The 51,273-nt window shown below is 34.7% G+C and overlaps 3 protein-coding genes across 4 annotated transcripts; 1 reads left to right on the top strand and 2 right to left on the bottom strand.

Annotated features, from left to right (window-relative positions):
- Positions 1–4,210: 4,210 nt before the first annotated feature.
- LOC144442891 (HAUS augmin-like complex subunit 7) lies at positions 4,211–12,456 on the bottom strand. The gene is made up of 10 exons (XM_078132269.1): positions 12,391–12,456; positions 10,978–11,084; positions 9,736–9,812; positions 9,141–9,202; positions 8,336–8,454; positions 7,698–7,871; positions 7,038–7,137; positions 5,867–6,076; positions 4,776–4,890; positions 4,211–4,336 (listed from the first exon to the last, which is right to left on the bottom strand). Exons 1-10 carry the CDS (start codon positions 12,454–12,456, stop codon positions 4,242–4,244), a joined length of 1,125 nt encoding a protein of 374 aa, XP_077988395.1. The 3' UTR covers positions 4,211–4,241.
- A 54-nt stretch (positions 12,457–12,510) lies between these two features.
- Positions 12,511–15,569, top strand: LOC144440352 (NADH dehydrogenase [ubiquinone] 1 alpha subcomplex subunit 12-like). Its single transcript, XM_078129716.1, has 4 exons — positions 12,511–12,636; positions 13,463–13,545; positions 14,455–14,527; positions 15,117–15,569. Exons 1-4 carry the CDS (start codon positions 12,542–12,544, stop codon positions 15,295–15,297), a joined length of 432 nt encoding a protein of 143 aa, XP_077985842.1. The 5' UTR covers positions 12,511–12,541; the 3' UTR covers positions 15,298–15,569.
- A 2,022-nt stretch (positions 15,570–17,591) lies between these two features.
- LOC144438226 (dual serine/threonine and tyrosine protein kinase-like) lies at positions 17,592–45,833 on the bottom strand. 2 transcript variants are annotated; one of them, XR_013481035.1, is made up of 11 exons: positions 45,710–45,833; positions 38,297–39,475; positions 35,157–35,389; positions 30,775–30,858; positions 29,489–29,611; positions 28,678–28,861; positions 28,142–28,298; positions 26,613–26,853; positions 24,832–25,081; positions 18,601–23,114; positions 17,592–18,504 (listed from the first exon to the last, which is right to left on the bottom strand). XR_013481035.1 is itself a non-coding variant. In XM_078127272.1 (10 exons), the coding sequence occupies exons 1-10, from the start codon at positions 45,831–45,833 to the stop codon at positions 22,897–22,899; spliced, it is 2,793 nt and encodes a 930-aa protein (XP_077983398.1). In that variant the 3' UTR covers positions 18,552–22,896. The 2 variants fall into 2 exon arrangements, 1 of the variants encoding a protein (XP_077983398.1); XM_078127272.1 differs by lacking the exon at positions 17,592–18,504 and having other exon boundaries at positions 18,552–23,114.
- Positions 45,834–51,273: the final 5,440 nt, after the last annotated feature.

The raw sequence follows: 51,273 nt of genomic DNA, 5'->3' as shown, positions 1-51,273 counted from the left end.
ACACGTATTGTCAAGAAAATTCATGCATTTTATGTGACTACTTTCGACGACTGCACTTGAATGTACAAACGGTCAGTACAAAACGCAGTTCAGGTCAGGTACAGGTCAGGTTATGGTCAGGACATTCGATCTCATTTGCATACGGTCAGAGTTGAATCTCTTCAAATGGCGCGCCATTTCATGTGTTTCTTCGAGATGCTACAACTGCCGACATCAGAAGTGAGGGCAAATGGAACTTGTTACAAACAGGGAAAGTAAATAAGAGACTTGTATTACACACCATGGTTTGATAAGAACAGTTTTATGGCCTCTTATGTGTACATGAAGTGCCCAAGGAGCTGGAAATTAATTTGTTTGTGAAAGTGAACTATTATGTATTAAAAGAGGCCATACAACTGTTCTTATCAAATGATGGAATGTAATACAAATATCTGTACTTCAAACATGCTGAGCCACGTGTTATTAATCCAATGCATTTGTTTATTTTCCCTGTTTGTAAGTCTCCATTCACCCATGGTCTGATGTATCTACATAGCAATGCAGGGTTATATTTAGAACACTCCATGTACAATGTGACCCACTTGCATGTTTGTAGCTTCAAAAAACATAATTTTATGCAAGATTTTTGATAAATGCTGTTTTGCTTGATGCTTATATACTGTTCCCACGACCAACTACATGTATTCAACGATGTATTCCTGGTAAAATTCAGTTGAAATTTCTTTGGATATATACTAAAATTGACATTGTAGACGATGTTATGAGAGCCAGTAATTACTTCCACCATGTTTAAATTCGATTTTGTCAGCGAAGAATGCACATGAAATTTTATGATTGCTCGTAATTTGATCGTACTTAAAAACTTTTCACTTCCATCTGTTCAAAATGGAAGGCTAGATAAACATAGCTAATACGCATGTGTGGAACTAATTATGGCAGCAAGTTTGGCAGCAATAGCTGCCGTTTAATGGTATTAAGATGAAGTAGGTGAATGAACTTTGGCATTCCTGCAATGGTGGGAATTGGTTGTGAAAGGGTTATGGGGTTCAGAGTATTCATAGATGTTTTTAACACAATGAGAACATATTCAAGTACTTACCTTGTTGAATTAGCATTTATAAAAGAGATGGTGAAATTTGGAATGAAAACCAACAAAATATTGCAAATGAAAACAGATGACAGATCCAAAAATATAATTCAGTCAATACCTGACCTGGTCTGGCCTGCACCTGGCCTGTAACTGCGTTGTATACCGACCAAAAGTACAAAACCATAAAGGCACACTGGTGTGATTGATTATTTGGTAGTGTGATTCAAAACTTCAAGAGGTCACATCAGGTCAAAGCTATGCCCTTTGCTAACTACTTTTATCTTGAATGCTCCCTACCCGTTTTAATGCAAATATTTTTTATGATTAATGCAAACATTAACAATGGGGTCATGTCTTCAAATTTTCATTTTTATTATTACTTTTTTAAATTCATTTCTGGTCACTTAAAAGACATTCTTGTATTCATGCATGTATGATGTAGTAGAGTTGGAATCAATCTAATTAAAATCCGATGTAGTGTACACGTTGTGATTTCTTTTTGGCTGTTATGTTTACTGTCGTTTGTTCTTTTGTGAGTGCTCGTTACATACATCTAACACAATACAATGGTTTTCCTGAAGTTCGCAACCCAATCTCGTACTTACGAATCCATCTTATAATATAGCAATCAATGTTCGAAGTGAAATATACAGATCGACCAAACAATAATGATAACATCATTGTCTGCGCTCTGTGCTCTTTTCAAACAGAGCACTCTGAAGTACTGTACCCGTATGTTTCGGCGTATTACACGTTTTCATTGGTTGAGTGACTTCTCTCAGCGCTCTCATGTGGCTCGGGAAAACCTATGGTATGTATCAGATGTATGTAACGAGCGCTCACAAAAACCAAATGGCAGTAAACGGCCAAAAAGAAATCACGACATGTACACCTCATCCGATTTTAATCAGATTGAGTTGGAATGTGCCACCAACAGCCCCCAACCACAGGGAACTGGAGTCATATAAGTGAAGATATACATATATGCTTGTTTGACTACTTTTACCCATGTAATGACAATAGCAACCATTTCACATATAGGAAAACATTTTGTAATTCTTGTCGCATAGAAACATTCTTGATATTGATTTTCAATACATGTTTCATGTCGTTCATGTTTGTCAGTATTTATATGTTACTATTTTGCTTATTTTTGTTTGTTTTTGTAAAAATAATTATGCCTGAGCCCCCTTAGTCTTGCTGCTAGACGTTCGGGCTTTCTTTTAATACTATAAGCGAATGAAGTTCGCAGTGAGGGCTTGCCCGAACAGTCTAGCAAATGTCATTTTCAGACCGGACATTCCATTGAGATTACATTGAGCGGTGGGTTAGGCCATCCATGCATATATATACTTTAATATATTCAATCTCTGTATGCAGGTGTTGACAAACACATTTACGTCATTACTATGTCTTATTGGTTTATGGTAATTGTGTTTGATGAGTGTGTAGATGTTGTCATTCACACATTTTAGTTAATGCATTGGTGGTTATTTTTACAAGCCCCTCCTTAAGATGAATATGCATGAAAAATTAGCTATTGTCCTCTGTTTGTGCTTGTCGCTAATACGGTTCTCTGATTGGCAGTTATTTATATTCAGATGACATTTGCTAGACCTTGGATGTTCCACCCTCGATAGCGATGTTCGGTCGTGTGTCGTATTCGTATCGGAAGAACATCCGAGGTCTAGCAGATAGACTAGAGCCCCCTAGGCCTAAGCTAACACTTGATTTGTTGATATACTAGAATATTATGACCCTTATTTAGCCTAAATTATGACCATTCAAGTCTCCTTTCATTGTTATTCAGGCTCATTCATGGGGAACACTGTCATTGTGGCATCTGGGATCAAAATCAGCACTTGATTTGTGCCAGCTTGTTTCTAGACTGTGCCATTCTGAAGTGGAGGTGGTTAGCAATAATACAATGGCTCTTAATATGTACATAAGACAGTGTGACTGCCGTGTGAGATATATGGGCTGAAATTATTGTCATATTCAGTATTAAATTATCCATGAAATTAAAGTAAAAGGTCCTGGAGTTAAAATCATTATTTGTAATACCAAATATGGCTACCATTCAGTAAAAAAAAGTATGAACACTCAAATTTATATATGTGTGTCTTCTCATATTCCTATCTGCACCCCCCCCCCCCCCCCCCCCCCCGATTTTTATGAAGTGTCTGCAGTGTGCAATGAAGATGATTTTGAAAACTGACCCTGAAGGTTAAAGGTCTGATAAAATAAGGTAGGCACTTGAATGGACTATATCACTTCTTGAATGGTTTTTTGATTATATCATTATGATTATATCATCATGTTGCTAGTTAGAATGCTGACTGGTTGTTAGGGATGTTTTGTTGGCGACTGGCTAGTAGATTGTTTCATTTGCTAGTAGATTGTTCTGGTTGCTAGCCATGGATGTTTTGTTAGTGACTGGCCTTCATTTGCTAGTAGATTGTTCTGGTTGCTAGCCATGGATGTTTTGTTAGTGACTGGCCTTCATTTGCTAGTAGATTGTTCTGGTTGCTAGCTAGGGATGTTTTGTTGGTGACTGGCCATCATTTGCTAGTAGATTGTTCTGGTTGCTAGCTGGGGATGTTTTGTTGATGACTGGCCTTCATTTACTAGTAGATTGTTCTGGTTGCCTGCTAGGGATGTTTTGTTGGTGACTGGCCTTCATTTGCTAGTAGATTGTTCTGGTTGCCAGCTAGGGATGTTTTGTTGGTGACTGGTCTTCATTTGCTAGTAGATTGTTCTGGTTGCCAGCTAGGGATTTTTTGTTGGTGACTGGCCTTCATTTGCTAGTAGATTGTTCTGGTTGCCAGCTAGGGATGTTTTGTTGGTGACTGGCCATCATTTGCTAGTAGATTGTTCTGGTTGCCAGCTAGGGATGTTTTGTTAGTGACTGGCCATCATTTGCTAGTAGATTGTTCTGGTTGCCAGCTAGGGATGTTTTGTTGGTGATTGGCCTTCATTTGCTAGTAGATTGTTCTGGTTGCTAGCTAGGGATGTTTTGTTGGTGACTGGCCATCATTTGCTAGTAGATTGTTCTGGTTGCCAGCTAGGGATGTTTTGTTAGTGACTGGCCTTCATTTACTAGTAGATTGTTCTGGTTGCCAGCTAGGGATGTTTTGTTGGTGATTGGCCTTCATTTGCTGGTTGAATGTTGACTAGTTGCTAGGGATGTTTCTAAGATACCAATACAGTCTCTCAAACCACCCATGGCCTCAGTGCAGGATGACGCTGTAAACACCAAAACAAGGAAATCAATAGTTGTGCAACAGTTATTCAATATTTGGTCCAAAACCACAGATAGTAACATTTAGTTGACGATGTGGCTGACATGATTACCTAGTTTGGTGGATTGTGTGTGTGTGTGCTGCAGCAATACTGATCATACTATAAACAGCTAGTTTGGCAGATTGTTGGTGTCTTTGCTGCAGCAATACTGATCATACTATAAACAGCTAGTTTGGTGGATTGTTGGTGTCTGTGCTGCAGCAATACTGATCATACTATAAACAGCTAGTTTGGTGGATTGTTGGTGTCTGTGCTGCAGCAATACTGTGGTGGATTGTTGGTGACTTCGCTGCAGCAATAATTCTGATCATACTATAAACACTTAGTTTGGTGGATTGTTGGTGTCTGTGTACTGCAGCAATACTGATCATACTATAATTACCTAGTTTGGCAGATTGTTGGTGTCTGTGTGCTGCAGCTACGCTCTCCTTCTTATCTCCCGTCCTTTCTTTAATACTGTGGAATGATGTCTTGACAGATGACAAATTCTGTAACATCTATAAGACAGAGAGATTGGAATACGGAATACGGAAAATATGATAATTTGATTGATAAGTAGGATATGATTAGGAGTTAAAACATTATTTTAGATGTTCAAATTTTATGATAATATAGGGGCACAAGCTGGGTTCGTACACATATTCAGAGGCAACTTTCAAGCATATTCAGCTATCTTTCATTATTGGCAAAACTCAAACCTGGCATCCAAGTCATCATGCATAACATACAACTCACAAAATAACACCGGTATGTTGGCTTGCTGTGGCAATCACGAATGAGACAAGGTTTCTGAAAATACATACAACCTATACATACCATGGGATCCCAAAACTCTCTTTACAATCAGAATGTTACTCGGTAACAAAGCAAGTGCGACTGTTACTCTTATTAACTGAAAGTTTACATCATATTTGACTAAATAATGTAGGAGAACACCTGAATCAAGGTTTTCACTAAGTATTTTCATCTATTGCTGTATTTATAACTGATTTTTACTTGAAATAGTAAAACAGTATAAATAATTGTGAGGAGGAATGAGCTATTGACATTCAAACATTCAATGACTTTTACATCACAACAAATAGAGAAAAACAAAGGGATAAAAGCTGAAAAGTTAATTTTTTTATCCCATTTGGTAAGAACTACCAGGTCAAGTGTTCACCAAATAATGTAAATAAGGCCAATGTTGGATTAGGAATAAAGTTTCATTGTGAAAAAGAATTTGGTTTTTATTTAATCTTTATGGCTTGAGATTGTACTAATCTAAAACTGCTGGATTCGCACGTATCACATTAGTCTAGAGGCTGACAAGATCTCCATCAGATTCAAAGCCAACGGATAGCCTCTAGACCAGTGTTACATGCACAAGTACAATAGCACAAATAACTACATTTATTTCAAGGTACTGATAAGTTAGCATTGGGTCAAGAATACATGACATTGGGTGCTTATACTATTAGTGAGATTACTTACTTCTGTGAAATGCTGGAGTAAAATATAGACCCTCTTGAATGCTTTGCCTACATCAGTGAGAGCTGGGGGCGCTCTGTTACACCACTGACGAATCTCATTTTCAAAGGTGAAGGTGAATCCTGTGACCATCTGAGATAATTCTGATAATGCCAGCTGCATTGTTTTACTCACTCTCTCTGACCACTGCTCCTCATACTCAGGATATGCATACTGTAATATTCCCAAACGTACTTGTTATTAGCTGTTAATATTTGTACATCTGTTTTATAATAAACCTCTTAACAATTCCAATTTTGTCTATATATTTTTACACGGTAAAAACCTACCTTTACCCTTAAGTGAAACTCTCCAGTTTGATAACAAACATTTGCTTAGTCTATAAAACCAAACTCCAAAAAGACATTACAAAAACTAAATGAGGCATGTCAAGACTTGTAAATCAGTTCATCTTTCCGATAATTGATTCCGATAACTGTAGTAACCCAACAGGAAGGAGGCACACATACATCTGTAGTACTGAGAATGTATCTGTTTTGGTGCAGAAACCTTTTAGTGGAAAGGCAACTTTTCACATATTGGTTCCACTTTATTTTGTCAGATAGACTATTTTTGACTAGTGTATTTGTAGCCACGTCACTACATTGTAAATGAGTAAATGTATAGAATTGAAATAAGTATACCTCTATTACAATTGGTTATTCAGAATCTGCAACTGAAAGTAGGGATTCCATTTTTAAGCTGATTTATTTTGGCACAAACATTGTTCCAGACAAATAATCTCTGAGTATGTTCACAAAAGTCTACACAATTCTGGTGCAAGAGTAGATGCAAACATGCCTATATATTGTGAAACTAGACCACCATTACACGTACTATTATGTCCACATGACATGTACTATGTTAACATTCACATCAAGTCCATCGATTATGATAGTAATTTCATGTTTGACAATATGTGTACTAAGAACAGTATAAGATTTGAATTACTTAGGAACAACATACTCTTTCCTAAGACTGTGAAACAAACTTTCAAACAAGACATTGGACAGATTTCCTAAATTTCCTTTAGGCGTCCATTTTTAGATGACATTTTAATGTATGTGTTACCACGTAGACAGACCTTGGTGTGGCGTCTATGATACGATATACATGTTTAGGAATTTTAACTCACATTATGTTTGAGTTCTTCTAAATGTGATGTAGACCTTTCAAGTTGTGAAGTTACTTCATTCAGTGCTTGTAAGAGACTTTGGAAATCTGGCAGTGGAACTCTAAATCAAAGGAAAATCATGGTGATTAGTTTACCTTACTCAGCACAATTAATATTCCTTTTACGAGTAAGATGTTTTGAGACTATCTTGTGGCACAAAAAATGCACCTGCTTTGGATTTCTATTAAATGTATCACTTCTATACAAAGATCAATAATAGTATACATGATAATCAAGAAGATTTATACTGTGCACGTAAAGCTCTGAGCACAGATTATCTTGTTTAATGAAATCCCCTCTCTCTCACTGACATACATCTTGGTGTGCCACCTTGACCTACTGTAAAAAGAGAAATGACACACTGATTGCAGCCAAAGAGCTGCTTTATTGGACATTGGTAAAACAGATAAATGTAAATACTTCAATCGTGGCCTATCTGTCATGCACCCTCACTTTGTATTCTATTGTTGCAATGTCAAGCTTTTCTGTCATACAGACTTGGTGAGTAAAGCCCAGACCATGGCCATGACCATGTAAAGTGGTCACTGTGATTGGAAAAAGTACAGGAATTAACTTACCCTTCAGTATCTGGGATTGGAAAAAGTACAGGAATTAACTTACCCTTCAGTATCTGGGATTCCTCGTTCTTTCAAAGAAACTTTCATTTGCTTCATCAGATCAAGAGGAAGGAGATCTAATCCACTAGAAAATAGTGTACTGACATCTTCTCCTCTTGCTATGCCATCAACAAGTGAATAATCATGGTCCACTTGTTCACATAAACTCAGTGACTCACTGTAAACAAATTATATAGGAAATAAATTACAATCATTTGCTGCTTGTTCATGTAAACCAAAGCAAAGACAGTTTTTCATAATTGTAACAAGCTTTATTGCTATACAACAAATTCACTCATTTTAATTCATATCATCCCTTTACGTCATTTTGAGCTCCATGGTACATGTTTACAAGAATACAATCAGTGTCAACAAATGTTTTTTTTGTACTCACATTGGTAGGTTTTGAATAATGGGTATAATACATAAATACTATTTGTTGAATTCTGGACCACTGATCCAGAATCCATCTTTGTCCTGTTCATTGGAACTCAACATATACACTGCATTCACAGCTTTCATGTTCAATTTACTCTTAATATTGTGCTTAGGGTATACTAGTAGTCCGACTTATCAAAAGAAGTGAGAGATACTTAGAAAATTTTACCAGAAACTGGAAATAAACAATTTGAAATTACATACTCTATCAAACCTGGACTACTCATCGCTCTTTTAGAGGGGTCTTCTGTAGCATCTACTGTACATACGAGATCTAGGAGTTGATCCATAAAGCTGATCTGCTTTGCCTTAGATGCTGAACCCTAGAAAGGACATACTCAGTAGACGTACATGTATACTATGGTATCATGTTAAGAACATGCTTTGTAAGTTTGTATGAAGTTAACTTTCTTTAAATGAACACTTTGTGATAGTCAAGAACTGACAGGACACTTGTTATTAATTTCACAGTCGTGACTACCTTCTTGAATGATAACCCTCTAAGGTGCAAAACTAGTTGAAGATTCAAACCATTTTTGTACTCAGGTAAATTTCACACTATACACTTTAGAAATATTCAGTACAGGTTGTGTATCATACATCTCAATACAGTCTATGCATATCACAATTCACTAGTCTCAAATACAATCTTTCAAGGGATATCCTCATTTGAGTGGAAATTAATCAATTTATTATGATAATTTGAATCATAAATTATGATTCACAACTAATCATAATGCTATCATTCGTGGTACCTGGTTCTGACCTCCTCCCACAATCCAAGTTATGAAAGAACACTGTGGATCATTCAAATGAAGATATGCGACACCTCTATAATAATTTTGTTTATTTATTTATTTATTTATTTATTTATTTATTTATTTATTTATTTATTTATTTATTTACAGAAGAATATGCAGTCTCAAAAGAAAGTCAAACACATGCTAAGTCTGAAAGTTTTCTTTCAGTGGGTTCTTTTGATAAGAGTTTAGCACAAAGTTAAACTTACCCTAACCAAATCTATGTCATCAGGTCTGCATAGTCCAAGTACAGATGAAATGTACAACAATCCTGTAGAAATCGACATTTAGTTATTAGTTTCAAAGTAATGAAATCAGCATGGAAAATCATATATTGGTAGTGTGGTTGTATTCTATATCAGTATGGTAAATGCTGTGTACTTACGTTTGCTTTACTAATTTCTGTTGAAATATATTTTTCTTTTGGTTAAAAGCAAGACAAGATCATGGTATAATACATGCATTAGTAAGAGATGAATATGTTGGTAAACTTTGTAAAAATTATACCTCCAGCAATAAACTTCACAATGTTTGGACTTCAGTAAAATATGATAACTTTGCTTACTGATATACAGAAAGATTAGTCATTGTGTAGTCTGTAAGGTACGCTGTGATGGGGCGCCCTCTCACGCCAGTCAACCCTGGTGAGGGTGATCTAATATAGACAACAACAACTCTTTTAGTCTAGAATATTATCTATGTTTATATCAACATACTTGTAAATAAATGTATTTGTGTTAGAAGTTGACAAGAACAATAATAGTCCTGGTACTACTAGTACTAATCTAGGTTGGATTAACTTACTTTGTAATCTTGAATCCATCTTGGTATCTGATGGCATAAACTGGGCATCCAGTAGATCTGCTAATCTAACATCATACCTACAGTAATAATATAAAGTATTATACCATGCATGAGTTAAATTGAACAAAAACTATAAAATATATACACAACATGCATCCATGTCACATTAACACGTGTCTATGTCATTGGTTCTGCTGTGTTCGATATATGAGTCAAAACATTCAAAAGTACCATTACTTTCCCCGATTTTTCTTTGATATTACTGGTGATGGTATAATTATGCTATTCACCAATATTTTTATTCATTCAGCCATCTTTGTCACTACTCGTCTAGCAACTCATAGTGACAAAACCCCCTTACACATGTAGATCACTCATATTTCCCCTGGCTGAACGAAGAAAAATATCAAGGAATAATATCTAATTACCATACATGTATACCGGTATTTATAAATAATCGTCAGTGTAACTTGAAGACTGTACGACAAGTCAGTGGTGGCATTCTTCTATGTGTACGGAGTGTAGATTATAGGCATGACATCTCAGATGATGGTGGACATAAGTAACAGTCTAGATATAAGATACTCTCAGACTAAGATATGCCAAGTGGAGGTGGCCTCTAAACACTCTGACTGATGAAGGCAAAGTGACATGTATCTGACAGTCTATATATATACGAGTACAACTAATGACTTTATCTAACAATTTAATGTGTGATACAGAGTAGGACAGAGCTATCAAATTATTGTATTACCCTTGATTTATGTTGTCATGTTTGACTGTAGTCTTTTCTTATATGTGCTTTCCATCATGGTTATTATACATATCTTATTTTATTGCATATGATTCTGATATATCTAGGAATTTATCCGTATTAAAATATTGATTTTTAGGTATATTATACCTAATCAGTATGCAAATGTGTGTTTACTTGGTGTTATAATCTCCCAGATGATTAGATGGTGGTAAACTGTGAGTGAAATTAATACCTTCAATGGTAATACGGTGTGTGTTTTCATTTACATGAAGTGGAATTGAATAGAAGAAAGAACACAGTGTCTTTATTCAGTCAATAAACATGATAAAGAGAGCAAATAGTCATTTGCACAAAAGACTAGTCAGGGAAAGAAAACAATAGAAATATCAGTGTTAAAACCACCAAAACATTCAAATCAAATCATCACTAGCATTGCCTCTGTCCCCTGTGGTCTAAGTAGAGAGAAGTACACAGAAAGAACTTACCTGCTGAATAACCATTGTAGCAATCTTATCCTTGGTTCTCCTGCAGCAAAAATCAATTGAACTATCCAGGATTCATCGACATCTTCTGTTAACGGGCATTCAAGTGCCTGAAATTTGAAAAGAAGTCACAAACACATGATGAAATTAACCTGATCAAAAGTCTCTTTGAAGTTTCCTCTTACATGTATGCATTTTTATTGAATGTATGCATGTTTATGTCACAATAGGTAAATTACCTATACAAATGTACACACACACACACACACACACACACACACACACACACACACACACACACACACACACACATAAATAAATATATGTCACATCAGCAGCCTGTTTCTTAATAAAAATTATAATTCTTGTATGGAAATTTCTGAATGTGACCAACGATTCATTGGTATTTAGCTGCAATTACTAGCATTAGTTTTCTATCTTGAGCTTTGATTTTTTTGTTTTTTAGCTTTTTATACTACATTTGCATGTAATCATCAAAACAAAAAACCTCACAAACAAAAAACACAAATGAAAATTCAAAACGAATGCTACAATTATTACAGTTCATGATACTCCTTCTATCTGTCAGTGAAGATACACTTGCACCATAATATTAATATTTTGTTTACAAATGCTATGTACAATTTTTTCCCACAACTGAAATCACTGTTCATATTTGGAAGTGTAAGTGTTTTGTCACTGCTATATGTTCCAAACACTTCACTGTCAGGCCATATTTAAGTTAGATTTGGTTATACACCATTAGATTAGGATTCACACTTTCTACCTCCAATACATAGGCCAAAACAATTTGTTTGGCATGTCCTCACATTGTTTGGCATGTCCTCACATGCTCTTACCGTACTTGCACACATTATTTCACACACATGCTATTTAGAGGCACCCATATGACAATGATATTACTAGAAAATAATGTGTTGTGAATCATTACTTTCGAAATACAGAGTCAATGTCATGTGCATGATGTGTCTGAATATATTAATAGCATCTCACACTCTTCAATACTTGGGTGCATTTCAATGTTTTAACTTTTACTATTTTTAGGGTTGTATTCAATTTCAAAACGTTATCTCGAACTTTTCACAATCACACACAATTGTTGACCGTCTGTGAATTTTACTTTCTAATACTTAAAACAGCGATGGAGACGGAATTAACGTTGTTCATGATCATGTAATCTGAGACCATATGACAATATTCAAATTTGAGATTGAGACGACCGTGAAATACACAGCGGTGGATCGAATTCCAAAAACAAGTCCACACTGCAAACCCGCGACCAAGTGATGGAACTTGAAGATGGAGTAAGTAACCACTAAAACTTAAAACTATACGTAGAGCAAACAGATGACTTTAACTTAACAGTAAATTTAAGTGTTGTCAAACATATTTTACCTGTAAACGATCTTTGAAGGTGCGAGCTATACGATTGTACTTCTCTGTTCTTGAAATCGCCGCCATTTTAAGACATACATAGTGCGCCCTCTGTTGATGACATTGCGGTCGGACAGTGAGGTCATCCTGGATTCTTAGTTTGATTTCCAGAATGCCGGTGTTGACATTGCTTCGCCAATTTGGCAAAGCGTGGAAAGTCCTTCGATTCCATGGAGGAATATATGGGTCCTTCTGGAAGATTTTAAGGCAAGTTCTCTATGACAAGCGATCGCATTCCTAATTTGACAATTTTTTAAGAGTTTTGTCTGCGACTAGTGTACGTGAGTTTAGATAAGGTCCAAGATGGCCGCTCTGTATGGTGTTGATTGTTGTTACTGAATTTCACATCTATTATACATGCACAGTAGCAAACTAGATACTGTAGCAGTCACCCCATATACATCTTGGTTCTGGGACCCAGCCCTCCGAGGTTTTGCATCTTACAACATTGCAAAAAATAGCAAGGAACGATAATGCCATCTAGCTGCAATAATTGTAGCGCTAGCTAATATAGTAGTAGATGTATTTTGACTGAAAGTTTTTTTCTTCTGTTTTTGTGCCTTTTTTCGTTCGGGGTAACATCGGAACGAAAAAAAGGCACAAAAACAGAAGAAGAAACCCTCAGTAAAAAATCACATTACACCCTACAATTATTGCAGCTAATGCCATCAACCCTGGCTCACCCGTGCCTTCAGTCTTCACAACATGTTGGAGTAAACAATTAAAATTTTTATATATTATTGGGTATATATGGGAGCATGGATGTATTAGTGAGACATCCATGATGGGACTCATGGGAGTAACATGTCAGGTGCTGCTAAAGAACGTCTTTCCAGTTAGATGAAACAAAGCATAAATTATATTAAAATACAAGTCCTGCTTGCTGCCAGAGTATGAGACTCGATTCTGAAAAGGGACATTGTCAAAATCAAGTCCCAACTTACTCCGTCTGCAAGCAGAATAAATTTGTTAGGAACATAGACGCTATGCTCTTATGTCACTCTCTTTATTCTTGTACATTTTGTATTTGTAGGGGAGTAGATCTTCGAATTGGTACTTTGGTTGCTATTGATAAATATGGAAATAAATATTTCGAAAACAATGACTATTTTATGGGTAAGTTTATATGAACCTGTTACTTTTCAATAAGATAATAATCTAAAAGAATAAATGCAATGGACATCAAATTTATGAAGTACATCATGTTTTTTTCCACCACACAATATTTTTATTCAGGATTGAAATTCGAACTTTCGCCATCTTTTCCAACCATTAGAAATCAATTACTTGCATCACCATCATTGATCAATCATGCATACAATTATGTATGATGATCACTGTTATGTCCATGTTCTGTACAACTTACAAGCTGGTAGATAAAAATTTACTTAGTTTCCAACCTGACAACCTGTTTTAGAACACTTACTGTTTCAACCGATGGTTTTGCAAAACATTCATACCAACCTGTGCCCACATTCAAAATACATGAGTTTTGCTATTTTCACAAATTTGGAAATCTCTAGTGTGCAGAATGTTTTTATTTGAAATTTTAAGAATTCTTGCACTTCTCTGTTGCTCAATTATGTTTGGCTGGCAGCAGCAGACTGTCTCTTCAAACTGTACCTTAGCAAATACTTCAGGTGAGACTGGGTGTCTCCAGTAAAAGTAATCTGGGATAAATAGATGTTAAAAAATATATATATATATATATATATATATATATATATATATATATATATATATATATATATATATATATATATATATATATATATATATATATATATATATATATATATATATATATATATATATATATATATATATATATATATATATATATATATATATATATATATATATATATATATATATATATATATATATATATATATATATGTATATACATATAGTTTTGGTAGTACTGGGACTCTTTCTTGGTTGTAATATATATATATATATATATTTGGGCCCAGTGTTCTTTGGTCAACAATTTTCTGACACTTTGTATTTGTTACCTTGTAGCCAGGAACAGATGGGTAGAGTACAGCCCTACCAGATACTGGGACTTTGATGGCAGCCAAGTACCACCAGAATGGTAAGAACAGACAACATCACAATGAAAATGATGCACAATATTCAATGGAGAAATATTTAAACAGGGAATTTTTTTTTTTTTTTTACAAATTAATCACATAATGGAAATAACTGTATGATGTAAAATACTAATGGACCAAGGTTTGTATTTGTATACATTACAATGTTAGCAGTGATATATTTTTTTTTTTTGGGGGGGGGGGTTAACATAGAAACAAAATTAGCCCTCAAAGAAATTACTTCAGTTCTCATTAGCTGAAAGAGAATTATTCTCCCAAGGTGTCCCTATACAAATAGTAATCATTTGATTTCTTAGAGTTCACCATCATGATTTTTGCTCCATTCACTATACATGCATTACTTTAGCCTATAGGCATACATGAGAATAAGTCGATTCTGTCCTATGCGTTGACCCTGGCCTCTAGCATGAGGTTAAATGCTATTGCAGGTACTGAGAATTCTAAATGACTCTGTTGTGATCTTTCTCTTATTTTTTTTGCTTGAAAGTATAGTTTGGAACTTGTGATATTATAAAACTCCAAGATTAGATGTTTGTTAACAGTGATTATTTTCCTTTCTATTTAATCCAGGCACAGATGGTTACATCAAATGACTGATGACCCACCAAGTGAAGTTCCACCAGTAGAAAGGAGGTTCATCTGGGCTCATCACAAAGAAAACCTTTCTGGAACCAGAGAAAAATTTACCCCTTACAGCACTGTCAGACCAAAAATTGAAGCCTGGAAGCCACCCCAGCCATCAAACCAGTAATAATGGTACAACCGTACAAAGTTTTGTGTGATTCTGGAGTGTTAGAATGTTGTAAATAGAAAGATGCTCAAATGAAGTCTTTATACTGAAATGCACTTGATGTTCATATGTTAGATGTCAGTTTTTACTGCAACAGTTTGATGCATGGTACATTTGTAACCGTAGCTACAACAACGTACATGGACTTGTACTCCTGACAAGATAGTTCAGTAACAAAAAAAAACTACCTTTTAAGACACCTAAGTGTTTTGCTTTGCATTCTGAAAATAAAGATGTTAAAATACACTCTCTGTACGTGTTTGGTCTTTGTTTTCCTATAAATGTTCTCCTGTGATTACTCATTGCATAGCTTTGTGAACATTCAAAATTTCATTTCCTCATATTAAACAAAGACTTTTGTTATGAATTACACAAATAAAATACAGGCACTGTCATATTTTGTCTCTGTGAACACAAATCAACAGTTCTTTGTTTGAATCATCCTTGTTTCATCCCACAGTGATGTTGATTTGTGTTCATAGTGAGATAAATATTTCATTTTATATACTTTATATGTGTCTATCTTGTTTTATTTAATTTGTAACCAAACATCACACTGCTTAATTGAAACTTTATAGACTAGATGTACAACTTCTGTAACTCATTCATTGGAAGGGGTATAAAAAGAGATAAAACCTGAGAGCAAGAATATAGAAGAGTGCACCACGAGTGTACAATAAATACATGTTGAAGTTGGAGAGTTCAGGTCCTGGATTAAGGTCGTGTTAAGGTCTGCTTTAGTTCCTATTTATCACCAGAAATGCACATATTTGACCTTCAATGGTGTTTGGTTCTCCTATACTGACTAGATTTGTAATGTCAAACAGAGCACTTGTCTATAAAAACAGGAGGTATGATACAAAGATGTTTTGGGAAAATTTTGCAATTATTTCAGCCTTAAAGCAGGAATTGAGCTGACATGGTCTACAGTTTGGTGAAATGTGTCATTCTATGGTTTAGTTTTGTCCTTGGCTAACTCATAACGTGATGTGAAAATGATTATATTGTTAAAGCTAGCTACCAGTATTTGTGATATACAGCTTCAGTTGATCATTAGACAGCGCCCTCACAGTTCAAATTGCAAATGATAATAAGTCTGTCAATTTGACTACAGCGCAGCACTGCCATCTCTGTATGGTTTACATGTATTTTCACCATTCAGATAGGAACAGGGAAATTCAAAACCTATACAACTGAATTAAACATTGTATACATGGACTGCTATTTGAGTTTTAGATTAGATGATCTTGGCTAGAAAATAAGCTATTTGTATAGTTCTTATATTAGATTCTAGAAAATCATGTGGTGGCATACCTGTATCATGAGCACTTTACAACGCACTGTTCTCAAAACACTTACAATTATTACCCCTGGTGTATACCAATAATGGCACAGTGGCCCTTTCTTATCTTTCTCAGCTCCTTGGGGAGCATACAGTCTTTAATACAGGATTGAAGTCCTGTCATACCAGGTTCCCAATTATACCTCTCAGCTGAGATGATTGATTCAAATCTTGCCCAAGGACTTTTCCCATTCAGATACAAACAACATCACCAAGACTAGAACCAACAATTTGTAATGCCTATATCTAGCTGCTAGATTGTCGGGCAAGCCCACATGTCACATAGCACCAAAGATGCTGTCAAGGGCTTCTCCAAGAGGTACATCCTCAGCTTTTGTTCAGCAACCTTCCAAGGGCAGATCAGAGGTTTTATTACAAGACTAGTAGGTGCCAAAGAAAGCTGCTCCAACCATTCAACCATCATGTCACCTCATTATTATATTTCAGGCAGGAACATACCTTAAACTTCATTCAAATACCAGCCTTAATCTTTAAAATCAAGACCATGGGTCCATTTCTTTCAGTCACATTGTCAAGCACCAATTTTACATTTAACACAGTGTGAATGAGCAAGCAAACCTGCATTTATGGTTATACTTTCCTGATAGTTCTACTCATTCACAACTTTGTTGGGCATGTACTATACTAATTATACATATTACTTGTACAGTGTATGTTAAAATATCAAAGAATCAACAGTCTTCTTTCAGATATTTAAATGGTTTTTTGATAACTAGCTCAGTGTCTTGATGTTTGATGTTGTACAGGGTAGGCTTGAAGTTGACATTTTCAGTGTACTGTCAAAAGGGAAAACAGAATATAACGGTAACACCACTCCACTCTGCTGGACACATTTTGTCCACTACAAGTACTCATTTCATACAAATGGCAATGAAAAAAATCTTGTTCATAAACTTATTTAATTCATAATGTGTGTTAAAGAAACAGATGCATTGTGTGTTACCATCAGCCCTTGTGAAAAACTTGGGTTTACGTTTATCCCCAGAATAATGACAAGTAATACACTATCTCTAACTTGTACAATACAAAGATGGGGGGAAAAACTCCTCAATATGAGTAAAGTATTTATAAAAGTGTCATTTCTTATACAAAACTGTAAATGATTGTCTGAATATTTAAGCTCCTATAAACAAACTGCTAATTGTAAGAGATGTGCGTAAACTTTCAATACCAATGTAGATCACATTAATCTAAATATTTAGTAGACACTTGAGAAGTATCCACTGCATTCCTTTGCTTGAAGAAACCTTGCAAAAGAAAAACTCAATTTTCAAATCAAGGTTGCCAGCATGCCGCATTTTTTTAGGCATATCCCATTTTTTTCAATCAACATTGCCAATTTTGTTTGGTAATTATGTAGTGTTCAAGTTTGTTTGACACACTCAAAACTTTCTCAGTGAACAGGGAATCATGTTACTACTAACACATATTAATGGAAGACTTGGCAAAACTGTAAACTGATATGATGCAGGAGTGGTTTCCTCTGAGCATGAATGCACTTTTTAGTACATGATGACAATATCAGTATGTTGAAGCCATATTCTGATACCCTTGGTACTGTATGTGAAAAACTACATTGGTAATGATATGCAAATACCTAAATTCAAAAATTGGTCAATATTCCTGTCTTTTTTTGTAGCAGCAAATAATACACCTGTACATACACTCTTGGTATACTTGAATATTCAAATATAATTTCAAATTATTCAAATTCTGATAGAAATGCTAATAGAAAGAATTATCATACAAAACATGCAATTATTTACAATCCACCACAACAATAGTACAAATTATCTATTTTTTACCTTAGACCCACCCCACCCCACCCTACCCCACCCCATCCCTATCTCCTCTCTCTTGCTTTCAAATTACAAATACTTTGAATAATCTTACTTTTTTACACAGAAAGAAACATGAGCTACCGACCAAGTATGGACACTCCAAAACAATAACACTATATAAATTACTGTTTTCTTACACCAGTATTATATTGCTTTAAAGTGGTCCACCCCAGGTCTATAATTTCCTAGTACACTAATCCATTAGTAGTAAAAAAAATCATTCACACATTTGACAACTTTTTATCTAAGTGACTGCCTCATTCATGTTGTCTGTAGATAAATTAATAGCTCTAGGAATATGGCACTTTGATAAACATGGAGTGGTAAGCTAACTTACTTCTGCAACTTGTGGAAAGGCAGAATAACTTTTTTTCAAGGTTTTCTGAAATACTTGAAATCATTACTGAACTATCAGTTTTGTTGTGCATGTAAATTTGATTTACAAACTTTAAACACATTTCATCTAAATAACTGCAAGGTATAAAAGAAATCACTTTATGCATGCTATCAAAATATACAAATAAGTTGAAAGTTTTGTTGACCTAATTCATAATAGTATACTATCCACAACTGTGAAGGCCCTTCAAAACTTACTGTCATGAACTCAACTATGACTTCTCAGTATCTGCAATAGCATTTTACTTCATGCTAGCGGGCCAAAATAGAACAAGAAGGGTGACTTATTCTCACGTATACCTATAGTAATGAGTGTGAAGCGGAAGTTTTGGTGTCAACCAAATAACCCAAATGTTCATTATTTTCATGATGCGCCTTAACCAGTAATATTCTATTTCAGGTAATATGAATTGATGATAGGTTGATGTCAGTGATTGGAGTAGCCATACTGATCACAACATTCTAAGACAAATATTTACATAGCATACAAAACATGAAATGACAATATATTATTAGTAGAATACAGCAAAACATCAAAAATACATTAAATAAAAATAATAATAATAATGACAGTGAAATAAACAATGCCTGTGAATTGAATACAAAATAGTCACATGTACACTTATTATGGCAAGTTGGCAAGACTGACCCCTTGAACCATGTACCTCTTTGACAATAAATAAAAAACCATTTTGACTGAAAATTGTCAAATTGCACTACAGATATACATGACTACTCATATAAGTGACTTTCCTTTATACATATGATCTACTATGTCCTGTATAGGAGTATCTATGTCTGGTGACTAAACTGTTGGTGACTAACTTTTGATTATGTTCTGCAAATAGAAGGCAAATTGAAGTGAGTACATGATTGGAGGTATGACAAGTCTGTCTGTTAGATATACTAAGCAAAGTAAAATGACAACATATATGCAATGTCCAGTTCAACTAAATTTACAAATCACTGACATTACTAGACATAAAGACTCGATGTTGTGGGTTTGCAACATTATTGGCTCGTACCACAATTAACAGCAATGTGGAGTTGATGATATTACATACTGATCAAATTCATGGAAAGTCATCACATTTGCAAACTATACCAAACTATAATATTGTAATCTACTGGGCTGTAACTACTCTAGTATATTAGTGCAAATTCTTCACTATGCCAAGTCAACTTTTTAATACAATTATTTAATAAACACTTGGCACAGTGTATGGAATACACCTAAACTATTAAAAGAGTAATTCCCCTTTTCTTCAAATCTCTGCCTAATGCTAACGCACACACTTTCATTAAACTCCCCTTCAAATACTCACATTCATTTACTCTTTCATTTACTCACTAATCTATTCATTTACTCATTCATTCATTCTCTTGCTCATTCTTTATCACTTCCATTCATTTGTTCATTCACTCCTACACTTAGTCACTCACTCACTCACTCATTCATTCATTCACTTACAAGATAATTCATCGACTCATTCATTCACTCACATTCAATAACTTACTCACTAAACCATTCATTTAGTCACCTCACTCACTCTTCAACTCATACATTCACTAACATATACATGTACTTTCCATTACATGCAAGTATAATAATGTTATTAAATATAATATGTGACCCTGTGTACTTTTCTGAACACCAGTTTTGTTTTATAAATCTAACAAACAGACTCTCTAAGTTTGTGGAAAGTTCTTAATAGTATGGCCTGTCTTTGAATACATGCCCTGTTTCTGTGAAAGGTCATTTAATATGTATGTGTCAAGAATTCCATGACTTCAGAAAGAGGAAGATTTATTTGAAGTGTAAAATAAGTTTACTTTCTTGGTTGTATGAGTTATAGTCATATGTGTTCATTTAGATTACTGCATAGTTGTTGTAATCAAATGGCACTGTTTACACGAAATTTAAGAATTTTTTATTTTTATGCATAAACCTGACTGGTGAAAATTCTGACTTAAGAGCTTTCATTCTCTGTGAAACTTATTTTTAATGTTTTTATTTCTGAGAAATCCTTAATAGAAACAGCACTGCAGTGTTTTCACTCGCCTGTATAATATACATCATATTGTTCAGCCCTATCAGGCTTCTAAACATAAATGTGAGTGTCAGCTGATAGCACGGTATAAATGTTGTATCTTACTGACTGTTTTAACCTACCACAATTCAAACTCCATCAAAATGATGTTTTGTAACAGCAAACATATGAAGTGTCAGATATATAAACTACCTGATTGATGCATGTAATTTGTACACAAATCACAAAGAGTTTGAATTTTCTGTAAGTACTGTAGACATAGTATTTAAAGATGGACATCAAGACAAGATGTGGGGTAAGTGTCTGTAAGAGTTTCAAGAATTGAAAAGGAAAACATATTATGATGCATATACATGTATAAAGAGATACGTCACATCCATTGCATTTGGCATATGATTAATTTGATTTATCATCAAAAGGCAACACAGCTGATCGAAACAAATCGTAGTACGTAAAACAAATAATATTTCTTAATGTAACATCATGAATATTTGAGTTTAATATTGTATTCCTAAAGAATATATCATATGCAGATACACTTGTTCAATTACATATTATCATATTTTGCCTTATTCAATCTTAACAATATTCTAGCTGCTAACCCCTCAGGCAATTATGCTGATTTTAGAAAGTGACCAAAGGCCAAAGGCACTGCTGATGGCTTGCCTGAGGAGTTACATCAACAGAGTTAGTGTAATCCTTCGACATTTGCTTGGCAATCTTCCGAGCACAGGTCTATCCCATAAAACTGACTGATTCATTTTGACCAAAGGGAAGTATGGCTACATAGATAGAATGTGCTGTTGTACATATGAAAGATTTCCAAACCTAAATTTCTAACTTGGCAGTATGAACGACAAGTACTTTTATCAAACTATTCATTTGCCTATAATCTTCCTCCTTGTGAGTTAGTACTTTTACAACTGAATCATGTCTGGTGTGGAATAACACTCACCACTCAGCACAAATCACTATTTCAAAACACATGCACACATCTCAACATTTCCTGCATAGCACGTTCCCCATTACTAAATAAACAATATAAGAAATATACAGGCAAAAGTGTATTGGTATAGATATTGACATTGTTAGACCTATCAATAACATTACTGATGCGTTCCTTGTCATTGATAAAAGTTATCATTTCTATTATCATGGGCGAATTGACAAGAACTTTCCACAACATTCAGTGCATTAGTTTGATATGTGGACTCCATCAATACCATTATTTCACTACTACGAAAGGCAATAACAGACCAAACAGGGCAAAACATGGCTATCTAAAAATGAATTATGGTTAGAAAATAAAAGGTTACTTTGGGGCAGGGTTAGAGCAAACAACAAGTAGAAAATATATGTTGCAAACTATATACATTGTGTTCTATGCAATGTGACCTTTTAATTACTCCTTCAAAGCTTAACAACTTAATACTTTGACAAAAAAAAAAAAACATTTAAATTAACTGTACGTTCAGCCTCATACAAACACACACACAGTCCAGATCAGTAGATTGTATGTCTACTTACCAGGGTTGATAAGGTTTGGATCTAATAGGTATCAATTATACGCACTATAAATTGACAGATTTGTCATCATATACATTCCTTTGATCACTTGTTACAAACTTCAAGACATTATGTTAACGCAATCATCACTGAATCATGCTCTCTATACAAACAACTGAATGGAATCGGTGTAATTCAAACTCAAGTGTGTTTTTTGACACCTGCAGGGATGTAGTCTTGAACAAAATAACTACTTTAGTTGAACATCAACATATAATTTCCTTTTTACATATATGGAGTACAGTTATGTTATTCGGCTGGTGGTTAAGTCAACCCCATATTATCTACCTACAATTATTACTACTGCTAAAGTCTAAATGCACCCTAAAGGTAGTTATTTTGACTACGTAAGTCTGTATTTCTTGTCCATTTTTCTCATATGTGCAGGATGGCTTTGTTTGGTTGTCATCACTGGCTGTCGACTTGCTCTTTCGTGCATTCTTTGTAATACCGTGTGAACGTCTCCGAGTAGTGGGCGACGAAGGGGTTCGCTAGCCCAACAGGACTGCATCAGCTTCCAGCTCTCCTCATCAAATTGTGACAATCTCTCTGGTCTAACACCTACAATGGAAGACAATACACCCCAAGTCAGACCTTTGTAAGGGGAAGTTTCCCACTGCTATTACAAGTTACATGATGAAGGGGTACAGTCTGGAACTTTATTATCCCTGGTGGTTACTTTTATTTCATATACTTAAGTATATGTTATTTCAATATCATGATTTTTAATACAAGAGTAGAATCAAATTATGAAATGTGAATCTTTCCTTTAAATCTTATCAGTACTCCAATACATCCCCATCGTATTGAAACATATAGATAGATGTCACCCCACACCCACAACCCACACCCATACCCACACTCACACCCACACCAACGCAAACAGATCCACAAGCTCTGCTTTGTTCCTACAAGACATCAAATGCCAAAAGGTCATGTCATTGTCATATTTTATTTGTTTTGCCATACAGAAATATTTTTGAACTGTTATTTATTTTTAGTCAAACTTTCGATGGAAAACATCCTGGCATAGACTCAGTAATGTTTCAATTTTGTCTTCTGACAAACAATGTACATACATTGAATCTGTTGATATATTTTGCATGCAGACAGCAGACAATGTATGTTGTTTTCAAGCCCTGTAATGCATTGTTTTGAGATACAATATAAACTCAAAAGTTCACTGCTCTGTAAACTATCACAAATCTCAAAGCTGCAGTCACGGCTATGCGTGATACTGATAAACAATCACAGCTACGACCTTCAAACCTTAAGGTTGATGCACTTTAGTTGAACTTCACAACATGGTCTATTTCTACAACATTAATCAAATTAAGTAAACAATAGCTAGCAGTCTGAACCTAATAAACTGCAACTTGCCTTGTTTTCCAAATAGCGCTGAAGAGTAATTATCTACATAATAAGTTCTTGAATCCTTGAAATTTAACAAACAAATCAGTGTATGATAAAGATAGACACTTTATACTCTCCCAATCTGTTACTCACTTTGACCTTACACAGGGTGAAACACGTACAAAAATAGACATTTCGCACAAATGTATATATTTAAGAGATCCAATTCAGTTGCTACATGTATGTGTACTTTTAGGACACAGAAATAGATATCATACAGATATCCAAATATTTTGCTAAGTCTGATCAAATATCAAGTTAGAGAGAATAGAACTTCATTGGTAAAAGTAAGAATTAACCCTCTTCAACTTTTCAAATACTATTTCTTGCGACTGTTCTTCCTTTTTTTCAGTTTGTTGTTAAGATTTGAAACGTATTAACAAATTCTAACAACTTGACCTATATGTCATGTTTCATGGCTGTCTGGGATTTATACAACTATGAGAAGAGTGTAAAGATGGCAAAGGTAATACAAACTTGGGTGTTACCTCCCAATAAAATATTCAATAGTGTTACACTATACTAGTACACTACAACTACTACATGTACTTGTAGTACCACCTCCCATAGATTGGCAAAAGTATTCATGTACTACTCATGATACTATAGTTTTTGGAAACTCTGACCCATCCAGCTCAATTATCAAAAGGATAAAGAGGTACTGAGTTCCATTTCTTTGGAATTTTGTAAAATAATATCAAAAAGCATTAAAAACAAAACAGTGGAAAGCAACAGTTGATTTAAATCTCCTACCAGATATGAATAGATTTCATGTCATTACAACACAATATATCATCATTTCTGTATGGCAAATAACAGACCTTATTTTTCTGTCTTTTTTTCTGTTTAATATCTATTCACATACCTCTCCTGACTGCATTCCACAGGTGATCCTTACTAGCACACTGTTCATAGGATGATGGTAGCCTGACATGACCTGCAGAGATATACCAGAATAGAATACCAAAGGCATACACATCAACACTGTTATCATAGCGTCCTGTGAACAGTTCAGGAGCCATGTGTATAGGTGTACCCACAACACTTCCACTCATCATAGCCTCTGGTTTGCAAAATCCCAAGTCGGTGATTTTAGCTCTGTTATGCTTGTCCAACTGGAGAGACAGAAAGAAGAGACAGATTAGAAATAACATGTTATCAATAGGGAATCTTACTACTGTTGTAGTGTTTTTGTACCGGGTTCAAATCTCAAAAAGCATAAGGATAATAATCTGATGAAATTAGTCACATTTTTCAATTCATTTTAGGGTAATTTCATTTTGGGTTGGGTTGGGGAAAAACATTACAAGTTTGAGGACTGCAGCAGCAGATTTTATCTCATACCCCTGCAAACTAGATATAAAGACAGTATTTCATTAATATCATGATATATGTATAACATTATCAAAAGAAGGAAAACTAGGAGTGGGCTAGGGTGGGGGGAATGAACAATCATGTCCATTCATTTATTTTGTACCCACTTTGACCTCAGGGGACTCAATCTTTAAATATTATACTGTATCCACACTGCCTGTGTACCATAGTATTTATAGTGTAGATAATTTATACAAAGACTCAACTAGTCATACAACAAAATACTACAGCAAATATTTAAGTGTTCTGATTTACAGGCATATAGGCTACCTATTCGTGAAAATATTTCAATGTTCTCATATTAGATTTGAATGTACAAGATACAGCTAATTCCACAGAGCTGTATGTTATTATAAACTATGATATGATAGTCTAAATAAACTACAGTATATGCTGTTCAGGAAACCCAGCTATAAATAGTATTACATATACATTATTCATGTATAAATACAGGAAATGCAATGAATCATGCAGGATTATCTAGTCAGAGATCTTGACATCAAAATTGAGGTTTGAAAGTTGTCGGGTGCACTTGTTGCTGTTGGTTGTGAGTGTAGAAAGGGAAAGGAGGCATCGGTTTCTTTGTTAGTGACGGTGGCATTTGAAGCTCCAGTAAACTATACCTAAGTGACCCTAAATCAATTAAAGGTCATGACCTGAATTGACCTTAATTGTGTCAAACTCTGGCAACCAACACAGTTCAGAGCTTGTCATTCTCTTGTTGACGTATTAAACTTATACATTATCGGATTTTAGTACCAGGGCAAATCTCTAGTTTCGAAATAGCTATCTTTTATAACATGAGTCACTGATACGGCGTGGCCAATGATTTGTGTGAATTCTCTCATATACATTTATCAAAATCAACAAATTGAATATTCTGGGGAACTGATTATAACTAAGCAACAATTACAATCTTTTTGAGTACTCCAACAATAATAAAACTTTATGCTAATCATGAGTAATCTCAGATACTGAAGTACACCACAAAAATATCTTTTCTTTCAAACTTCCGCAAGTTAATGATTCTTTGAGTTTGAGTTTGCGTGGGTGACTATTCTGATAAATACACAAGGTGGTCAACTCAAGCTGGCTTCAAGTCAAAACATATTATAATATTTCATCATTTACTCTGTACTCTACTAATACACAGTAAAGTTTATCAAGTAAAGATAGTATTCACCAACAGTTGAGACTGTTTCCTTGTCAGACAACACTGGCACTGAAATCTTGAAAATATCAATACTAAAACAACACATACAAAATACATACCAAGACATTTTTGAGTTTGATATCTCTATGGACAAGGCCTTGACTGTGTAAATATCGTATGCCATCCACCACGTCTATTGCCACTTGCAATCGGCTGGCTAAATCTAGTCCCATTTTAATGGCTGCATACAAATCTCTCTGTAATCTATCCATTATCAAGAGTACAGCCGGTCCACTGCCGAATCCAATATCAATCACAGACCCCCTTAGTGCAACGATGCGGTCATGTTCAGGAATAGTTCTGTCGATATAGATATTAAATATGGATGTTATAGTCAATACTACATATATATTTACTAATACTATATATAGCTGATTTTATTATCTATTACTGATATATGTTTTATTACAACACTTTTACACAGTCATTCTACTTTCATTTCTCTGCATACAACCCAATCAATGCCATCTAAACATAAATGAGAGAATGCATTACCAACTATCATGCATACACAACAACCTTGTTAAATTGTGTATTTTGAAAATTTCAAAAACCTTCATTGAGACAAAGAAATATACTACAAAACACTCAGTACAAATATGGGTACATAATTATCACTTCATTATATAGAACGATCTGGTGTGGTATCATTATCAATTTCTATTGACATGGCTAGGAATAGCACAGTATGAAAACACATACTAAAGTATGTGATGGTACCCATATACAGCTGTTGGTGTTCTTGTTTCCAGCTGTGACTCTTATAAAGGTGAATAGCCAGGTAGGTTAGGTAGGTAGGTTGGTAGGTAGATTGACTTTGCCTGTATTTACAATATAGCATGACCACTGTATGTCTACCTGACACTTTCACTTATATACTATTGTTTCAGCAGTCAAAGGAATATTAATAATCTTCTCTTAGTGAAAGTTAGATATTCCAATGTCTTTCCTCGCTTGTACTTGATTGCAGTCAGGTCCCTGACCAACAATTTAAAGTTGAATGTGGTTGGAGAGCTCAGTCATATCTATATTTGCATGACTGCCACCCAACTATTCCAGTATAATTGAAGGATATTGATAGCTTTCTCTACCAAAGAGAGTGCATGATCTTCTTTCAAGGGAAGCAACCTACCAATGTGTCTGGGTGTGGTCAGAGTCAATGTACCATTAAGGTTAAGCTGGGGAAGGGACAGTGTGGTACTGCATTTATTCTTTACACTACCACTCACTATTAATCAACCTATAGTGGATCAAACATCCAAATTACAAAAAAAAACACCACATATCTAAAAGTTCCCTTCTTTGCTACTAAGCAAATTTACAATGGAAGTTCCCTTCTTCGCTACTATATACTAAGCATATTTACAGTGGAATCCTACATTAACTACTTGTACATATCTTTACTAATTCCACAACTTTTTTTTCATTTGTATCATCAAGCTATCTTCTTAACATTAAACACATAATGAAAAAATAAACAAAATTATTCATTGTCACTCTTTTTACAAGATTTATTTTTCTATTCACCCCACATTCACATACAGGAAACCAAAAACCTTCTGCACACTGTAGGCTAGGTTTGTCTTACCTTGTATAATGGAATTCCAAGGCTAAGTCATTCCAATGTTTGTCATCTGGTGGTACAACAGACTTCAAGGCACAAGGTGAGAAGGAACCCCAGGAATCACATGCATACACAACTCCATACTGTCCACGTCCTATTTCGCGACCCATCTGTGGCATTCCTACAAAATATATTCAATATTTTCATTCACTTACTTTACAAACTACTTTTTTTTTTCAAATTAGAGGATGCTTGCAAATACATTTTAACATAGTTGAATCCCCCGTTATCCTGCTATAAAGTCACAACACACTAAACATACCTCATTAAAAAAACAGTAAATTTCCTGGAATATTTACAATACAAGTAAACACTTACTATACAAATAATTTGAAAATATCGTCCACATCAAAAGAAATATCAAAGTTAAGTCTAATATTTTTAGTATTAAAACAGATAATACTATGAGGAGAAATATGAATTTGAAATGTCAGGTATCAAAATCAGAATGCAGCATATATATATTTATATTCATAATAATAATTATGTTAATGACTTACCATGTAGGACAACATCTTTGAGGGAGGTACTTTCTAATGAGAGCCTGGCAAGTTTAGGGGCATGCACCTTACGCACTTTCATTCTTTGTTCCTCTGTCTTTTCTAGTCTTCCTGAGTGTTTGGCTTCAAGTTGATTCATGGACTGATTGAAAGCGTCATGAGAACTGTTCAACCTGGTCCTGAACTGTATATACACAGCAAAATAAAAAGACAAAATGTTCAATATGTGTACAAAATATTCACTTCAGTATGTGTACAAAATATTCACTTCAGTATGTGTACAAAATATTCACTTCAGTATGTGTACAAAATGTACACTTCAGTATGTGTACAAAATGTACACTTCAGTATGGCTGTGTGTATAGATGTGTAGGTGTGCCAATGTGTACTACATAACAATATACAATTTTGTGACTTCCCTGTCGCAAGATGTGTGACAATATGTATATAAAATCAAAATTTTCTAATATACATTTGTGAACACCTCAGTGACATTACAGGTATTAAGCTAAATGTATCAATATACAGTTTGTATATATACAAGCATGTGAATAGATATATGTGTGTGTGCATGTCCACGTGTATGTTTTTATGTCCAAAGGGGGTATCTATGTATGTCCCAATGCATGTATGTACATGTGTGTCCCAAAGCCCAATGCATGTTGTGTGTGTGTGTGTGTGTGTGTGTGTGTGTGTGTGTGTGTGTGTGTGTGTGTGTGTGTGTGTGTGTGTGTGTGTGGTGGGGGGGTGACTGTATGTGTCTGTGTATTCCCCTGTGTCTAATTCCAAATTTGCCATTAATTACACCAACCTGTGAACAAATGTTCTTGGCAAGTTTGGATTCACTAAGGCTATCTATCATTTCAGCAGCTACTTTCATCTTCCATTCAGCATCCAGCTTGGGAGGTGTATTCCATGGCATGGCTCGGATCACCTGCAGTACAACCAATCAAAACTAAGCTCTCACAGAATATTTTAATGTCCCCAAATACTTTATACTTTGGCAATCTTACATTTTCAAAAATGTAAAAATGGGAAAATGCAATTTGTTTACGCAATGATTAAAATATGAAAAATATTTTTAAACAAAAGAGTTCAAAATACACAAAACTGAAAGAATCACAATTTGTGTGCACAAGAAAAATAATACAACAAAATGATTAGCCATGCATAAATAGAAATGTTTGTTTCCTCTGACATCTAGTCTTACTTCTGTGTTTTCTAAAACTTTCACTTCCCTGTTCAAAAATTGAACTATCTGAATTAAAATCTAATGACGACATAAATCAACAAATAAGTCACTTTTTTAGGGTGGTTAAATTCATAGATATGTCTGTTTGTGTACTCTCAATGCACATTTATATCATAAACATAGACTGATTCAGTCCCTACATATCTGATCTATACATATACAAATTACTGTCTCTGTACAACTCTAATGTTGTGCTTTGCATAAAATTAACAAGACAAATATTGTCATCTGTTGATGACTATACCACAGCATACTAGTTTGTCTTTTGTCTCTTCACCCTCCCTCCCCCCCCCCCCCCCATCCCCCTGGTCTTCACTGTACTACAATAATATTCTCATCTACATAATACACGTAATTTAACTCATAGTGTATTTAGTTCTGTTATAATAGAGTCATTATACGATGCCTGCAACATTAATTAGTAATTCCATGTGACCCTGAAAACCTGAATTGTTGTATTGATGAAAAGGATAAATTACAGTGTGAGATGTGAATTACATAATCATTTTCTAATACATGACATTTGCATCACCCTTAATAAAATATCAATCGTTTTAATGAAAAAATAAATATTTTTGAAACATACATATATATATATAACTTAAACCATCTGTGCCTGTTCAAGGTAGTATTACATAATAATATCTGTCTATACATTTTCTTTGAATGTTCAGTTTTAGCCCAATAATTGATATTCAAAAACAACCATTGTTACTGAACCATATCAATATTCAGCCATCTTGTCTCGTCAACTGAAGAAGTCAAAGGTCAAGGTAATGATCCTTACAGATTTTACAAATTTGCATGATATGACCTTATTGTGAAATCAACCAGGAATATCCTACCTGTTTCATTTTTTCCAGTATAATCCGTACAATGGAGGAACTGGTATTGACATGAACTTCAACTTGATATGCGGCATTCAGTATCTGAAAATAAAGAGTGAAAATTTTGAAGTACTTTTACATTAAAATAATGGGAGTTAATATAATAATAGGGAGAGAGATGTTTCATCTCTCTTTTGTGAAAGTGTAACTGATAACAGGTTCCGTTTAAAAACAGTCCATCCAGAAATAGACACACTAAAACTCTCATCATACAATGGGTACCAAGTTTTATACCGAAATCTACTAGATTTCATTCAACCAAGGACTACAAAAGATTAGAATGCTTTACCAGACTCTGTCATAATCATGATGTAATAAGGAAACTTTTCACATGCATTTTCATCACTCTGTGATCTGTGTGACTAAAACCAACAAAGTGCATAAACCACCCTGATGGATTTTTGCTCAGCAGTGAGACAATTTCCAGTATGCAAACAGAAACAGATACAACTGATAAATGAACCTTTGCAATTTCAGATGAAAGTACTCTTTCTGAATCGATAGTTAAGATTAATCTGTAAAATGGAAGGCTGAAAATGAAAACAAAGGGTCAGTGAACCAAGGATTGAAATTTGGGAGCAAACAACATTGATCTAGCAATGCTATAGGTAGAATGGTACCAGTCCCTTGGGAGATTTTTTATAAGTCTCATAATCGTCATATGTTTTGCGATAGTTACTCATTTTTAGTTTTTTAAAGGGAAATGCCACAATTTTTTTTTAAATTTGTTCCAGTTACTACTAGTCTCCCAAGGGCTCATTGTTGTAAACCACAGTCTCTTTTACAGAACCGTCAAAGACATCACATCAAGAGGCAGTCAGTGTCTTGGAAGAAATAACAGCTGCGGTTTGTCAGAATGCCAAGGGCTCTACATGTTCACCCCACTGTTTCACAATCACACACTCAGGTATTTATTTTACATTCAAGGACACACTTGTGTTTAAAAACATATTATATTCAACGAAGAATGAAAAAAAAAAAGCCAAGCGTTTTGATAAAAAAGCCAAGCGTTTTGAGCAAGTCTATGCTGTAGGAAAAGTTGGCCTTTAACAAAGGAACAATCCTATGCAATCATTATAGCTCCATTGATAAGATAACTTTATTGTGAGAACCTGAGGGTGAATCTTTGGTCTGCCAACAATGGTTTGTTTGTGTATGTTTAGACTTATGTTGGTATGTTGTCTTACAAAGATTGTCCAGCAATCAATTTGTTGACTACAATAGTGTTTCAAGGATGGTCACAGACACTATGTGTAAATATTTGGTTCTTTTAATGAACAACGTTCAATTTTCATTGAGTCAGTAACTCATTCCTAAATATGTCAGACACAATATATACTCAGAAGTGATTGGACTTAACTGACAATAAATTTAAGATATTACCTGTATCAGTGTTTACAGGTAGTAAATAGGTAACATCTACATGAGGTCTTGAGATATTTTATTTAGGCTCCCAACAAAATCATGGTAAAAGTTAAGATCTACAGTGTATGCCAGTTTTACAAGATTTTCTTATTCTGTTATCTTACAGCAGAAACACTAATAACACTAGTAATGAATATGGAATGACAACCAGCCTGTATGCTATCAGTAGAATGAAAACATACAGCTGTATTGTTAAGATTCTTTAACATGCCCTTGTTATACTGATGTCAGACCACAACATATATCATACTCGACTCATACTTATCTATCAAGCCTTCCATAGAACTGTCTTAGTACTAGAAGACAGTCTTCCATCAGAAACCAATCTGATTCAAATCTGATGTGATGAATACAGCTCAGTTTCTTTATTTACCTCTATTTCCTTCATTTAGAGATGTTTGTTTTTGATTTTGTTGTTCAGGGAGTGATCGGCACCTTCCCACATCTGACCTTGTATAATAGTACTTCTCGTTCAAATATGCTTTTGAGTAGCCAATCAGGACAAAAGTTACGTTACTAGCTACACACACTGAACAATATAAAATATTCACCAGCTTACTCCCTCTGCAAACAGAACTAAACTTGAACAGAGTCATACAGACTTTCATCGATGGAACTCTCAAGAAATAGGGTGTAATCAAGTTGAGTTGAAGGACATAGCAATTTATTTGCAGGATGCCAAATGCAGACCAACACGGCCTGTTAGGTCAAGCATAGAGTAAATGATCGTGGTTTCTGGTTTTCATTGAGCAGCGTTTCTTGGATTCATTGGTCATGATCTCTGTCTGTCAACCCATATAAACTGAAATTGATAAATTTAGACATTTCCATCAAAATGCTCCCAAACTTTATGTGGCTTAGTGTCATAAAATCATAAACACATGCAGTGTGTACTGTATAGTGATCGCTGAGGCCAGTACGCTGATTTCACATTATAAGCCTAATGATCAATCAATCAATCAATCAATCTATCAATCAGAATATTTACAGAGTGCCCGCATCTAATATGAAGTAAAGCTCAGAGGTGCTAGTGTACACAGTTATATATTGAAAGATTCTTCCTGTGGGTATCCGTCGAAGCTCCAGTTGCTATTGTATCAAAAGACACATTTTTGGCACATTTTGAGAATAGTAAATATTTGCTTGATAACCAAGGTGTGCAGAGATTAGGCATCTCAAAGATAGTATCTGATAAGTAAGGCAGTGAAAGACCATGCTACACTTTATAGGTGATTAGGAGTACTTTGTAATCAATTCTGTATTGTACTGGCAACCAGTGCAGTTCCTTTAATATTGGTGTAATGTCATATGTTTCCTACGTTTCCTGACACTCATACAGCAAGTCATGCCGTGAAAAAAAGAAACTACAAAATGACTACCTTGCACAAAAGCATACAGTAAATGCTGAGTGATGCATACTCAAAAATGTACAAGGTGTATCAGTTTTTACTTTATTAAAAGACTCAAGCCTTTTAGAGCATGGGTTGCATTAAAAAAGGAAGTGTATTATCATCTGGTTTACAGTATCAACTGATCAAATTGTCATTCATACCACAAACAGACACGGTATAGGTATATGTGTCATACACAAAACAGGATGAACATTAAATCACCATTTCCAAAGAGATATAGCTATAATGTTTATGGCTGCCATGCAACATGTTATTCATACGTAAATATCCAACATGTTATTCATACGTAAATATCCAACACCACCCACTCACTCACTCACTCACTCACTGATTTTTTTTCCTTCTGAGACTGGTCTCAGTCGGTGACTTTTTGCAAACTGAGACTCTCAGTTCATGGTCTCAGTTTAACATTTTAGGTACCTTTAGCTATAATGAGTGTCATAGTCTTGCCTCTGTAGTACGGTACCATGGATGTATTTCCCTTAATATATCCATGGTAGTTCTAGCCTTTATACATGTGTATAATTTACATAATACTATAGTTGCTCCAAGGATTGCCCTCTATTAATCTGCTTTGTCATGGTAATACAGAAATGGCAGAAGGTGAATGCATGTATTGAAATAACAAAGTTACATGTTAGAGCATAGACAATAGACAATTGTCTATGGTTAGAGTGAGTGGAATACAAAACATTCTGGACTTGATTCAACATTTCTCATTCCTAAACATATGTAGAAACACAACATGCTGTGGCAGGATTGTGAAAATCACTGAATATAATACTTGTAATATATATAATATTATAGTGTATTGTTTTCAAATAATTCAAGGTAAAGTTCTGCAGCTGCATGTTTCTTGGTAAGAATTGGCATCTGTGATAATGTAATTCAAAGTAAGTTTATACAAAGTATCCGTAACCCCACCAAAGTGTTCATACTGTCAGCCAATAATATGACAGAACCCCATGATAAGTGAGTTTAAGTGTGGCATACTCAGGGTATTTGCAAGTGATTGCACCGTTCTCTGCGCCCATACTTTTAAAGCAGCAAGTGAAAGTGCAGCAGAAAACACTGCAAGTACGAGTGTAAATACCCCCGAGTGTCTACACTAGCACTCACAAGGTATGGGGTTCTGTTATTATTACATATATCTGTTTATCTGAAACAGCAAATTTCTATAAAATATAAAATCATACAGTGCGATCACACAATTTCAAGTGTAATGAACGATCGAGTCCACATTTGCATATCATTTGCATGATGCAAAGTTAGCTACATAGTGAAGAAAGCTATTAAATGGACTCTTTACCTAAAGGTGGAGTCCCTCATCGAATTCCGAGCCATCATCATCACAATTGACGTCTAATTGAAATCAACAATTACTAGATATGAAATTGAAGGCAGTACTTTAAATATTTCAACACAAAAACCAACTTGGTCAAGATAGCCACTCTTTTCACTTGTCTCCATTTAACAGGACACAGGTTGACAATCTTTTCTTACCTGTTTCAGAGCAAGACTGGCTGATGGTTCTAGTTCCACTTCACTTCTTTCAAGACTTTCCAAACATCTTGATAATGTTCCAACATAACTGTCCCTCAAACAGTTGACAGAACCAATAAGTTTACCAGCCACTGCATTATTCAGCCTACCTAGCACCATATCTTGGATCTGCATTGTACATTTCTTAACATCTTTGGACTGTGGACTGCCTTCATTCTCCTTCAGTTCTATCCCTACCAACAACATTTCACAGATTATTTAGAGTTAACATATAAATGAAACGGTGATTGTCACATTTTAAACCAAATATACACAAAATCAAAAAATAATGCAAGCTCTAATAGGTATACATAGAATCAAAAAATAAATCGACTCATGAATAAGAACCTTGAAATATTTGAGATAATAACATTTTGTATTTTGCCAATGTATACTTTGATAAGCAAGACAATGTGATTACAATTTGTTTCATTTTAGAAGCCGCTTTCTATAGCTTGGAATCCATGTGGATTGGAAAGAAAATTTAAAATCCCAATCTGCATGGATTCCAGGCTACAATAACAAAGATATCCCATATTATAGCAAAATATATCATACTAGTTTTGTTCTATTCATGAAATTACAAGTGGTGTGCATAATTAGCATCCACAGTCTCCGACATTTGTGCCAGGTTTGGTTGCAAGTGAGTTGTGAGTGTCTGAGATATGGCTGTAGAGAGATAGACTGATAGATGAATTGATGGATGCAGACATTCTAATGTGTGTTTTACATAATGAATTAATGCTTTACTGCTAGCACGTGTAATATCAGATTTAAAATAGGAAGTATAACTGTGATCGAAGTCCTTAATCCTTGTCTAACACTCAAAATATATCTGTATATATTATCAGCTTCTTACAATACACACAAGTCTTGTACTAGTAGTAAGACCTCTGATCTACACTTTTGGCATTGCAGAATAAAGTTGAAAGGTGATGAGTACCTCTGTCTGGACATGGCCCACACAGGTTAGCCAGACTACCTTCAATATGAAAGCTGCAATTGTGTACTGGTTGACATCAAATCAACATTTCACATTACATATATATTTCTATGGTTACTTTAGTCTGGATGCCAACATGGTCTCTAACTGAGTGGAGGTGTAAATGGTAACGATACCATATTGGAACTAAACTATGGTTACTTGCACATCTGTTGAACTATTCATATATATATAACATGTAACAGCTGAACTAAACAGGGAATGTCTCATGTATGTAGTATATGTAATCACCAGAAGGTGGGGGGGGGGGGGGGGTACATACATGTAAACTATGACAACAGGTGGAATAGACTTACACTTACACATAATATAATTTATCACTTCTAATAATTGATCTGCTAGTGACAAAATCAATAAATATTATATCATAGTACAAATTATGGTTAGCAATAGTATCACTAGCTTCCAATCATTCCATAAATTGTCCACCTTCCATCCTCCAAACTAATGTTTTCACACACTTTACTATATAAATGATGTATGCTGAAAATTTCAAATATTTCAATTCATGACAGAGGAATAATTGAAAGTTACATAAGCATACTACTTGTGCATGGACTAAATGATACTGAAATTATCTTTTGTAAAGTGACTGTGTATGTTGTTGTATGTGAATATATTATGTATCGTATGCCAACTACAAGTCACTTATATATCTAAGGTCATCATGTCTTTTGATTATCAAAAAATATGATGTATTTATATAACTACACTGTGGTGTAAGACCTAAAATTGATACAGACGTACAAAACAGCTGCATCCTTTGTATTTGTACACCAAAATATGTCTGTCTGCTTTTATAAATATACAGACTAGACACACTGATTCAATATCATCTACTGGGGTAGGTACACAACACATTGTACACAAGATGTCTCAACCCTGCGTGTAACAATGATAAAGTGTTTGTGTTCACGAACTTTGCAATATCATGAGTTATTTACATTACATTATCATGTCTACAAAATGTACCATGCACATACTTTTGAGAAAATATAAATTTTTATCCACAAGTAATCCCTAACTTGTGTTCTCCAATGAAATTTTTTAATACAGATCTATGTGTATCTGGGTCTCCTCAATCTGTATACCTAATTACTACATAAAATAAGTAGCATTTGTTGAAATTACACTCTTACTTAGAGTACTCATAAATAGTATTTTTGAGTGTTACAAAAAAAGTGAAATGGACATCTGACAAAAATCCATAACAACATTACTCAGTTTTCCTCCACATTAAACTGTAAGATACATCATCCCTTTCCACCCTCACCAGCCTCCTCCCAGATCTGTTTCACTGATTTTGTGATATGCATTACAACTGCGGCAGTTAAAGTTGAAATCATCAATTGTAATGTTGAATAATGAAGGTTATGGCCAATGATACTTGTACATGTTTTGTACCCATTACCTATTACAACAGAAAGATCATATCCTCCAGACCACAGCTGTTTGAATGAAACATCTATGTATTCCTGGTACAAGGGTAAAACTATACAATCAAAACAGCCATATTTTATCATTTATCAACAATAAGATCACAAAATCAGCCATATTTTACTAATATATCAAGCATATACTTTAGATGTTCAAAATGTCTCATCTTGTTGCAGAGTTTGCAAGATGTAAGAATATGTACATACATCAGGGCTTGAAATTAACAGTAGTCCCATGCCCACAGACTACTAATTCTGGTCATGGGGCTACCATAGTTTGCAGCTGGTAGCCCACTCAGGCAACCACTGATTATGTGATGAGGATGGAAGATTTATAGACATGCAAGTATTTTAATAATACATATAACCAATAGAGGAAATCAGTTTTCAGTTCAGGAATATCGGACTACAGGTTACAATCCTTGGGCTACCACTTTCTGAAACTGGTAGCACATTAGGACTACCAAAGCAAAAAGTTCATTTTGAGCCCTGATACATATATGTACATGTTTATCAAAGAGTGGCAGTGTGCCAACAGGGCCGACAGAGCTCATTGCAAAACTAATTTTCAAAGATGGTTTTCACAAGTGGATGATTATGGACTTCATGTATGGAGGTACAGTCCTTATATCAATGGCATAAAACCATAGAAAGTTACCTACCTACAAATATGAAGTCAGCTGCTTCTTTAAGCAACTCTTCCTTCATTCCCGTCACTGTATGGATGATCAGATCTTTCAGTTCCTCTTGTTTTTTATTAGCAATTTCTAGGAGTGATGCATAAAGGCTGATTTCCCTATCTTTGGCATATCGGATTCTCCTAGGAGTTATCATCATATCTCTGGCCATGTCAAAGGCAGTTGTAATGAACATTTTCAGACAGCGCAGATGAGCATTGTTGAGAATTGTAACCACGGTTACAAGATGAGACTGAAGTATGTGTCGTACAAACAACAGAATAGTAGAGAAATTGTCAAAATTTTCTACAAGTTCACTCTCTACAACCATACTACTGTCATCAAAGTTTTTGCTTTTCATAGCATGTACGTTGATGTTGTTTGTGATTTTTTTGAGGTACCCGATATCGCATAATTGTTCAGATACCGTCTGTCTGTGGGAGTGCATGTCTGCTGTATAGTCTGCATCACCATTATGATTGTTCATTTGCGACGTTGAGTTGAAACGAGCCTGTGCTGATTTGAAGCAGTCTTTAGCAGACTCTGTTAGTTCATTGAGACCCGGAGGCTGGACGTGTACAAAAAATATTGGGACTTCCGGTGATGAATTCCGCAGGTCCTGAAGGTCTTGAATTTGTGATGTTGTTAGGGTGTTGCTACTTAATGCATAGACAACGATAGGAAGCACACCTTCCACACACTTGCTGTATGTCTCAACTATATTCTGACCAATACAGTTACATGGCGATACAACCAACTGGGCACCATCTTGAAACAGCATATGATTTAGACATACCTCAAGTACCGATTGTCTAAGATAAGGATCAAATTGCGCTTCTCCTTTCAATTCCAAGTCTTCCTTGGCAATTGTAGTCCTATGTACATCATAGTCATGTAAATTTTCATTGACAAGCTCAAAGCTATCTGGCAGCACTATGCTCACATTACTCTTGGGTCCAAACTGAAATCGTAGCATTCGACAACTGCTACCTGGTTGGTCGGCATTGTCATCCTGTGGTAAAATGTTTTCTCCAAGTATTTCATTGACCACCACTGCCTTGGCATAACAGGATTGTCCAAGTATCACAAGACAAGGTGGCTTGTCTAAAATATCATTCAAGCATTCTTCCTCGGTCTCTGGTATTTCAATAAAAGATATCTGACCTGAAGGAGACAAACAAACAAATAAATAAATTTGATGTAGGGTCTTGGGTAAAAGATATCTGACCTGAAGGAGACAGACAAACAAACAAACAAACAAACAAATTTAATGTAGGGTCTTAGACTTGGGTAAAAGATATCTGCCCTGAAGGAAACAAACAAACAAACAAACAAACAAACAAACAAACAAACAAACAAACAAACAAACAAACAAATTTAAAGCAGTGTCTGGACTAAAAGATATCTGCCCTGAAGGAGACAAACAAACAAACAAATTTAAAGTACAAATGTAGGGCTTCGGGGAAAATAGATATCAGTCACCTGAAGGAGACAAACAAACAAATTCAGTGGACCAATTTTCCTGAAAAGTCAAAGTTCTTAAAACCCTTCCAAACATTGCCCTGCATGTACATTGTATGAATGTTTATTCCTGTTTTGAAATAATACAAGAAATTTCGGCATTCGTCTTCTTTATTTCAAGGAAATAGAATAAGATAATCTTTTATTCTGCTGTATACCGTTAAAACATACCAGTAGTATTCAGCAGCTATATTGGATTCTAAATTGGCATGATTTTGAGATTAGGTTGACCTCTATTTCAAAAATGTGTAGAGTGACCCCCTGACTTTTTTTTTTATATTTTAACTAAGAACGAGTTTCCTTGACCAAAGTAACAATATACTTGTTTTTTTATTTCTGAAGCACATACTAAGATCAAAGCAATTCATTTGTCACAAACATCAAAGTAAGTCAGAGTTACCTGATGCTATCTTTTTTATTTACAAAGGTTTTTGTTTGTCTAGACTTTTTTCTTATCATAATCCACTATTGATAGTAATCTTTGTTATGTTATTGTTAGTAGTGAAGCACATCTCATGTTATCCAATATGATGAGTTTTCATATCTCTGCCAATTCTAACAACCTCACTCCTTTTAGCAAGAACAATACTCCAGTATCATCATTATTAAAGTGATAGTAATACCTAAAATCATAATAATAATGTTCGGAGAGAAGTACTCTTTCAATGTCTTCACATTTAAAAGTATCAAGATTAAAAAAAAAAAACATCTAAGCCTAAATAATGATCTTTTGCTGATGACATTATTGATACATTTATATATATCTTCTTTATTACCTACTTATTAAATTTACATTTGTAGACAAAATAAATAATACATTTTTTTTTTGAGGTAGGTAAAAGGAGACCAGAAAATAGCTACTTGCTAATCAAGTCTGTCTCCTTAGACACTGTAAATAACATTTATGTGATCATTCATGGATAAAAGTGAACTGTATGCTGTTTAATATCTTCTATTCATCAAAGGCCGGCAATTTAAAAAAGACACCCCCGAAAAATCCTATAAAATGTAGAGAATCAAATTCACTCTCACTAAAAATCTATGTTAAATGGAAGAATACAAATGTATATGCAGCTTTGGATAATGACAGCTTGCTGATACTTTAGGGTAACATAAGGGGCCAGTATACATTTTTTCAATGCCTCTGTCAAATTGCTCTCTACATGTACCTTGCTCTGAGAGAAAACAACATACACATGTAGACAAGATGACTTGGTGAAGTTGGAATGATGAATGTATGTATTCTACTTAAACCAGGTCAAGACATGTTCACATTTATTAATCGAAGAATTCAGACAGAAGTTCTTTTAATTCAATTTGTTTGAGTAATTTTAATTTGCAAACTTTAATACAAAATAACCTATATGTTTTCAATTTGTAGATACTGTGGCATTATTTTATAAAACACAATTTACCATTACATGTGTATGTAACAAGCTATACTTTAGCAAAGTCTCACTAGCAACAAAGGCTCCTTCTATACAAGTAGAAATGTAGGTGTGAGGTGTGTACACACAATAGTTGTCTGTGCACAATGAAACTGAAGTGCATTGACCTGCAATAACACAAGTCATGGAGATAAATTACGAAAAGAAAGTGTGGTCTGAAGAGGTTATGAACTAAAAAGGTGGGGCCAGGCCAAGCGTTTGATTTTGAAACATTCAAAGTGGAGTAAAACCCACACAGAAGTCCAACTGAAAAGATATACAAGTAACCTAATTACAACAGCAGATAACATTATACATGTAGAAGCCAAAAGACTGCTTAATGTTGGAATGCATGAAACGAAGTATATTGATAGCTTGAGGATAATTTGGGGGCATGTATAAGAGGATTGTTTACACTTCTTTGAAACAAAAATATACAATTCCATGAGTGTCCAAAGATAGCCACTACAAATATAAGTACATGCACAAGCTTACATGTAAGTATGTACAAGTTTCTTGCTGGACTCAAACACCTTTACACAAAATTCACTGGTAATAATTTATGATACCAGAATTCATGACAGAATGCAGAAACCAATTTGAATACTCCAATCTAGGGCTCACACCTTGTCCAGGAGCTAAAACAATTTGACCATATTGCCAACATGTTGACTACTTTGTATGTGTCTTTATTAAAATATTATCCCTTTCATGTGTGTAATTTCAGGAAAAGAAAAAAAAACGTTGGCAGCTGAACTAATGGTACTAGGTCACCCATCACTGTACATGTACATCGTTCTCCATGAGGTGTTTTTGAGGGGTGCACCCACCCCCTAAGATTTGAAATATGCAGCTTTGCTAATGATATTCAAATTAATATGTAAATGAGGCCACTCCTTCATTTTTCAAAAACGCGGAAAACCCCAAGTATTACAGGCAATACACAGTTCAGAGTACATATTTTTTGTAGATTTCAGGTGAATGTCAGAATGCATCTAATTTTCTTATAACGAAACGAGGTGTGTCACAACTTATATAGTTAGTATCAACTAAAGTGTATATGGGAGAACATGAAACTAGACATAACTTCTGACAGCGAGTAGAAATTTCATACTATCAATAAAATGATGAAAAATTGGGTCATCTTAACTTTTACCACTTATTTGAATATTTCTACCTCAAACCAGACATTGAGATACCAGTACACAACACAATCTTATTGACATTTTGGAATTACATAATCTTGTTCTAATTTTATGTCATGAAATAAAGCCCTGATTGTTAAAGAGTAGACCAGACTTTTTTACCTTGTGAGTGATATACATGTAGCACAAATCAAGAATGCAGTTATGAAACTACAAACATGTAGGTTATTCCTCCCATCAGGTCATATCATTCAGTACTAGTTACCCTGTACATTACCTCAGGATAATTTATTGACCATTGATTTTGACTACTTAGGATATATAATTTATCATCAATTTCATTTGATTTTGGAAGAAACACACCAGAGGGACAATATGCCTTGATTTTAATACTTTATAACTGTTAGTGACTGAAATAAATGTACAATCACCTGATTTGCTTTCCCATCACAATTAGATCACACAATCAAACTGAGCTGACCCCCACACTGATGCTATACCAGAAAAGTGGTATAGATGCCAAGGTGATGAAGTTCAAATAGATGGAAAGTAATTTCATACAAATGCACATATAATGTAAAATTGTTCCTATGCTTTCTTATTACTATATCACCTTCATAAAAACAACACATTGGTATCTACATGAACTTACAATGAGCATCTAGCAATGGAACAAAAACATGTATTGTAACATCTATATCTGGATTACACACCTTATAAGTTATATAGTATACATTTTGTAGTTCAAGCAAGAGTTCAACTGTACATAAAATGTTTTCACTTCAGAATGATGATTTGAACTTATCAAAATATAGCAACAAATATGACTTCAGAAGTACTAGTATTGCACTTTCAATTAAGAACTGAAAGGTTTTACTGCAGAATTGTCTTTTCACATTTTCACAAGACAATTTCCCTGTTTTCCTGATCTTCACTCAAGTCAGTAAAACATACTAACAAGTAATACTGCAAACAGTTCTTGTTACATAACCATGAGTTCTAATTACTGGCAAGTTCCATTTCACCTGTTCAGGTCAACAAGCTTTTTAAAACTCTACTGGCTTGACCACTTTTCCTGTTTTCCTCTTCTTTCAACTCAGCATACATGCACATACATTTTGTATGACAGAAACAGAAAAGGGCGTGTTCAGTTTGTTTTTTTTCATTTTCTAGTACACAAGTATAATACTAATTAACCAAATCCAATTATGTCACCTTTTTTCCAAGTTGTTCTTCTTAATAGCCTGAAAGCTTCAGGCATTCTTTTGCTTATATGATGTACATTTAAGCAGACTAACAAATGGAACTTTCAAACTATTTTCTGACATCTGCTTCACAAAAATATGTTTAACATCTAATTAATATCATTAAATAAGTAAATAACATTAGAAATTACAACTTGCTAGTGATTAATTGCAAAATGAAAGTGAAATGAATTCATTTAAATTATAATAATGGCAGGTATACACATGTCTACCACTAATTTATGCACACACATTGTATGACATGTATAAAACATTTTCAATTTCCATTACTTGATCACTAAATAATAGTTGCTTATGTAACATTTTCATTTTGCCTATCAATGTTTTCAAATTGTATAGAATTTGATAGATTTGTAGATATGTTTTATATGATCTTATGAATGAGGTTTATCTTATCAAATGTACAAATGTAGTCTTCCTGTCATGACAAACCTAATAGTAATACATGTACAAATGCATTTACCATTCATAAACCTTACTTTCACAGTTATACATTGTGCTATGCCGTTTTTACACATTTAAGTGTCTCATAGATAAAGGTGTACAGTACAAGACTGTTTTTAATTCCAGAATTGGTAGAAGAGTTTTTCACGATAGCTTTGATAAGCATGTACCCTTGCATTTCCTTTCATAAAAATGTAGAGCACACTGAACTCAGTGAGACTTTCTGTCAGTAGCTAGTCTCTCATATCTAGAGGTGGGATCACTGCAACTTGTAAAGTTATGTCATATAGTGTAGTCTAACTGTACACATGGGATTACCCTTTATAATGTAGCATGATTGAAATGTTCCAAAGACATTCTTAAAAAATGGAAACTGTCATCACATCATAGTTACATAGTTCCATACTGACAGTTAGGTTCTCCTGGGCCTCTGATGTCAGATCTGAATAAATTCCACTTTGAAATACATGTATTATACAAGTCAGACATATTCAGAATGTAGAATAGTGGACTGACTTACAAAAGAGTAATTTTTGTATTCATTTTTCAAACTGGGAGTTTGGCATTGGCATTTGGCCAGGCCACCTAAAGTAAACATGATTTGTACCATCTACAGGTGCGATAAATAGCCATAAATGGCCACTGCTTAGTTGTATACTTGACAGTGTTTTTGCTAAGGTTGTGGAACCCTGGTAACAGAAAGGGAGAAAGGGGTAAAAATAGCAGTGTTTCCCAATACTGTCTATGGTAATTTTGTTTGGGAACCCTGGTAAAATGACATGGGAACCCTGGTAGATTTTACCTACTTACCGCCCTTACCTTAGCAAAAACATTGACTTGACCCTGTAAGGTGTTCTGTCAATATGTAAACACTTTGCTTTACACCCATTTGGCTATGTATTGTACATGTGCCATCGTGATTGGTAGCAACAAAGGACTAGATGGTATTTCAATTTCCCATTTCCCCTTTCAATGTGATGTAAGAATAGCAAAGAGCAAGATATATTCTTACCACCCTCTTCTCTAACCCAAACGTTGAAAATTACAACAATGCTATCTAAATTACTATTCTAAACCAGTGTTACACTTCATAGCTCAGCTGGGTTGTTATTATCTTGCTTGTGTTGACATGTCATATTTTAATTAAAAGTAAAACAATTTAGAAATATGCCCCTCGAACAGCCCCTCCCTGCAGTTTTAGGAGATGATAATAAATAAGCAAATTTCAAATATACAGCTATTTTTAAACGTTGTCAGGTATAAACAAGAACGGTGACCAGGTCACTACGTACTGTGTCACCACTGTCATTTATGACATGTTGACGTACGTATGTTCACCGGTTCGGGACGCACCCAGTGAACCGGTTCATTTTTTTTGCACTTATTCTGTATACAGAATATTTATTCATTAGCGTTACAGCATGTTATCCCAACGTTTGACCAGTGTTTCTAAGAAATAGATTTGAAAACATTAGTCATTATGTCCTTGACCAAATCCCAACCTCAGCTCCGCTGTCTCACCGTCGATCAAAACATTGGGCTTGACAGAACTTACATATGGTTTTAGCTGATATTTCAAAGTTCTTAAACACTAACCTGGTTCAAAGTGACCCGAACTCGTAATCTCTTCAAATGCACCTTTCGTATCTCCTAATATTTGTCCTACGTTTCGTCGATATCTTTCAAACTTTCCGAACTCCGATGGCAGGCTTGCCGCCATCTTGGACTTTCTAACGAACATACTCACTGCGCATTTATTTAGCGCATCATGACGTCACTGCACGCAGGTCTGAAAGTATATCGTACTACCGGTATATATACATACAGCAGGGCATCGATAGTTGACATTGACAGATTCATTGACATCACATCACGAGTTTATACTTGGTTGTAGAAACTCGTGATGTATTGTCAATCAATCTGGGTGTTCTTTCGACAGAGTATTTAAAGCGACGCACAAAAAAAGAATATGCCAGTAATGGCGTATTCAAACAAATATGTAAAAGTTTGTTTTCACAAAAGTGATAAGCGGAGAATCACAAATATAAACGGCAAATTTTCTCAGTTCTTTTCACAGGTACACAACAGACACGCCTAAAGATGTTACTTTCAAAATTATCATGATATTGAATTTCTACACATTATTCTTAAATCTTGTTCATCATCCAATCCTGAAAAGTCATTAAAACCTGATTTTTTTATATTCGAAATGTGAAATTAATTTTTTTATATTCGAAATGTAAAAATGAAACAGAAATGTGTAAATGTAGACAGAAACATGAGAGTACATACCTTCTGTGAAACATCGGATTTATTGATACACTTCTGAGCAGCTCGCGCCCTCAACGTATAATAATAATAATTCCTGTGAAGCACATGTCCCGGCAAATGCATGGTATTGGTCGTCATGGATATGGTCTGTTTATTCATTTCATCGAGGTCTCAAGTTTCCCACGTGACTTTAAGTTAAATTACAAACGATCATTGTAGATCGTAATCTGAACTTGACCGTTATGTGTGAAAAATAGTTGTCTGGCGGGGCTGTACAAAAAAGTAAGAGAAAAAAAGTTGAATTGAATTAAATTTGTATTAAAATCACAAATATTAAAGTTATAATGACATGATTCAATATTGTTGCCATGAACTATATCCTAGGTTGGTACATACATACCAAAAGTAAAACAACTTGTTAAAAATAAAACTTCCTACTTTGAAAAAAAAATCATTTTGACACGTCAAAAACACGATTTCGAGTCTTTTACCTCCATCCCCGCCATTTTAAATGTATTATCCTAAAATTAACTGCTGACATGTATAACACGTATAGAAAGCAAGGTATCGTTTGCCGATCGCCAAATTGACTTGAAATAGTAATCGTTTATACGATACAGTGGAAACGTTTTTCGAGGTGATGAACTTACCAGGCCAAAATAACTTTTGCTTAATGAAATAGTGTAAGAGACAGAGAGGACAAAACATAGAACATAACTTCACGTTCGCGTTCTCATCCATGTGTATTCAGTCCTCGCGACTGACAGGTTATTGTGTTTATTGCTGTCTACGTGTCTGTTTGTTTGTCTTTATGGGTTTTTTGAGCTTGATATCTCAAAATATTATCGATTGATAATGAATGAAACATTATGGAAATATTGCCTTTGAGACGGGTCTGAATATCAGTACAGTTTTAATTAAACCATGAAATTACTTGCTTCAACAACGGATGTAGAAGATTTTACCCCCACGCACCAACAATCGAGCGCCAACACCTGAGGGCGCCATTTTGGTATTTGAATATATATTTGTACTGTGCAAAAGTTATATTTAAACCTATACAGTCCCTAACAATGAGTAAAATCAGCTATGTTTCTATCGCGCTGATTATGTAATGGCCATTGAAAAGTCAACGAAATGATGGATATTTTTTCTTTGTATTTCCGAATCGTAACATGGGCTTTCTACGTAAATGTACAGATGTTGGATTATTATTTCCGTAATTGTGATTCGTAATTTACTGTGAATTTTCTCCGTAGAGTGTACTCCATACATACTTGCTAACCTTTACACATATATTAGACATGTGACACATGACGAGGTTGGCGTAATTTCCATTTGAGATGTTTATTTCAAAAGCTAGGTTGTTATAATATGCGTACATCTGTGTAATATCAAAACTTGACTAATAGATAAACGCTTTCGTTTAATCTCAATGATTGGGTAACTTCTGGCGAGGTACGTAGGCTTCACTAAGTGGTAATATTCATAATGCATTTTGAATGTATCCACGTTTTCCCTCCATGGTTTTATGTCATACATTCGCAGTGGCGATATTTGTTTCCTTTTTTTTCAATTAAAGAAACCATTTCTTCAATAAGTGAAATTTTCCTTTTGGTAAACGAAAATGAGTCTTACGGCTGCAAATCCCTGCCGTCACATGATCTTTTGAATAGACGTAAGTATGATGATCGTTTTCTGTCATGTCTAAAACAGATACGTCAAATGACAATTTATTTTTGTCCAAATTGATTTTTCCTATCCGCAGAATGACGTTTTCCTTCGAGCGAGAACATTTTATCACAACAGGGGTTTCCGGGTTTAATATTTTGATCGTTATTTTTGACTTTTGACTCAATTTACGTCAAAAAACACCATTCTTCCTAGGGTGTACGTCACAAGTTGAATCTACTCGCTACAATGCTGAAATAGTCACGATAATATGAGAGTTCGTTGAACCCATTGGATAGCAAGGCAATTCAGACCATAGGACGACATATAAGGATTCTTGATGTACATGGTTTTGTAAGATATTACTCTCAACTTAATATATATCAAGCTATAGCTAGTAGTACTTATACTACCACTGTTGCATATGGACTTGGAAATGTCTTAGACAGCTAGTGTAACCATTACATTATATAAGCTTAACCTCGGCATTCAGTGACGATATGATTTCATATACATTTAAAAAGCCAAGTGGTAAAGTAGTGTGATGTCGCTTACCCAACGTTAACCCTGTCCAGTTTTTCCTGTCTACTCTATAAAGTTTTTTATATGAATTTGAGAAAAAACACCGTTAAAATGGCATAATAACACATATAGATAAAGCTGTTACACTCCCAGAAGATAAAACTAAAATAAAATGTAAATATCAATACCAATATACATATTTTAGAAATTATCAGAATCAAAAGGTTTTTTTTTCTTTCATTAAATTGGTCTAAATCAATTTTTCCAACAATATCATAGCAGTATTAAAGCGCTTGACTAGAATAATTGTTCACTGCACGTACAGTTACGACAAATCACAATAATGAATGTTTAATATCTCGAATGACAGGAACTACTTTATTTGTTTGACGTTCAGGGTGAGCACGTTTATTATGTACATTATGATATTTCAAGGTCGCAACAGCGAGGCCAAAGTCAATTGTAATAGCGCCCTCTTGTGCCACGTCTAAAAGAAAGATATTCCGTCTACGCAACCAGAAAGTAACTACATAACGTTCGATATGTGTCTAAGTACATCAAATCTACGGAGGACGTTTGTCTGTAGATGTAGGTGTGCTCGGGGTTTTGACGTAAGATCAGAAGAGCAAAAAAGATGAATAGAATCAAATCAAAGTGTCCCACCCATTGTACCCAGTACGCGACGAAAGAACAGGGGCTATATCTTCTGAACTTCAAAAATATGAAATGAAGAATTGTAATCATCTATTACTGTAGAATCAATAATTTTTAACATCTGTGGTTGTGTGCCTTCCCTATAACCCTGGTTCTAATTAATCTGTAGACAGGAGACGTCATGATGTTATCGATGTCGAAGAATGAATGAATGAATGAATGAATGAATGAATGAATGAATGAATGAATGAATGAATGAATGAATGAACGAACGAATAAATAAACGAATGAACGAACGAACGAACAAACAAACAAACAAACAAACAAACAAACGGACGGACGGACGGACGAAGGAAGAAGGAAGAAGGGAAGGAAGGAACGAATGAAGGAAGGAAGGGTGGGAGGAAGGGAGGAAGGAAGGAAGGGAGGGGGAGGGAGGGAGGGATGGCTGAATGAATAAATCAATCAATGACCAGACAAAAGTATGCGAAGACAGAAAAAGCAAAGCAAAAAGTCGTCAAAACTCTGCAAGGGAATAAATATTGTGACAATCAAAATTTACTGATGAATATCACATCTGGAAACTAAAAGTGTTGTTGGTGTCTAATTGTCTCACCATTTATTGATAGTCTTATATTGATATAAGGTAGCCATGCACTGATTTGGTGGTTTTTGTTTAAGGCTAAAACAGTATTTCAATGTGCAATGATATTTAGGAGGATTTAGGCTCAAACTTAAAACATGACAATATGGGTTACCCCCATTTTATCCGCACGATACAATATAAAAACGATAATAACCATATAGTGTAGATGATGACACACAACGGTGTTACATGTCAAACCGAGGTGTTTCCGACTTTCAGTGCTATGATTGACTGAAACTGGAACTCCTTTTAATCGAACCATTCCAATGACATGTTGATGACATTTGCACTTCACTCAACTACGTTTCCCATTTCCTTTCTTTACATATAAAGATTATGCATGTTCAACACTGTTTGTCGATTAGTTGGTCGAATTATCCTTGTGTTGGTTAAATTAGATTTGTGGCCTTGATTATATTTGAAATGTACTATGGCTTCCCTTGATTCATCAACACTATATTTGATGCTGTTGACGAGCTGTAATACTTTATTGTGTTAATGAGAATTCCATATATATATATATATATATACATACATACATAAAATGAAAGATGACGAGTATGATATATATACATATGTATATATATGCATATACACGTATATGTGTCCAGGATCAAACATCGCATATATATATATATAGTTTTGGGATTAAAAACTATTACGCTCTGCCACTGCGGTATAGAGCACTGTCTTAGCAGATTGATACTCACCGAGTTATATATATATATATATATATATATATATATATATATATATATATATATATATATATATATATATATATATATATATATACGATAACTGATCCTGAACACGACACACAAATTCAGCAGATATAGACATTCAGACGTAGAAATTATAGGGCATTATATGCTTTTAGTGAACATATAAGGCTTGAAATGTTTATGTGAGAGCTTTAACAGTAGGAGGCTATGTTTTTAATCCCAAAGAAACCAACACTCATTCATCAAATAGGAGGCAGGGCTTGGATTTGCAATGGATGGATAGTGTGCCATTAATGTTCTCATATACATCAAAATACCAAGACTTTAATCGACGATGCTGCCTAAGGCATTTTAATATGAACTATTGTATGTGTCAGTGCTTATATACATGTATGGTTGAGAAAAGAGCTGCGTCAAATACAACGGATGCGTGGTTTGAAGTAAACGCCACAAGTCAATCATTTCGTGCAGTTCTAGCAATATATCTATTCCTTGGTTTCAGAATTTAACATGCAAGACACTGCATCATGCTTGGTACACATTTCCTCACTACAATCTATCGATCGTGTATCATTCCTTTTTAGCCAACTACAGTTTTTTGACCTTGTCACAGTCCGTGACGTTGTCCAAGTCCAAGTATGAGAAATGGTGCTTTACAGAATAGAATACTA

Source organism: Glandiceps talaboti, chromosome 1, assembly GCF_964340395.1.
Source record: "Glandiceps talaboti chromosome 1, keGlaTala1.1, whole genome shotgun sequence".
Classification (NCBI taxonomy): domain Eukaryota; kingdom Metazoa; phylum Hemichordata; class Enteropneusta; family Spengelidae; genus Glandiceps; species Glandiceps talaboti.
Note: the sequence above shows the minus strand (reverse complement) of the source record. Positions and strands in the feature narration are given on the sequence as shown.

Excerpts from the sequence above, each read along its gene's own strand:
- LOC144442891 (XM_078132269.1), bottom strand. The coding sequence starts at position 12,456 with ATGGCGGCGATTTCAAGAACAGAGAAGTACAATCGTATAGCTCGCACC. Across the intron at positions 8,455-9,140 it reads ATGACATAGATTTGGTTAGG|GGTTCAGCATCTAAGGCAAA; the intron begins GTAAGTTTAACT and ends TGTCCTTTCTAG. Across the intron at positions 7,138-7,697 it reads GGAATCCCAGATACTGAAGG|AGTTCCACTGCCAGATTTCC; the intron begins GTAAGTTAATTC and ends CCTTTGATTTAG.
- LOC144438226 (XM_078127272.1), bottom strand. The coding sequence starts at position 45,833 with ATGGCGGCAAGCCTGCCATCGGAGTTCGGAAAGTTTGAAAGATATCGA. Across the intron at positions 39,476-45,709 it reads TTCGGGTCACTTTGAACCAG|GTCAGATATCTTTTATTGAA; the intron begins GTTAGTGTTTAA and ends TGTCTCCTTCAG. Across the intron at positions 25,082-26,612 it reads TCAAACTCAAAAATGTCTTG|TTGGACAAGCATAACAGAGC; the intron begins GTATGTATTTTG and ends CTGTCTCTCCAG.
- LOC144440352 (XM_078129716.1), top strand. The coding sequence starts at position 12,542 with ATGCCGGTGTTGACATTGCTTCGCCAATTTGGCAAAGCGTGGAAAGTC. Across the intron at positions 12,637-13,462 it reads TCCTTCTGGAAGATTTTAAG|GGGAGTAGATCTTCGAATTG; the intron begins GCAAGTTCTCTA and ends TTGTATTTGTAG. Across the intron at positions 14,528-15,116 it reads AGCCAAGTACCACCAGAATG|GCACAGATGGTTACATCAAA; the intron begins GTAAGAACAGAC and ends TATTTAATCCAG.